Source organism: Panicum virgatum, chromosome 3N (genome assembly GCF_016808335.1).
Source record: "Panicum virgatum strain AP13 chromosome 3N, P.virgatum_v5, whole genome shotgun sequence".
In the NCBI taxonomy this organism is placed as follows: Eukaryota; Viridiplantae; Streptophyta; class Magnoliopsida; order Poales; family Poaceae; genus Panicum; species Panicum virgatum.
In genome coordinates this window covers 26,505,833-26,576,021 of record NC_053147.1, presented here as the reverse complement: position 1 = coordinate 26,576,021, position 70,189 = coordinate 26,505,833, and the positions used below count along the sequence as shown (strand labels likewise).

The window sequence follows — 70,189 nt, the reverse complement described above, 5'->3', positions numbered from 1 at the left end:
CTACACCGAGTAGCTACTCGCCATGCCCTATCCATGATCAAGTAGGAGCAAGGCGAGTCGATCAGATCCAACGTCAAGCGCTTCTTTGACACAAGAGCTACCATCCCCAACGTCGCCGACGACGACGTCATCGACTACTTCCAGAGTGGCATCACCATCCAGTCATTATACCGTGACTTTGGGCATAATCGGCCCAAAACGGTGGTAGATCTATGTGACATGATGCAGCACTGGGCAGATGAAGAGGGGCAAGAATGCAGTCACTTTCCCTGCCGCAACAACGAAAACAACAGAAAGCGCCACAACGACCGTGGAGGGCCCAGCAACCAGCGGGATCCTACGCGTAAGCGTAAGCCTGATGACACTGTTGGCACTATGGATCGCACGCCGCGTGGTAAGAAGGGCGACAAACCGCAGGACCAGTTCGACAAGATCCTTCACAACAAAAGATGTCCAATCCACCCCAAGAGCAACCACTCGATGTGGGAGTGCTCGATCCTGCAACTGCAACTGCTCCAAAGAAAGAACAAGACAAAGATGATGAAGACGACAATAAAGACCGTGATGGTTTCCAACAGCAGCAAAACATCATCAACGTCATATTTGGAGGAGATCCTAACTTCTCCAAGCGAGCTCAGAAGCTCCTACTCAGAGAGATCCTCTCAGTCGAGCCAGCAATTCAGAGGCCACTCAAATACAGCGAGGTCCCCATTACCTTCTCCAGGGAGGATCAGTGGACCAGCTTCTCTGAACCTGGAAAGTTCCCGCTAGTACTCGATCTAGTCGTTCAGGGCTCCAAGCTTACTCGAGTACTCATCGACGGCGGAAGTGGGCTCAACCTGATCTTTGCAAGCACATTGGTAAGGATGGGCCTCAATTATATGAGTCTGCTTACTCCAAGTAAGGCTCCATTCTACGGTATCGTCCCTGGGAATTCCTCTACACCAATTGGCTCGGTTACTCTCCCAGTCACGTTTGGTACAGAACAGAACTTCCGGATAGAATATATCAAATTCGAAGTAGCCGACTTTGAATCTTCCTACCATGCCATCCTGGGAAGACCTGCACTAGCCAAGTTCATGGCCGTACCTCACTACATCTATCTGCTCCTTAAGATGCCAGGCAACATAGAAGTTCTTTCACTACGTGGAGTCCTCAAATCTTTCGAGTGCGACAAGGAAGCAATAGACCATGTCGCCACAATTCGGGTTCATAGCTCTGTCAGCGAAATACTTGCGGCTGCTAAGGAACTATCACTCAAGGAGCCGATGCCTTCCAAAAGGCCAAGCCAATCATCGGTCAAACCAACCGGTGATGTGGGCACCAAGACTATTCAGTTACAAGAGGGAGACGACTCCAAAACAACCATCATCAGAGCTGGACTGGGTGACAAATAGGAACTCGAGCTCGTCATCTTCCTTAGGGCCAACCGAGATGTATTCGCGTGGAAACCAGCGGATATGCCAGGGGTGCCCAAGGAGTTGATCGAGCATACCTTAAAAGTCCACTCTAAAGCCATTCCAAAGAAGCAACGGCTAAGGCATTTCTCACCGGACAAGCGAGAAGCCATCAAGAAAGAGCTGGCAAAACTACTCGCAGCAGGGTTCATCAAAGAGGTCTACCATCCTGAATGGTTGGCTAACCCTGTGCTTGTCCAGAAAAAGGACAACAACGAGTGGAGGATGTGCGTTGACTACACCGATCTAAACAAGCACTGCCCAAAGGATCCCTTCGGGCTACCATGTATTGATCAAGTAATCGACTCAACATCAGGATGTGTCCTGTTATCCTTCCTCGACTGCTACTCAGGGTACCATCAGATCGCCCTGAAAGAAGAAGACCAAATCAAGACGGCCTTTATCACTCCTTACGGGGCTTATGCCTATAAGACCATGTCCTTCGGGTTAAAGAACGCTGGAGCTACCTACCAGCGCGCAATACAGCTATGCTTCGCCGATCAGCTACATCGCAATGTTGAAGCCTACATTGACGACGTCATCGTCAAAACCAAGACCCAGGATCAATTTATTACTGACCTGGAAGAGACCTTCAATAGCCTCCGTAAATTCCGCTGGACGCTCAACCCAACTAAGTGTGTCTTTGGCGTACCCTCTGGAAAACTACTCGGCTTCATCGTCAGCAACCGAGGAATTGAAGCTAATCCCGAGGAGATCAACGCCATCATGGCCATGGATGCTCCAGCTACCATTAAGGACGTCCAGAAGCTTACAGGCTGCATGGCAGCTTTGAATAGATTCTTGTCCAGACTTGGCGAACGGGGCTTACCCTTCTTCAAGCTCTTAAAGCGACAAGATAAATTTGAGTGGACTACAGAAGCCACGCAAGCACTTGAGTACCTCAAGCATCACCTCCAGTCACCGCCAATTCTGACAGCTCCACTACCTGGTGAGGAACTACACCTCTACATCGCTGCAACTACTCTTGTAGTCAGTACGGCGATAGTAGTCGAACGATCGGAGGAAGGCCATGCCTATGGCGTCCAGAGACTAGTATACTTCATCAGCGAAGCACTCTCTGAATCAAAGGTTAGATATCCATCAATTCAGAAACTTCTGTATGGAATTCTAATCACCTCTAGGAAACTCCGGCATTACTTCGACGAGTACAAGATCTCAGTGATAACTGACTTCCCAATGGGGGATATACTCAACAATCGGGATGCCACCGGACGAATCTCAAAGTGGGCGGTTGAACTGGGAGCCTTGGAAATCAACTTCAAGCCAAGAACAGCAATCAAGTCACATGCACTAGTCGACTTCTTAGCTGAATGGCGGGAAAATCAGATCCCAAGACCTCATAACGTTCCAGAGCATTGGGTAATGTACATTGACGGCTCACTCAAGCTCGACGGAGGCGGTGCGGGAGTTTTATTCATCTCCCCCAAGGGAGAGCATCTAAAGTATGTGTTCCAAATCATGTTCAAGGTTTCCAACAATGAAGCTGAATACGAGGCACTGCTACACGGTCTTCGACTAGCAGTCTCCCTCGGCATAAAGCAACTACTCGTTTACGGCGATTCTATACTCGTCGTCCAACAAGTCAATAAGGAGTGGGACATCAACAAGGATACCATGGACGCATACGTTGAAGAAATCAGGAAGCTCGAAAACAAGTTCTCAGGGATGGAGATCCACCACATCGATCGTGACAATAATGTGGGAGCTGATGTCCTTTCCAAACTTGGCTCTACTCGAGCAGCTGTTCCACCGGGAGTCTTTGTCCATGAACTTCATCACCCATCAGTCGAGGTACAAAGCCAACAAGTCACTGACACAGAGACCTCTGCCACAATCAGAGAAGTACTGATGATTGAAGAAGATTGGCGGACTCAGTTTATCGACTTCATCAAGGAGTTCAAGCTTCCACCACATGTCGATCTTAAAAGCGCGGAAGCTGTCCGCATCACCAGGCGTAGCAAGGGTTTCGTCCTTGTTGGCGACAACCTATACAAGCGCTCCGCTTCAGGCATTCTCATAAAGTGTGTTACCCTTGAAGAAGGCCAAGACATCCTCCGAGAAATATATGAAGGAGTTTGTGGCAACCACGCTGCATCAAGGACACTGGTCGGCAAAGCTTATAGGTCAGTTTTTTTCTGGCCAACAGCTGTTTCAGACGCAGAAGACCTTGTCAGGCGATGCCCTGGCTGCCAATTTTTTGGCAAAAAGACTCACGTTCCAGCACACAATCTGATAACAATCCCTTCATCATGGCCGTTTGCTTGTTGGAGTTTGGACATGATCGGACCTTTAACCGTAGCTCCAGGAGGATTCAATCATGTGCTGGTAGCAGTCGACAAGTTCACCAAGTGGATCGAGTACAAGCCCATTGTCAAGATCTCATCCGATAGAGCAGTGGATTTCGTATCTGACATTATCCACCGATTTGGCTTTCCTCACACCATTATTATAGATCTCGGCACCAACTTCACGTCACAATCTTTTTGGGATTTCTGTGACAACTCATGCATTGAGGTCAAATATGCCTCAGTAGCTCATCCTCGGGCAAACGGTCAAATTGAGCGCATCAATAGTTTAGTACTCGACGGCTTGAAGAAAAGACTCTATGACACCAATACCAAGAAAGGTGGCAAGAGGATTCAAGAACTACCTCATGTAGTCTGGGGGCTGCGAACCCAGCCTAGAAAAGCAACTAGACAATCACCTTTCTTCCTCACTTACGGGTCAGAAGCTATACTACCCGCTGATATTATGTGGAAATCTCCAAGAGTAGAAGCCTATCAAGAAGGAGAAGCAGATGAAGCTCGACAACTTGAGTTAGACTCAGTCGAAGAGGCCAGAATCAATGCCTTAACTCAATTGCCTAGATATCTTCAAGGAGTCAGACGCTATCATGATCGCAATGTCTAGCAAATATTCTTCAATGTGGGAGATCTAGTACTATGCAGGATTCAGGATGAGACAGGACTGCACAAGTTAAATTCCAGATGGGAGGGTCCATTCATCGTAACCAAGGTTACAAGACCAAGATCATACAGAATCACTGATGCGGATGGCAATGAGGTACCGAATTCCTGGAACATTGACCACTTGCGCAAGTTTTTTTCCTTGATCCAAGCAATCTAGTGTTGTCAGTTGATTTCTTTAATGAAGCAAGGGTCCTTAACGGTATATCGACTACATTAAAGGCAATCTCTCCATCTGACAGCATCACTAGTTCAGAATAGCTGATACAGTTCTCCATCAGGATAAGTACTCAAGCTGCATCCTTGCCCTTAATATAAGGGCGCAACCTACTCGCCTAGCTCGGGAAGGTGTTTGGATACCTTTACTAGTTGTCCATCTTGGGTAACTCGACGGAGTTCATCCTAACAGGTCAATTATGAAGAACTCCAGCCTTGTTGTAAAGGCAAAACTACTCGCTCGCTCAAGTACGTTATGGATACTACTACATTTTGTCCATCTTGGGCAACCCGACGGGGTTCGCCCTAACAGGTCAATCTTAGTAGTTACTCCAGTCTACAAGTTAGACACCTTACTCGCCTCGCTCGAGTAAGTTTCGGATATCTTTCTGGCATTTACATCTTAGATAACCCGACGGGGTTCATACCTAATAGTTTTGCCTTTTAAGGATTACTCCAGTCCTTGGTCAAAGGACACCTTACTCGCCTTGCTTGAGTAAGCCTTGGATATCCCAATGACATTTACGTCTTGGGCAACCCGACGGGGTTCGTACCTAACAGTTTTGTCTTACGGATTACTCCAGTCCTTGGTAAGAAAACACTATTCGCTTGCTCGAGTAGTTTATGGATACTTTACAAGTTTCTCAAATCGGTTAGTCTGACGGGTATCACCCTAAATGATTAACTTTAAGGATTACTCCATTCAAGTATTCTACTCGATTAGTTCATATTTATCCTACGGTATCAGATTATGCTTTTGAAGACACACCAACAGGATACGAATTATGAACAATGACAAGAATCCAATGAAGATTATAAGAGTTGTTACAAGCAGTCTACTCTGCCATGTTCTTCAGAATTTCCTCCGCAATCACTTCTGATTCCTAACAATACTCTCGGAATTTCTCATCAGAGCAACTGGAAACTATTCCTTTAGCTATCAGAGCTAAATTAAACTGAGGCAAGTATGACTTGACAACTCCTATCATGTGGGTTAGATAATTCTTGGAAGTAGCCGTCATAACATCAAAAATTTCCTAGGGAGCTTCTTCCAAACGCTCCACTAAGGACTTGCTACTTGACGACTCTTTTTCAGTATCAACCACATCCACAAGAGCTTGAGCTGCTGCTATTAATTGAGTATGGTCTTCCGGAGATCCTGATGGGAAGATATCTTAGAAATTGATATGACAAAGCAAAATCAAGACAAAAGATTGAGTGCTTACAGGCTTGGGCAGTCTGCAATTGCTTCTGAATCCTGGAATTTTCCTCTTGAAGCTTTGATCTTTCTTCTTCAAGGTTCTTAATCTGGCGCTTCATGTCACAAACCTCCAGATGATGCTGCTGGCTTGCTTCATAAAGTTTGTTCCGAGTAGCAAGGGCTTCATCCAGTCGTTTGGTAATCATGGTCTTTTGCTCCTCTAAGATCTTCCGATTGTCTATAGTCTTATATAAAGCATGAGATTTCAAGAAATATTGATTGGCTACATCCTGAGATATACAAGACGAATCTGGTCAGACATCAACAACTACTCGACGAAGACAAGTAGCGGCAGAAGACTCAACTTGGTAAATTTAAAGCTCCACTGCATACAATCTGCAAGTTTCTTCATGTTGTCTAGAGACAACAGTGGATCATCAAATAGTTCCTTTCCCAACTCTTCCTGGGCTGACTGAGGCATAGACTGGAATGGTACCAGTCGAACGGAAGAACCTTTTGACCCTTCTACTCCACTACTCCCAGATCCACCAGCATTGGAGGCTCCTTCAGCAGCCGCAGGAGTATTAGATGTTTTAGGGCTTGGTTCGCTTGGATTCTCAGCTGCGTCTGCACTTGGCAAACTGGTAGCCGGGGTCTCGATCAACCCAATTACAAGAGATTCGGGGGCTGATCGACTAGTTCCTTCCGAACCACTCGACACCCAGTTGCAGAAGTCTTGGACTTGATCTTTCTCATGCGCCGAAAGATGTTGGATCCTAGCCAAGCAAGATTCTGAATAAGAAAGCTGAGGCAAACGGGATACAATCAACAAATTATTATATACTTACTGGCTGGCATCGAGATGAGGAACTTTCCTCTGCAACATTGATCCGGGAGCCACCTTCCGTTTCTTGCTGTCCTCAAAATCAGCATTTACAGAAGTCGGAGGCATACAATACCAGGATTTATAATTTTTCTGCAGAAAGAAGCCAATACTTAGTCAGAAGATCAAAAATGGTTAACTACAAGTACTCAAGATGGTATCCAAAACACGTACCCATGCATTCTCGGGAGGATTTTGTGCCGAGAAGAGTGTTGGAAGCGTCAAAGACTTGTCGAAGTTATCGAGTACTTTGCAGCATCTCTTTATTACTTCAGACTGAGCCATTGGCTCAGGGGACATCCTAGTAGGATCCTGCGTGCCTTCATTTCTAAAGGCAGGATGCCTTCGCAGCTGGAGAGGCTGTGTCCGGCGACCGATAAATGAGAAGACCACATGATCTCCAGTGACTCCTTTCTTCTTAACAATGGCAATCGCACAAAGAATGGCTTCAACTTGCTTGCCACCAGGTCCTTTACTTGACCAGCTTTCTTGGACTTGCGGGGCACCAGCAATCCTTTCTGGAAGTGGAGATTCAAAGTTTCTGACATGGAACCAGAACTTTTTCCATTCGGCTCCCTTATTCACCGGATCATAAGCCAAGTACTCGCTTCGGGTTTCCGGACGGAGTACCAATTCAGATCCCCCGACGACGGTGGGATTGGTGGCAATTGGGACAGGAACAAGGAAGAAGAAATGTTTAAAAAGGTGAAAATGGGGAAGAATTCCAATGAAAGCCTCACAGAAGTGAGTGAAAATCGAAAGATGCAAGATGGATTGGGGAGTAAGATGGTGTAATTGAATTCCCTAAAACTGAAGAAGTTTATAGAAAAACACTAACACGGGAAGAGTGAGACCACATTCTACAAAATCGCGAAACATAATGGTCTCAAGGGTACCTTCCATGGGGTAATCTTCTCCTTCACCAGCGCGCCACTGGCTTACGCCCTGCTCTTGGAGGAGACCCATACTCTCCAACTCCCGGACCAGTGATTCAGATATCTTGCTTTTACGCCAACCTGTGGACATATTGACGATCGTTTCCTCTTCAATCTTGGACTTGTTCTTCTTGGGAGCCATCTCACAGTCACGAGTTTTAGCTCGGGGGCTACGAGAGGGGCTTTTGGATTTTGACTGAGAAGAGGCGAATGTGAATCTGAGTCAGACGGCGGCCAGGAGTTTAAGGGGTAAAACCCTTGGAAGTTTTCAACCGGCTTTATACGGTCTTCGGGGGCAATTTTGTGAATATTTGGGATGCCAACGGATTCTTTCCTTCTCAGGGAAGTTTTCAGTTTTTACCACGAGTTTACATTGATTCTTAAATCTAAATGGAGGGATTTAAATTCAAGGCTTGGGGGCTGCGAAATATATGTATCAGAGATTTATTTTTCAAAGTTTTGAAAAATAAAGAAGAAAAAAAAGACTAAAGTGACCCTCAGCCTGATTCTACGATTCAACCTAAGGCTCGGGGGCTACTCCATATGGAGCGCGAGTACTTCGTGCACCATATATTATCAAGATTTTGAGGCTTGAGCACCTCACAGCCTCGGAGCAAATGAAAGTACTTGAAGCACTACTCGACGTATCTAAAGAAAGGACCAGAAGCAACCAGAAGGATGTTCTGACTACTCGAAATACTCGAAGACGCCCAGGCAAGTACTAGACGCCTGCAGGACTCGGCTACGAAGAGCTCGGGGCTTGTCAGACCTGGGACAGCGGGACTGCTCACAGGCATAGAATATTCAAGAGTAAGGGATAGCTCATGGATGTACCTTACCTCTTTTGTAACTACCCGAATAGGCGTAGTACTAGCTGCAGTACAAGGAAACTACCCGATCGTGTTGTAGAAGGACTCCAACTGTACTCGGTTAGGACTTTTCATGTAACCCTGTCCCCACGGATATATAAGGGTGGGTAGGGACCCCCTCGAAAGACATCAACACCTAAGGCAATACAAACCACCACACAGGACGTAGGGTATTACGCAACTCGCGGCCCGAACCTGTCTAAATTTTTGTGTTCCTTGCACCATCGAGTTCCAGAGCCGTCAATCCCTACCTACAAACCCTACTGGTAAGGGTATCCCTGAGCAGGCTTGGCGGTAAACACCGACAGTATCGTGACCATGATTTCTTCCGCGGGGAGGACGACTTCTGGGTGTACTTCGAACATTTATATCACATTTACCATCCACAATCCCTCGACGCCTCTATCATCACCATTTGGGTTTTGTAAGTATCACTTACCTCTACATTAATACTTTTTGTTAACAAGAACATAATTATATGTGTGCATTATAAAATTTCTATTGTATCGTTTAGACAGGAGAACCAAAGAAGCTGAAAACATGGATGGCACCATCAGATCGGCTCCATGTCTCCTTTGCTAATTAACCAGAAAATGCTCAACGAAAATTACATGGAAACATGCCAAAACATGTACGATTCGTTGACTAGGCAAAATTACAAATCCTATATATTCATACCATACAACTTTGGGTAAGCCTTGGTCGAGTCAATCCTCTGTTATATTACTAAATAAATACTAAGTCGTCTAATACATGTATGTATATATTCTATCTATATCTGCAGTTATCATTGGATTTTACTCATACTTTTCGTAGAGACCGGCAATCTTATAGTCTTTGACTCAATGAGAAATCCAAAGTCCGCAATCCAACATATCATAGACCCCTTGAACAGGTAAGTTCAGTTTGCACAATCAAATCCTTTTTCTATTAATAACAATTCCTGAATATCAAACTTAACTTTGAGCGCAGGATTTGGAAAAAATTTGTGAAAAAGAACAAAGGACGTGGTCAATAGAGGCCCGAACTGAGCGTTAAAATGGATTATCCGGTATGCTGATTCACAAAGATTTAACTAGTTAAGTAATCCCAAATTGTTCTAAATTGAGTAATTTATTTGTTTCTCCTTAAGTGTGCAAGACAACAGCAAGGAACTGATTGGTGCGGGTACTACGTATGCGACTACTTGCACATCATGACTCCATGCGGGAAGCCTACTACGGAGGACATGAGAGTACGTCCAAACCGTTCACTAGTACATTTTCATAATTATACTAACGCACATGATGTTAATATATCAGTCCTTTTTTCCTAAATGATAGATGTCTCAAATGGGGGATGAATGTTACTCTACTGATCGGATCAACACCGTGTGCGAGCAGCTCGCCGGATTCATTTTGAACGAGATCCTGGATCCTAGAGGCGGGTTCTACCACGACGGTCACATCCATAGAGGACTTCCATCGAGCTCCTGAGGGGCCCAGTAGTTGGACTACAAACATAACTTGTACATTTGTAAATATTTCAAAACGTGATACCTTGATGTTTGTATATTTGTAAATATATTAGTTCATCTAATTAGCTTAATTATATGCTCGCATTTCACTTTTAGTTAGTTTCAGATATTCTCTGAAAAACAACACATACGTACGACCAATGAACGTATAGTATTGTAGAGCTCGAGTGCGCTTAGCAATTATAAAAGAATAAATAGTAATAAATAAAACAAATAAAATTGGATTTGGGCAAAATAGGGAAAGCTCATTGGTATCGGTTGGAAAGACCAACCGGTACCAAAAGGGCTGCCACCTTGCGTCAGCGTGGCAGCCTCTGTGGTACCGGTTGGTCTTTCCAACCGGTACCAATGGAGGCCTAAGGCACCGGTTGTTAAACCCGGTGTCCTAGACCGAGGCCATTGATCTCGGTTTGGGGGTACCGGTTGCAAAACCGGTGCCTAAGCACCTCTTCAACCGGTTCTGAAGGCTCGTTTTCTAGTAGTGAAAAAAGATTTTTAGAGACGGGTAAAAACACATTTTTAGAGGTGGGTGTTATACTCGCTCCTAATTTCGCTGCTAAAAATGCTATTTTTAGGTGTGGGTAATATGTCCGCCCCTAAAAATAGTTTTTAGAGGCGGGTCACACCATGACCCGTTGCTACAAATCGGGTCATGGCGTGACCCGCCCCTAGAAGTCGATTTTTAGGGGCAGGTCATGCCAACCAGCCACCACCACAATCCATGTAGTGTCGAGGTACGATTTTTTGGATGAAATATACACACTTGCATCATCTGAAATTCAAACTGCCGACCTCAAACCTCACGGGCTCCTTCCTTACCACCACACCACACATCCACTTGTGAGTCAAAGGGGCATGCTATTTTTTTATATTAACTCTGAAGTTGATTTGTAGGGGCCAATAATGCCATCACCCACCCCTAATAATAATTTTTTAGGGCCGGGTGAGGCCCCCACCCGCCCCTACAAATATTTTCCCAATTTCTTCTAAAATATCGTTCAATTCATTAAAAATAGCAAAATATTTTTATAAAATGTGAAATTTTTACCAGAAACTTATTGCGACAAGTATAATTTAGGAAAAATACCAAAATCTAGTTTGAGTGACCATATTAGTTCAAGGTGTGAAAACCACAATGAATAGCTCCCACACTAACTTATCTTATACAACTCAAGGCTCACTTTGTAGTTTCCACACTAGTAATCACTTTATACTATGAATGTGCTTTTAATATTTTTCTAATTCTACATATCACAATAGGCTTATGATAAAAATTTCACTTTTTTGACGTATTTTGTATTTTCAGGGGCGCGTCGGTTGCTATAGTAACTCCGCTCCATTTATAGCAACGGATCCCTACAGAAAAAACGAGGCATTCCTACAAATCGTTTTTGTAGTAGTGAGAGTGTGTGCATTTTTTTCGGGGGGGGGGGGGGGGGGGGTATTAGAGTTAGATTTACAAAAGATAGGGAAGGATAAGATGTTAGCCCCCTAACAACTCATCTGTTACTATCTGCCCTCTTATAGATTGTTTCCTAGCTTTACTCTGACTGTGTGCATGCACTTTTTCTTTAGGTAGCAACGGGGGCGCAGATCGTCCACGTGAACTCAATCGGGCAGTACCAATGTGTGTTATAACTTATAAGCCGGTGCAAAGAGGAGAGAGAAAAGAAAATAAAGGTGCAATACATTGGAGAGGAGATGCTAGCCTAGCACCTGTTGCTTATTCTAGTCGGTACTAGCGATATAAAACATTTTGTCTTCTCTCTCATCCAGTCACCCCTCTTCTGACAATCCATACACTGAATGTCCATCCATTCATACAAATTTTATATGGTGTGGAATCCATCTTAGTGTGTGCTAAGAAATTTGTACACACGAGAATTTTTTTTCTAGCAAAGCACCTATTGAGGTGTCACATTTTTGCATCTTGGCTAAGCTTATACATTATATTGGAGCTGCCCAAAGGGCAAAGCCCAAGTAGTTTTACAACGCTGGTACAGCGCGTCGGAGTTACAGCGGAGGGACTGTGTGCACATCTCACTGTTGGATTTCGCTGTTTTAATTAGTTTGGCAGAGAGAATGAATGTAACAGGTTGTAGAGCATGGCGATTGGCGATCGAGTAGAATGGTGGAAGAAGCCGGCAGGGTTGGTAGACACATACACCTTGTGTATGCTATGCATGTGAGATTCTGTTACGGTCCTAGACCTCCAAATCACAATAGCAAGAGTATGAATACAAATTGGGGAAGAATCAGAATGAATCTAGACTACAGGTAACAAAGATTTGAGAGGGATAGCAAGAAGCTATAGGAGCAGGTTCTTGGACAGAGGAAGAACATGTTGGGTCTGTTCTTGTTCGATGCCCTCACGGGTCCTCGTCCTTGCCCTTTTGTAGTTTCACCTCTTTTCCATAGCCTGGCCCACCTTGCAGCCGCCCTGGAGAGGCCTGTCCGTGACATTCCCCACCACTTGAAATGCGGCTTGCCCTCAAGCCGCAACCACCGGGCTCCCATTGAAATTTGAAGTAGTGCTTCGTCTTTGGCTTAGCGATCTTGACATGATTCAGTGAACAATTTGCTCCAGTGGAGATGACCACCTCCACTGATCCTTGACAACTCCCAAGAGACCTTACCATCTCCATCATTGAGTGGTTGCACCATTGCCAATGAACGGAGCTATTGCTGCTTAAATTCATTGTCTTGCACTGTAGCTTCACAGCAATCAGGTTAATAAGATATATATCATGATGCCAGTCCATAGCCACAAAGATGATCAACCACTTGCAGGCAGAGGTTGCACAAAACTGAAGATCACTAGTATCTTCTTGGCGTTGTCATGGCTCTGGAACCTCACGTTGTACAGGTTGCCTCCAAACCGATGTGAAGTAATTCAAGGAGTCACGCTTTACACCACCTGGATCCCAAGGAAGCATAATTTGATATGCACACTGCACAATTTGGGGCATTTCTACACTGAACTGAATCCTGCACAGTTTTGTGAGAATTATTGCACTGCTGAACTGAAAAGAAACCCATATGGATCCACTCCTCAAAAGCAATTGCGATGTCTTGCACATGGAAAACTTCTTTTCTGCACGAAATGGTGTTATCAACCTCATTCCGACCATGAAGGAAACAATTGCAAGCATTACTCAACTTTGTGTGGATCAATACGCTCTCAACTTGTCTGAATGCCTACTAAGACCACATGCAACTGCATTGTCATTCAGCAGTACATTTTTCAGCTATATGTTATATCTCGCTTCAATGAATTATAAGTCTGTGCAATCAACTTGCTGATCTTCAGTGAAATCCCAGATGTTGCTTCTCAATTGCAGTTCATCAATAGCCTTTTCTGCAGCATTAAAATGCTGAACTACTATTCTGATTTGAGGTGATGGCCATAAAAACAACAATTGTAGTGCATCACTCAAGACAGAGTCTGTTGTTTGTAGTGCCAAGACATGGAGTGAATGTATTTCCCAGGCTGGTTGTTGCCACATTCCAATAGCTTACGGGCTCCAGTTCTATTACAACTCCATAATAGCTCAACCATTGTGCTCCCTGCAGCCTTTCTGCCTCCTAAAACACCTCTTTTCCCTGATGGCAGCTTGTCGAGCATCAAATAATTTCCTTGCACTCTAACATTTCCAGGACTGAAACCATTACTATCCCATTGAGATAGTTGCTCATACTGCTGATCTAACCGAAACCCACCAATTGTGTAGCTAAGCATAAGAATCTCTCTGATTCCATCAGTTAGCAACTTCATCTTGCACTTACTGACCGAGTAATAAAACGTTATTGGCAACAACTTTTCCAACTGCATAACCAATGTATGACAATTGAAGGATGGCCAAGGTAATGGTCTAAGCAAGGTGTTATTGTCCCTCTAAAGATGTGGCCATAGCAGCGATGAAATCAGAGTAGTAAAATCACAAGCATGCCTAATGTCAACCAAATCACCCTTGGAGCTAGCACCAGCTAGACACAATGACCATGGGGGTTTTAGCACAATGTCAATTTTCTTAGGATTCCAAATAGATGGTCCTGGTCCCACGACTAAAGTAGTAGGCAATAGATTCAGAGCCATGGTTCTCCCAAACACCTTTTCTGCATCAGGAACAACACCAATTGTGTATTCAGCAATGGTGTTGGTAATGTACCTGATTGCTGGCTTGCTCTCGAGTGTGCAAGCCATGTGAACGTGAAGTGGGCAAACATCTGAGCATAAAGCCGTTGCGGGCGAGACGGTGGGGGCCCTCTTATTCTACACCCAGAGCAACTAGTGCTGGTGAAGCCTGGACATGGGTGGGCGCTGATGCTATTGGTGCGGTCAGCCCAAAGGTCAGAGCAGCAACGAGTGCTTTCGGCGCTGTGGTTGGAGCCGAGGATGCTACAAGCTTCCATTTGAGGTGCTTGAGCCGCTTCACTGACCCCTTGTTGATGTGGTGGTTTCGGATGCGCAGAAAGCCCCGCAACATGTAATCATTCGTCGTTGTTGTGTTCTGAGGCACCTTGGAGGAATGAAGGGTGGACATCACAGTGCCGAGGTTGTGGTCTGCAGAGTCAAGAAAACCTCCCATGAACACCATCTGCTGAGGTGCCATTTCATCAAACACTTTTTGGGCGCTAGGGGCCGAGTTGGGTAGCTTGCTGGAAACCCTCAAGGTGGATGCATCACAGGTAGCAAAAGAGTCGGTGCCCATGTCGTCCTTGTCCGAAGCCATCGGCGAAGGCGAGTTGGTGCAGACAATGTTGGTCGTCGTGGCGGCCGCGGTTGTAGGCGAAGAAGCCGACGCGCCGGTGGCGGCGACCTGCGCCGAGGTCGGAGTGGAGGGCGCCGATGCGGCGACCTGAGCCCAGGTCGGAGCGGAGGGCGTCGATGCCGTGCTTGAGGATGGGGCTACTCCCTGGAGAGAGGAGGTTGGTGCAGCAGGTGGAGTTGGGAACACCGGTGAAGATGACGAAATCGAGGACGCCGACAAACCATGCCGTAGACGCGACGGTCTTGGGGGTGGTACCCATCCTTGCATGTGCCTCCTCCATCTTCCGTAGCAAGCAATCCATCCTCTTCGAGAGGGCGTCAATGGAGGCAGACTCCGGGCGCGGCGGTGGGAGCAGGTAGAGCAATCCATCCTCTCATATTCAGCAGTGCTTGGATCTAATTTGGGGAAAAATTTTGGTGGATTCCCAAGAACAAGGCTCTGGTTACCAATTGTTACGATCCTAGACCTCCAAATCACAATAGCAAGAGTATGAATATAAATTGGGAAAGAATCAGAATGAATCTAAACTAGATGTAACAGAGATTTGAGAGGGATAGCAAGAAGCTATAGGAGCAGGTTCTTGGACAGAGGAAGAAGATGACTGGTCTGTTCTTATTCGATTCCCTCACGGGTCCTCGTCCTTGCCCTTTTGTAGTTTCACCTCTTTTCCATAGCCTGGCCCACCTGGCAGCCGCCCTGGAGAGGGCCTGTCCGTGACAAATTCTACAAGATAGGAACTGTACCGTATGTAAGAGATGTAAGAAGTTTAGATCGTCGAGAAAGCATTAGGTTGAACTTCTTTATCTGTAAGGTTGTAGCTATCGATGGATATCGACTGCCGGAAAGAGTAGGAGGATGTAACCTATTCTAAGTAGGGGTGGTAATGGGCCATGGCCTTAATGGCCTCTTCACAGCCTAATAAAGCCCTTAAAATTTTTAGTTCAAAAATACATATGTTTAGAGCCCGATCCTTTTAGAGCCCGATCCTTAAATTTTCTAGTTCAAAATGTTAGACCCTTTACCACCCCTAATTCTAAGACATACAATGCATTGCATTGTAGTCAATGCCCATTAGTCCACTTCTATTTTTTCTAAAAAAAACTAAAGGGGTATACACCTCACTAGCTTATGGGGCAATGGAAAATACACGGTTTATCAACGACTACTATAGATGTCCAAAAGGCCCGAGGCACGATAGCCCGGCCCAAGACCCGATGGTTACCGTGGCCGGGCCGGCCCAGCCCAGTACGGCGTGCCGTACTTGGGCCGCCGGTGCAGCACGGCCCGACCCGATATTTAGAATTGGCCTGTTGACTGCCCGATCCAAACTTCTCGTTTTCTCTCCTTCCCTTATCCTTTCCGTGATTCCGTCGCATCCCCATCCTTTCCATCGCATCCCACTCCCAGATCCCTTCCGCCGCCGTCGATGGCTCGGCGGCTCGGCCTCTGCTCCTCACCGGCCCCGCCCCGCCCTCCCCTCCAAGCTTTTCGGCCACAGGCGCGCCGCGACGGCAGTAGCGACGGCCAGCAGGCGCTGCGCGGCGGGGGCGGGCGGCGGCCAGGCAAGCAGGCGCGGCGGGCGGTGGCGAGAGGGTGCGGCGGCACAACAGGCTCTGGCGGCCGGCAGCAAGCGGGCACGGAAGAGCGGCCGGCAGCGGGCGTGGAGGAGCGGCGGGCGCAGGCAACCGGCAGCGGGCGCGGAGACGCGGCAGGCGTAGGCGGCCGGCGGAGGTCGCCAGGTCGCGGCGGCGGCAATTGGCGCGGCCCGGTGCAGGCAGGGGCCGGTGGGCGCGGCGGCGTCAGCGAGCTCGGTGCAGGCGGCGGCCCGATGCCGGCGAGGGCTGGTGAGCGCGAGTGCGCGACGGCGGCGACAGGCGCGGCCGCCTAGAGCGAGCGGGCGGCGGAAAGCACGGGCACAACGAAGGCCCCGTGCTTTTTGGGCCAGCCCGGCTCAAAATGGGCCCGTGGGCTCGTGTTTGGGCCGAGGATGAAGCCCGTGGGCTGGCCCGGCACGGCCTGCTAAGATATCGGGTCTAGCCAGGCACGGCACGGCACGGCTAAGGCCGGGCCAGAGCGGGCCTGGGCCCGGGGCGGGCCAGGTGGCCCGAATGGACATCTATACCCCTCACGTGCCGCCCAAACCAAATGCGAAGAATGGCCAAGAAAATTAAAAAGGCTAGAAGACTAGATCATGTTATTGACCTTTTTCAGCACTAAAATTCGAAATGGAATTGAGCCCACATAAAAAGCCCACTAATTAATTTGTCTTGGATTCCCTTTGTCCAGTGCTGACTGCTGAGGAACAAAGATTAAAAAAAAAAGAAATGGCAAGAGGAGTCGTCAGTCAACCATTCATCCTGGCCCGTTGCCCCGCTGTGACGTGCCAACCCATAAGGTCTGTCTCTACGGCTCCTCCCTCGGGCTCGGGCGTCCTGGGTTGCCATCCGCTTTCCTCGCGCGCGCACTGCCAATCTGCCACCCCCCGCGGCGCGCTCCGCCTCAAACGCCAGCACCGCACGTCCCCCCCTCCCCTCCATTCGCCCGTACGACCCGACCAAGCGCGCGAGAATCCTTGGCGAGCGATCAATCGAGGCAAAGCCATGGCGCCGAGCAAGCTGCGCCAGGCGCTGGGCGCGGTGAAGGACCAGACGAGCATCGGCCTCGCCAAGGTCGGCAGCGGCGGCACCGTGGAGGCGGACCTGGACGTGGCCATCGTCAGGGCCACCAGCCACAGCGAGTCGTTCCCGGCCGACGAGCGCCACATCCGGGAGATCCTCGCGCTCACCTGCCTCTCCCGCGTGTACGTCGGCAACTGCGTGTCCACGCTGTCGCGCCGCCTCGGCCGGACCCGGAGCTGGGCCGTCGCGCTCAAGACGCTGGTCATCGTGCACCGCGTCCTAGCCGACGGGGACCCGGCGTTCGAGCAGGAGGTCTTCTACGCCACGCGGCGCGGGACGCGGATGCTCAACATGTTCGACTTCTGCGACCGCTCCCGCGCCGACGCCTGGGACTTCTCCGCCTTCGTCCGCACCTACGCCGCCTACCTCGACGACCGCCTCGAGTACCGGATGCAGGGCAGGCACGGCGCCGCCGCCCCGCGGGGGCCCAGGTCGCTCCGCGAGGAGATGTACGCGTCCCCCGGGAACCGCTACGCCTGCGACCTCACCTACAACGGGAAGCCGGACGACGCGGCGGACGCCGAGGGCGCGGACAGGGCGCTGGCGCTCGTCACCAGGGACCCGCCGGCGAGCGAGATGACGGTGGATCAGCTGCTCATCAAGGCTAACCAGCTGCACCACCTCCTCGACCGGTTCATCGCTTGCCGCCCCGTAGGTGAGTGTACCATGCATGTCGACAGTGGCGCCGTCCGTGCGTTGGCATTTCGCTCACCGTCGAGGGACTCGTCGCAGGCGCGGCGAGGACGAACCGGGTGGTGGCGGTGTCGCTCTACCCGCTGGTGAAGGAGAGCGTGCAGCTCTACTGCGAGCTCACGGAGGTGATGGCCGCGCTCATCGAGCAGTTCGCGGAGATGGAGACCGCCGACTGCGAGCGCGTACACGCCCTCTTCTGCAGCCTCGCCAAGCAGACAGAGGAGCTCGAGGCGTTCTACTCATGGTGCAAGGACGCCTGCGTGTGCCGCCAGTCCGACGTCCCGGAGGTCGAGGTCGTCACGCAGAAGAAGCTGGAGCTCATGGACGAGTTCATCCGCGACAGGCACGCCGCGGCGTCGCAGCAGGGGCTCCCGCCGCCGTCGCCAGAGCCGGCGGCAAGCCCAGAGCCGGTCCTCGTCGAAGAGCAGCCGACCAAGGCCCTTCCGGCGCCCGAGGAGCCGCCGACCGAGGCGCATGAGGAGGACACGGCGCAAGCCGAGCCAGAGGCGCTGCTCGTCGTGTCCGACCCGGTCGACGGGGAGGCCGACTTCCTGAACCTGAAGGCGGACGCCATGCCCGCCGAGGAGCACGGGCAGCAGCTGGCGCTGGCGCTGTTCGACGGCAACCCGGCCGGCGCGGCGCCGAAAGCCGACGCGTTCGACCACTCGGCGGCGGACTGGGAGACCGCGCTGGTCCAGTCGGCGAGCGCGCTGGCGCACCAGCGCGCCGAGCTCGGGGGCGGCCTCAACATGATGGTGCTGGACGGGATGTACAGCCACGCCACGGCCAACGCGGCGGTGGCCAGCGCGCAGACGTTCTCCGGCAGCGCGAGCAGCGTGGCGGTGCGGCCACCGGGAGCGCCGATGCTGGCGTTGCCGGCGCCTCCTGGAGCCGTCGGCGCAGCGGCCGGCGCGGACCCTTTCGCGGCGTCGGCGCTGGTGCCGCCGCCGACGTACGTTCAGATGTCCGACATGCATACGAAGCAGCAGCTTCTGACGCAGGAGCAGATAGTGTGGCAGCAATACGGAAAGAATGGCATGCAAGGGCAGGGGGCCTTGGCAATGCTGGAGCAGCGGCCGCAACAGCAGCAGCAGCAGATCCTGCCTCATGGAGGTTACAATTACCCAGGGTATCATAGGACCTGTTAGACCATCCAGTAGTACTCACTTCCATTGTTCTGTTTACGATGTTGCAAATGTCGAAGCAATCGCGAAAATCGTTAGAACTTCGATTCTTATCACTAATTTCGAAATAGAAGAATCACAGTGCAGTGTTGGAGGCTGTCTCTTCTCTTCTGTTCAACAAAGATGATATGCACGAAGCAGCAGCTTCTGACGCAGGAGCGATAGTGTGGCAGCAGTACGGCAAGAATTGCATGCAAGGGCAAAGGGCCTTGGAGCAGCACCAGATCCTGCCTAATGGAGGCTACAACTATCCAGGGTATAAGACTATCCAGTTGTACTCGCTTCCATTGTTCTCTTTTACGATGTTGTTTAAGCAATCAAGAAAATAGTTAGAATCAGAAAAGTTATCAGACACTAGTTCGGAACAGTTAAGGAATCAAATAGCGTAGTCGCCCATCTGGAAGAATGCCTCCACTTGAAACAGTAGATAAAAGAGCATGAGCAAACAACAATCCAGACGATATGACTAACATCTAACTTTTTTTTAAAAAAAAAACTCAGAATGGAACTTAGGCACCAGCAAACCAACCGCCAATTAAGTCAAGAGATATTGCAATACTTAACAATGGTTCAAATATTCTTGACATCCACACTAGTTTTGACAGAAATGGCTTTTTAAAGGAGGGCAACCAAAAGCAGGACGCGAATACACACAGATAAGATAACATAAGCAAAGATTTGCATGCCAAGTACTTATTCATCCTCAGCAGAAAAGCCGAGCATGGCGATCAGCTCAACCAGTTGGGACTTGGGAGCTAGCAGTAGCCAATGAAGTCTGATCCAGCACTGTGCTTGCGAGCGACACCAGCCAAGAATGGCTTGGTTCAGAAGAGCAGCAGACTATTTCATGTGAAATAAGTCTTTCCGGACATCCATGGTGGATTAAGAGTTGCACCAGCATCAGATAACTGCATGTTGCAACACCCCCAAGCTAGTTAAAACAGGATCCAAGGAGGCAATAACAGGCTTGGCTTGACAACTACTTTTACCTTGACACTTGCAGACCAATCAAGGGAATGGGTACTGCATGGTTGGGTACGAGAAGTTGGCTGCCTCATCTGAAGTGAAGCCGCCGTTATCAGGAGGAAACCCATCGAAAATGCTAGGCATTGTTGGTTCCACAGGACCTGGCAGAGTAGCTACATCATAATGTCCATTGTACGTGGGCTGAGCTGGACAATACTGCATAAATTGACTGTTTTGTGCAGGAAATTCACTGGGGAAGCTTGGATCAGAAGCAAGGAGATCATTCAGTTCTATAAAATCATCAGTAGAAAGTTCCCTATCAGGCGGCAGGACCATGTAATCTGTGGCAGCCACATTGCTGGCACTAAAGTTGTTTGGCACGTCTTCTAACCCAGCAAACCCTGACAATTCATTGTAGGGGCCAAAAGTGTTAACTTCAAAAGCATGAGCCTCAGCTTCAGACATCGGTGGAAGACCAGAGCTCTGCAAAGAAAGTGAAAGATGATTAATTGAAAAAAAGGAAAAATCTTTTAAGAATTTTTTAAGCTAGGAAAGACGTGTTGCTAAGGAAACTAGTAAATGATGAACAAAATTGTATATATTGATTTATACCTCTCCAAGAGTAATGTTGAGACGAGGAGAATCATTCAGAAATCTAGACAGCTCCTCCAAAAGGAATCCATCACAATCATGAGAACTGTACATATCGTTGACCCCATTGGACAAGTTGATCCCAGAAACCACACCATCTACAGACTGCTGAGCAGGAATATCTTGGATAGCAGAGCCAGCAATAGCATAGCCAAATGCTAAGTCCTCGACGGAAGTAGTTGCAGTGCCATGATCAAATGATGATTCCTCTCCAACACAAGCAACAGATGCATTCTGTAGAGGTGGTTCGCGAACAGCACCTGCAGGGACAGCATGTTGAGCATGTGGGCCCTCCATTGGGTTCACTACCTCTGAAGAGGTCATCAAAGGAAACATAGAAGTTTCTGCTTCTGCATTATCCCATTCTGCTTCGTTAAATGGTGCCCCATACTGCTCCCCAATCCTTGGACCAAGGCCACTTTTCTTGAAAATTTTGCAGAGAACAAAAGCATCCTGGATGTAGAACAAGGAAAAAATATTATTCAGTATGGTACCATAATTGACTCGTGGAATGTATTGCATAAGCTACATGATCAGTTAACAGGGATATAAGCTCAGAATAGCATTTATATGAATGGTTCTTTTCTCACTGTTTGACCACTCTTCATTGCAGAATGCAGAATATTTCAAGAGACATGGACAACTTAAACGAAACAAACAATAAATTGAATTTGCTTGACTTTTCACATAACATTCATACACAGGAGCAGTTATATTGTGACACAACATATCAATGAGAATCATTTAACAAATTTGCTTGTCTAGAATTCTGAGAAAAGAATCATTTTTATGCTTAACTTTTTACAAAATTGATACTGTATTATTAAACTAGAAAGCATCAAGGCAAATAGCACTACCTTTGAGAAACCAGCAGAAACCAAATCCTCATCTTCCATTTTGTATTCATACATCACCCAATCAGTTCTGTCACCTTTAGGGGCCTTTCCTTCATGAAATATCAATGTTTTCTTCATCCCAACAACGCGAGAGTTAAGAATAATCGTTCTATCTTTTCCACTAGTCTTCCAGTAACCATTTGGAGTGGCACGGTTTGTCCTAGACCCATTAGGATATTTCTTGTCACGAGGGCAAAAGAAGAACCATTCAAGATCTTTGCTTCGAAGAGAGGACTTGTCTGCACACAAAATTTACATCAAATTAATTGAAAAAAAAATCGCAAGTCTCATCAAATATTCTACATATTTGAGCACCAGTTAACAATATATAGAAAGTTAAACGATAAAGCAAATGAATTACCAGGGAGGTCCCATGGAGGAAACTTGTACAGATCAACCTCTGAAATAGCGTCTACAATAAGCTTCTTTCCCATAATCTTCCTCTTCAAGTAGTAGGAAACGAGCTCAACATCTGTTGGGTGGAAACGAAAACCAGGAGGCAGGCTAGTTTGCGCCATCACCGTTGTGCCTGTCTTGCCTTTTAGCACCAACAGGAATATAGAAAGATCTCAAAACAAAAGCAGAAATGCTTCTAGGAGATCACTAGTTGACCAGGAAGAAAAAGCTTGAGTGCACAGACAAGGGAATCCAAATGCACAAATCAGCGAAGCAGTGCGGAAGAGATCTGCTTCCAAAAGTGAGCACAGAATGCAGCAAGGGACTTCAGAAGACTGTTTGAGCGGAGAGCAGGGCAATCCAACCTCAAGACAAGCCTTCAGAAGGAAGTGTCACGAGATTGACAAGACCAAAAGAGATAGTGGTCAAGTCACAGAGCGAGATGACAAGACCAAAAGAGATGGTGGTCAAGTCACAGAGCGAGATTGATGAGGAAAACTACGGTTGGCAAGACTCAAGGGAAGCAGGAGACCAAGCACTCAACCGAAGGATGTTTCTGAACTTAGATGAGAGAACTTGAGTCTTGCCAAATTCACCAGCTACAACTGATTCACATGGTAGGAAGTATTAGCACAAAACTCCTGGTGTTCCACTTGTATCAAGTGAAATCTCGGAATTTTATGCAGTATATGAACCAGAAGTAGCACGAGAGGAAATAAGGGTGTCCTCCGGCGAGTTCAGCAGACATGAGTGACGAGGATCAGTGTCCTGCACAAAAACATCATGATAGATAAATAGATAGAAGAATCATACAAGGACTATACAATTTTTGCCGACACGACTTGAAAAAGATTATCCTGTTTCATGACTAGACTAGATGCAGTGATATGATTGCCACTTTACATCAAACCTAGACAGTACAGTAGAGCATATTCGAATAAACCATGCCAAATAGACGGCTGATTCAAAAGCTCAGACTAACCCGAACAAGTGTCACATAAGTAATTGTCACATCAGCAGATAGATGCGTCTAATCCACCACCAAATCAAACTTTTACAAGCATATTCATCATAACATTCGGGAGGAAATAATAAGTAATTGTCACATCAGCAGATAGATGCGTCTAATCCACCACCAAATCAAACTTTTACAAGCATATTCATCATAACATTCGGGAGGAAATAAGCTAAATACAGGTAAACCAATAAGTCAACGATCAAACCAAACCCCATAATTCGTCCCCAAACTGTGATAAACCAGGATACAAGTCACCGCTACACGAACCAACACCCCAATCAACGAAATCCTAAACTGCATCAAGACATACGAGATCCAATCCGATCAATCCCATGCCCCAAATCAGGGACCGAATCGATCAAACGCAACCCTAATTTCGCAACCTCAATCGATCGAAGGCGAAACCAATCCGATCCACACCCGCCAACCCCAGCCGCGAAATCGGCGTACTAATCACCCAAACTTCTGAACTCCCTACCGAGATTACCCGTACCCAAATCAAACAACAGATCGACACCAATCCCGACCTAATCTGCCGAGGAGGTCCCAAAATCGTACAGCAGTAGACGATAGGGAAGGGGGATCGGAGGGGCTTACGGGGAAGACGGAGGGAAGCCAGCAGGCCGATTGGGAGGACCGAGGAGGAGGAGGTGAGCGCCGCCGTCTGGTCAATGGAGGTGAGGTGCGGTTTGTGTGGGGGTGGGGGATCGCGCGGCTGTGGAAGGGGCCTTTATAAAAGCGGGGAGTGTGGAGTTGGGCCGGGACACTGGCGAGTGGGCCCAGTTGGTTTTTCTTATTCCTTTGCTTCCAACCCCCGCCGCGTTGTGCGACTTCTTGGAAACTTCCCCAGCACGCCAGTATGCGACCGTGGTTGCCAAATTTCCACCCGGGACCCAGCCGCCGTGTCCTGCGGTTTTACTATTCCACCCTGCACCGAGAGGGGTTTAAGAAATATGGAAATAGAGGGTTAAATATGTTATGATCTTGGATCACCATGTTTAGTTCCCAAAAATTTTCAATATCCATCACATTCAATCTTAGGAGACATACATGGAGCATTAAATGCATTTAAAAAATAACTATTACACAGTTTAACTATAAGCGACAAGACAAATCTTTTAAACCTAATTAGTCCATGATTAGATATTAATTGCTAAATAACAACGGAAGTGTTATAGTATCAAAACTCAAAAAAATTGGCGAACTATACATAACGGTTTACCATTATTATTATATTACTATTTTAATTCTTCATTGTAAAATTTATCCAGTTACGAATTTGTAGAATTAAATATTCGATTAGAATTCTTTTTGGAGAACCTATCAAGTAGGGATGTAAACGGATCGAATACAGACGGATATTACTAATATTGTATTTGTTTTCATATTTTTGTTCGAATATGGAGTCGGATAAGGATTTTATTAGTTTTTGCCGAATAAGATTGACATCATAAAAATATAACTATAAGTATCTAGATACGAATCGGTTAAATATATTGAATATCCAGAATCGGATAAGATTGATAAAACTCTTCTAAACCGGATCGAATTTAAATACAATCGAAAAATATCTATACCATGTACATCCCTACTACCAAGCTAGATCAAATTCTCAACGTAGTACACATACTCCCAGTACTTCTTGTTCTCTATTACAATATTATAAATATTATAGCCTTAAATTTATTAATTTCTTTTAATAGTATAATTCCACATGTATCTAATTGATCTTTTACAAAATCCACAAAATATATTTGAAATAAAATTGTAGAAAACATTTACATGTGATGATGAGGACATAGCTGCATCGGATGAGTACACGATGAAGTCCAACTCGTCTACAACTTGGACTTCGTTTCCTTCTCGGATTTCAGAAACAGTCTGCACCAAAAACAACGCCACGGCCGCATACGAAATCCGTTTGAGGAGAACTTTATATGGTTGGAAAGATAATTTTATAACCTTTCCAACGCCACCAGATTCAGGACCATAGCTGTCGGTACCCTGTAGCAGGGATACTCACTCCTACTGCAGCAAGGCAGGACTCGCGTAGTCATCCATAACTACGCCCTAAGGGGCGGAGCAGCCGGGCCCCAGGGATCCGGCACCTACCTCACCAAGCCAACGGCCCCGGACCTATTCCCCTCTCTGGGAACGGGTCCGTGACACCATGTGTCCCTGAGGAGGGGAAGCTCCGCGCCAACAGCCGAGGGCGCGGACCCCCCCCCCCCCTCATAGGGGTCCGGGACCTCCCCACGTCCGTCCGGACCTCCCACGCGCGTAGAACCAATATACCGCCGGGGCAGGGTCCGGGGGCGCCACGTGTCCCGCAGGCGCGGGCGCGGGCGCGAGTCTTCCGCTGGAAGACTCGCCCACCCACCGCATTCAATGCGGGTAGTTGAGGCGTGCTCTGCCGCCGCGGCGCGTGGGGCAGCTTTTGTCAGGCCTCACTGTAGACCGCATATTACCGAGGTACACAGTGCAGCTGCATGCGCCGCATCCGCGCTGAGCCCATCTACCGCATTAAATGGATACGACGGCACGGCACCCTTTCATCATACCGCCTACGCCGCAAGCTACACGGCCCGTTCAGCTATGCGGCAGGCTACGGCAAGCTACGCCGCAAGCTACGCCCTGGCGCCGTTTCGACAAGACAGGGCATGGCTATGCCGGATGGAAGATTCCCACGGGCAAGGCAAGGAAATCTCGGAATAAGATCTTTCCCAGGCGTAGCACCATAATAGTGCTTGGCCATTCGTATTAAATACAACATCTTTGGGCCCACCTGTCGGGGACTCAACGGTCATGTACGCGCCTCCCTTGAGATATAAAAGGGAGGCGCTCACTGCACACGGGGGACTCTCGGTCGACACTCTCTAAGGCCAAGGAAAGCCAGACACAACACAAGCTCGGATTCACTCCGAACAATACCATTCTCAACCTCTTGAGAGCACAAGCAATACAACACACACTGGACGTAGGGTATTACGCTCCGGCGACCCGAACCACTCTAAACCTGCTGTGTTCATCGTGTTCTTGCATCTAGATTGGGCTAATCCTAGCTACCTCCCGAATACTCACCCTATGGGTTTAGGTGGGTGCACTATGCCACCCGGCTGTGGGTTTGCACACCACGATAATAGCTGTTCGGAGTCAACGGCAATTCACGAAACAAGTCAACGTCCAGAATCTGGAAAGGTGCTGCGCCACCTCTTTTGGGCCAACAGCACCTCTTTTGGGCCAATGGCCCGTGTATCATGTCGGGCCTTAAGCCCAAGTTGAGGGCACCCACCTCTGGTCGCCCCAACCCTAGGTCACCTGGTTCTTCTATAAACTCAGTAGCCGCCGCCGCTTAGACTCGGGTTCTGTTTAGTTTTGAGTTTTTCTTTGAGGAACAGACATTGCATCGTTGTATCCGTGGCGACAAGTCCTTATACGTTGATCCAGAGCCCCCGTTCTTGATCTCCTCCACTGTTTCGATTAGTACTTTGGAATCGAGTTCTTGAACCCCACTTTGATTTTTGCTTCATACACATCTGCAATTTTAGATTGCGTGTTTATCCTTTCTTACTTGTGTTCTTCGATTCCCTTGCAGAAAAAGCCTTCTCGGCGAGGTCAATCAAGTTGTGCTTGGTTGATAACCAGCAGAGCGGTGGTGTAACGGTTGCAGGCTTCGAATTCGTGTCTGATTAGAAGTCGGATCGCCAATGTCACGTACTCCATCAATCGAATCTACCCTACCTCTCGGAAGATCGGGACGCGTCTACATCAAGTGGAATCAGGATTCAGGTTTACCGTGAGGTATAATTTCGTGTTTCCCTTTAGATTCATCTTGTTCCTTTACCTACAGTGCACAAAAAGCCCAAAAAAATTTACACTTTCCGCTGTCCCATAACTTGTTTTAGCCTCTGCAATTTTTCGTTTCAGTTTCGCTTAGTTGAGTTTGTGTCCGTGGTCGAGTCTTGTTGCTGGTTTAGTGTGTTCGTAGTCGTAGTCAACCGCCCGTCGCTGTTTTTGTTTCCGCCGCCGTCTTATCCAATTTTACCCCACCAACAAGTCGAGCCCTCACGCTACTTGACTTGCCCTTGCTAGCCGCCTTGTGTGAACTCTCACCGTGCAAGCCCTAGATAGGTTGCAAGCCGCCTTGTGTTTTCGCCTTGCATCGCAGCCATTCTTGATTTCATCTAGCGATACCCTTGCTGCATACACCAGGGACGCTTTGCCCTAGGTTGTTCGATTGCTGAGAAGCTTTGCTCAGCCATGGTTCTGTGTTGGAGAATAGGGAAGCTTTGCCCTAGCCGCCGACACCTGATCTGCCAAGTTGTGCTATCTGAAAACCATAACTTGAGGTACCTTCGGTAAAATGGGCATAACTTTTCACTCGGTGCTCCGTTTTGGCTCAATTTTTTACAGCCGAAAGGTGATGAAATTTTGCACATACGATAAAATCACTTTGCCATTTGGGATGGATCTCAGAAATTCAAAAAAAAATCACAAACATCGAGTTTTGAGGGTCCGAAGTTGTTTTCAGATTTTCAGGAAACGTTCCTAATTTTGTGTAGGCCACATCCCACCTCTATTTAAGGTGAAAATTTGTGTGGTTCCATCTCTTGTGATCCTTGTTCAGAGAAAAATATAAAAAAAATAGTTGAGAAAATAAGAAATCTTGATTCCTACTAGTGCTGGAGGGAAATCAGCAAAAAGAATAAAAACAATCGCGCAAGTGCTGTTTTGCTTGTTCTTTGAGCTTTATCCATCGTTATTTGTTCCAACTTATTGTGCTATGCCTAGGGTCATATCTTAGAGAGCAATTGTGACTTGTGACTTGTGACTTGGATACTTATTGAACTTTGCTACTCTGTTGCGTTTATTGCTAATCCCTTGCAACCATATTGTGTCTGTCCAAGCTACACATATTCTTCTGATCAGCACAGGTTCATCTTGCAATTGTTACACCCAGCTCGACAATAGATTGTACCATCCTGTTTGGCTTTGGTAAGAACACTTGCAAGACGGTGGTAAGCCTTATGAGATTTTGCACTCCACTGTCACCAGCGCCCAGTACCATTTAGTTGATAGGGATAATACTTTGGTGTTGCCTTTTGCTATCTGCTAACCATGCCAGGGACAGGAGGAGAGTCACCTACGGACTTCAACGAGTGTGTATCAAATAATGAACTGCAAAAACTTGTTGATGAACAGCGCACCTACATCGACGGGAAGTTTGATGAGCTGATGCACACTATCAACGGCCTGGTCACCAGGGTTGAACATGTTGAACAATGTCCCCCTCCACGACGACATCGATGCCAACCTTATGAGGATGACGACGACGAGGATGAGGATGCCGACCTTAATGCTGATGCTCGTGCTGCGGACCGTCTTCGGCGCAATCGTCAAGGTATGGGAGGTAATCAAAATCGTGGTAATAATGATCCTTTTGCTAAAGCCAAATTTACTATGATTCCTTTTGCTGGCACTGCTGATCCTGAGGCTTATTTATATTGGGAACTTGCTGTTGAACAAAAATTTAATTCTCATTTGGTTCCTGCTGAGCATAGAGTTAGACTTGCTACTAGTGAATTTACTAGTTTTGCTTTGTTTTGGTGGAATGATCTTTGCAATGCTGGTAATGCTGCTGTTGTGCCTCAAACTTGGCCTGTTTTGAAACAACGCATGAAGTCTCATTTTGTTCCTCCTTATTACCAGCATGATCTACGTTTAAAATTGCAAAATTAAAAACAAGGTGATAAAGGAGTAAAGGAATATTATCAGGAATTGCTTATTGGCCTAGCACGTTGTGGTATTCATGAGGATGATGATGACACTAGTGCTAGGTTCTTTGGTGATTTAAATCGTGATATACAAGATATTCTTGATTACAAAGACTGGACTCGTTTTTCCCAATTGTATCATCTTGCTCTTAAGGCAGAACGGGAAGTACAGGGACGCCGCATTGTCCAACATTCTTTCAGGTCTAACACTGGGAGATCATTTCAGCAGCGTTCCGACGTTGAGAAGCCCAAGGCGCCTATTGTTAAGACACCAGCAACACCACCAGCTCCTACGCCAGCTTCTGAGGTAAGCAATGTATCTACTGTGCAGGCCCAACAACACAAGAAGCATGCTACGCTTGAAAGGGGGTCTTCAAGTAGATCATCTACAAACATCGTGTGCCATCGCTGCAAGGGAATGGGACATGTCATGAAGGATTGTCCAAGTGCTCGTGCTTTCATCGCTGCACCTGATGGTAATGGATATGTAAGTGCTAGTGATGTTGAGGATGATTTGGTCCTTGCAGCTAATATTGTTGCAGATTCGGAGGAAGATGAGGGTGAGGCAATTGATTCCATAGCTGCAACGGCGGATTTTTCTAGTCTTCTTGTGCAGCGTGTGTTGACTTCTAAAGCAGAACATGAGGATGAGGAGAAACTCCAACGCAAGAATTTATTCCACATGTTTCTCATTGTGCAGGATTGTCGTGTTCTCACCATAATTGATAGCGGATGTTGCAGCAACTTGGTGAGTTCAGATTTGGTCAAGAAGCTTGGCTTGACCACTCGTTCTATCCCTCACCCCTACTACCTAGAATGGTTCAACAATTGTGGTAAGACTAAGGTAACTAAATCAACACGCATACACTTTTCTGTTGGTTCTTATCGTGCCTATGCTGATTTTGATATTGTACCTATGCAATCATCATCATTATTGTTAGGACGACCATGGGAATTTGATACTGATGCTGCACATTATGGTAGAACTAATACATATACTCTCATGCATAAGGACAAAAAAATTACTTTGCTTCCTTTATCCTCGGCTGGTATTAGGAAACACTTTAAAAACCGTGCTGAAAATATTAGCAAAGAATCTTCTGATGCTACACCAAATGGAATTAAATTGAAAGAAGGAGTTTATATTGCTACTACATCTGCTGCTGCTGAGCTTTATGATAATCATGATGCACCTTACTATACTATGCTTTGTCGATATAAATCTTTTGCAAATGCTCCTATGTCTTGCACAATGCATTCTACTGTCACTAACCTTTTGCAGGAGATTGATAATGGGATGGAGTCGAGGACAACTCCAATTCAAGAAGGGGAGGATGATGAGGACATAGCTGCATCGGATGCGTACATGTTGAAGTCCGACTCGTCTACAACTTGGACTTCGTTTCCTTCTCGGATTTCAGAAATAGTCTGCACCAAAAACAACGCCACGACCACATACAGAGTCTGTTTGAGGAGAACTTTATAAGGTTGGAAAGATAATTTCATAACCTTTCCAACTCCACCAGATTCAGGTCCATAGCTGTTCGGAGTCAATGGCAATTCACGAAACAAGTCGACATCCAGAATCTGGAAAGGTGCTGCGCCACCTCTTTTGGGCCAATGGCCCGTATATCGTGTCGGACCTTAAGCCCAAGTTGAGGGCGCCCACCTCTGGTCGCCCCAACCCTAGGTCACCTGGTTCTTCTATAAACTCAGTAGCTGCCGCCGCTTAAACTCAGGTTTTGTTTAGTCTTGAGTTTTCCTTTGAGGAACAGACATTGCATCGTTGTATCTATGGTGACAAGTCCTTATGCATTGATCCAGGGCCCCCGTTCTTGATCTCCTCCACTGTGTCGATTAATCTTTTGGAATCGAGCTCTTAAACCCCCTTTGATTTTCGCTTCATACACATCTGCAATTTCAGATTGCGTGTTTATCCTTTCTTGCTTGTGTTCTTCGATTCGCTTGCAGGAAAAGCCTTCTCGGCGAGGTCAATCAAGTTGTGCTTGGTTGATAACCAGCGGAGCGATGGTGTAACGGTTGCAGGCTTCGAATTCGTGTCTAATTAGAAGTCGGATCGCCAACGTCACGTACTCTATCAATCGAATCTACCCTACCTCTCGGAAGATCGGGCCGCGTCTACATCATGTGACGAGATAGTAACACCGTGCAAAATTATGCTATGTTTAATAAAGAAGCTATGCATAGTTGCATTGTTTCTTCTAGATCATTTTCTTATTTCCCCACTTTATGTGTGTTTACTTCCATTCCAATTATTGTTTGTTTTATATATGTGCAAATTCATATTTTTCTTATTTTGATTAAATATCAACATCAAATTAGTCTCATTGTAAATAGCATGGAATATGTTTTAATAATGCATTTCTTTGTAGATGTCATTATCCGTATAAAACTAGTCAAATTAGATAAATTTGATTTAGAATAAAATCAAAGGGAACTAGATAATAAATATATTTAGAATCTCTTATATCCTCTATACCGTTATATACCAATATGAATATGATAATTTGAAGTGCACCTATTTTTATTATGCTCCACTGCTCCTAAAATTTACTCCCTCCGTCCCTAAATAAGTGTCGCTGTTGGTGTGCGTGCCATAAGTTTGACTCGATTTGTAGTAAATATGTGCAATATTTGAGTCTCCAAATAATTTTATTAGAAAACTAGATTCAAATATCTTTCCAGTGATACTAATTATGTATCATAACTATTAATATTTTTTAATATAAAATTAATCAAAGTTGTTTTTCGGGAAGCGCAAATGACACTTATTTAGGGACGGAGGGAGTAGATCTTTGCATCCAGTGAGACTAGCCTGGTGTTGACGCTCCTTAGAGGCCCAATTTACGTACCGCAAGCGCGCGGATTGTGGTAGCTTTTCCCTTAGAGTACTCCCCCAAGGTTTATCAATCCGTGGATCGGAAGCGAACCAACTAGAGTTTACCATCTAATCTATCGAACCTATCCTAAACATGAAGCGAAGATTGCATATAAACTGAACACTTGATAGATATGAATGAAGCATAAGTGTTCATCACACCCACAACCGTAGATGAGATAACACAACCAAGGAGCTAGGGCCTATCGTCTCTAGGTACAGTTCTAGTCAAAAAGGTGATCAAAACATAGATTGCATCTCAACTAAAGGTACACAAAATCATCTCTCAGAAAGGCGACTCGCAGGCGGCCTATTTTCCCAAGGTCACTGGTGCGAGGTACGTGTCGACGCCTAAGGTTTCCCAAAGCTTTACCCCAAACGCCCACCAAGTGCTCTTACTCGAAGCTCCTCCTCTTGGTGGCCGCGCAACGACTCCCATGGTACTCGCCATCGATCCTATTCCACATCATGTCGTCGCTAGAACTTTTCCCTCCGCCATGCTGTCACCACACCAGGGTAATCAACCAACTAGCTGAAACACGCTACCTCAACGTATCCGCAAGATATAGACTAATCACGATCTAATCTTACTATGAATATATGGATGCATCACATATGAGAAAGAAAGCATGCATTGAAGTAGACCAAAGTCGAGACAACTAGAATAAAGAGTAGATTGATATCACCATCGTATGTGTACATACCCCGACGAATGTTGGGGATGACTCCCGAACTCCACCATGGCACAACCTCGCAGGGAGGCCATGGCGGCTAGGGGTGGCCTAAGCCATCTCCTAGGTACCTTCGAAGACTTGCGGCGGCCGTCGTCTCCCTCCGGCCTTGGCCCTAGGTTTTCGTCGAGTTCTGGGTGGATTGATTCCTCGAGTTGAATAAGGTGCGAGCTATTTATAAGCCGAGAAAACCACCGGTCGAAGGGGAGGCCGAACCGCCTCGGAAACGGGCTAGGCCGGCCGGCCTCATGGGCCTAGGCCGGCCGGCCTACCCTCTTTTGGGCCCGCCTCGGTCTCATCTTTCGCGTGTAGACTCCTCGCATCTTCTAGAGTTTATGTCCTTCACGATTGCACCTCTTTAGACGTCGTTATCTTGGAGATATCTTTGAGGAAAGGATAGTATAGGGAATTCTTCCTTAAATCTTTATTTGCTTTGCTTAATCCCGAAGTATCTTGATCTCATTTTTGTGGGCTTGGTCCTTTGGGCTCTCTTGGAGGATGGATGTGCATGAATGAGCTTCGAATCAACATGGGCTTTGGTCCTTCCTTTGGGCTTTGGCCTTCGTCTTTCTCCGTGTTAGCGCCCGATCACGGGCCTCGTCATTTCATGCTCCAAAATAGGCAAAAAATCTGCAAAAACGAAGTTCCTCCAAAATATATGTGCAAATGTGAAAATAACCAATAATTAGGCCAGAGTTAGGACGGTTAGTGATTTTGATATTAAATTCATGCCATTATCAAAGATAAACAAAAAATAAAATGGGTACTTAAGGAGCGAACACTTGCAGAAACAGCCGATCAAGACTTTTCCAGTAGGCTGGCTGCGGGCTGCTTTTGGCATACGTTGAGCCAATCAGATGTTCCAAACGTAATAGAATACAACTTCCACAACTTAGGCTCTGTTAGTTTCCAAAAAATTTGTATGATATCCGTCACATTGAATCTTCGGACACATGCATATAGCATTAAATGTAGTCGAAAAAATAACTAATTATACAGTCTAACTGATTAGCACGAGCTGAATCTTTTAAGTCTAATTAGTTTATAATTAGACATTATTTATCAAGTAGCAGCGAAAGGTGCTGCAGCACTAAAACCCAAACTGTTTCACCAACTAAACACACTCTAATTTTCTTTTCTATCTTTTCAGAAATTTATATGGATTTCGCCGAATGTACTTACTCCTAGGAGAAAAAGATATCCTCACCTTGTCTGAACCCAAAATAAACCTTTATATTCAGAAATTTCACTGGAACTTTAGACAAAAATGAGAAAAATTAACCGCTTTCAAACTCTATTCAGTTTGCTACCTCCGCGGCTGCGCCACTGCAAACCTAGCCGCGGCTTCGCCGCGGGAACTCGCTCCCCTCTCCATCCGCGCCGCCTTTTCCAGTAACTCCAGCTGTTTACGCCGCCGCTCTCCCTACCACACCGTCGAGGTCTACACGAGCTCTTCCCCGGCGCCGCCATCCTCTCCTGATCTCCTCTCCACCGCGCGCCGCTCCTCCCCCATATGCCCAAGAAGCTCGGCAAGCCGCCGCCGCCGGCGGCGGCGGCACAGGAGGAGGGGAGAGAAGACCTGTTTGCTTCATGCTCCTTCGCCGACCTCGGACTCCACCCTACCCTCTGCGCCCACCTTCAAGGTCGCGCTCTATCTTTCATTCACTCTCCTTTTTTTTCCTATCTCGCCTGTCTTGGTTTCAATTGTGATTTGGGAGTTCGGTTGCGAATCCTGCTCCTAGCACCATCAACTTCTGTTTGTGGTTATTATTTTCGTTACCATTTCTTATTTGTTGAATGTCAAATCGAGTTTGGTACAATCCCATCTTCCTAGTTTTATGCACAAATTGGAGTAACAAATTACCTTTGTGGATGTTAATCGAATTAGCGCAGAAGTCATGCTCGATGAAATTGGTGCCCTAATAGAGTGTTTCTATATGTTGTCGAGTGCATTCTGCATAAAACATGACTGCTCCCTGGTTATCTGTTCCATATCGAGCAGCAAAATGAACAAAAGTCTGCAAAAAGGGTATGCATTTTCATGTTTGCTAAGTGAATATTTGGTTTCATTTTTAATCTAGATAAGATGGGTTTCCAAGCACCGACGCGAATTCAAGCTCAGGCAATTCCTGTCGCCATGTCTGGACAGCACATGTACGCTCTAATTTATCACAAGTCATTAATCGAACTTTTTTTTTTCTTAAAGAAAAAGGGAATAATGTTTGCACTACTAATTTCAGGCTAGTGAAGGCTGCAACTGGCACTGGGAAAACTCTTGCGTACCTTGCACCTATTGTTCACCTTCTCCAGATGAGAGAGCCTCGTGTGGATAGAACTCATGGAACTTTTGGTAATTGATTGTTGGGCACTTGGGCCTTTTTTAAGTTCATGTGCTGCATTTTATGGATAATTTCAGTTTCCCCTCCAGAATATGTCGGTTTCCTTATCTCATTGTCTATAAAATTTAGTGCAGTAAAGCTGGTATTGTTGTTTCCTCTCTGTATAACCTTACACCAAGTGCTGGTTTGTGTATCATTATATGATCTTCTGCAGAAATTGTTCATGTATTCTACATCTTTGTTTGGAGAAGAAAATGAAGTCACTGCTACATTTGTTATTACCTTGGTAGTACGGCGGACTAAAATTGCCAATGCATCATGGATTTTATTTTGATAGAAGTGTAATCTTGTCTTCATGTGATTCAGTTTTATGGTTATTTCCAATGCAATTTCAGCTGTATCAGCTAACATAATGAGGCTGACAAGTGGAATATATTTCAAAACATAACCAGAAGAAATCATCTGACACACGATCAATAACTAATTATGACGTATCTAGTATATCTGCATCATGATGTATAATGAAGAACAAAACCCACCCTCTACCGACCTATTCTTCCCTCAACACCCGCTAATACTGATTAGCATTACTAATTGTTTGATGGTAGCGTTGGTTCTCGTGCCAACGCGAGAGTTATGCTTACAGGTTTATGGGATTGCACAGCAGCTGGTTCATCGTTTTCACTGGATTGTCCCTGGGTATGTCATGGGTGGTGAGAACAGAGCAAAAGAGAAAGCAAGACTGCGAAAAGGTATATCTCGTTTGATAAAGTCATTTATGGAATCAATTGTACCTGTGTGTGATGTCATGCTTTGACTCTGGACATTTGTTTAGGAATATCAATTCTCATTGCTACACCTGGGCGCCTCCTTGACCATTTGCAGCATACTGCGTCATTTGTTTATTCAAATTTGCGCTGGATAGTTTTTGATGAAGCTGACAGGTCTGATAGCAATAGTCTCCTCATTTGGTTTCGAAATAAGATTTCCTGTTCGATGGGCACAACTTTTACCACACTCACACTTATGTTTGTATTAATGCAGCATTCTCGAACTTGGTTTTGGGAAAGCAGTTGAGGATATTCTAGAGCACTTGGGTTCAAGGAATGGAGCTCTTGATCAAAATAAAAACAAAGGGGAGCATATCCGAAGGCAAAACCTTCTGTTATCTGCAACTCTTAATGAGAAGGTGAATCGGTTGGCTAAAATTAGTTTGAAGAATCCAGTGATGATTGGCCTTGATGATCAAAAGAAGCCCTCAGGGAAATCGAACACGCTAGGGAACAGTCATACTTCTCTATTATCTGATGATGATGAGGACGGGATACTGGAAAAGCAAAATGATATATTGGAACATGCAGTTGATGATTTCAAGCTTCCTGCACAATTAGTCCAAAGATACGTTAAAGGTAGAAACAAGTTGCTTGGTTTAAATTTTTTAAAGTTCATGCTTGTTGTTTGTTCCTTAGGTGGTATAACAAACCTTTACTTTTATTTAGTTTCATGTGGCTCAAGGCTTGCAGTTCTTCTGTCGATTCTCAAATCTCTATTTGAAAGACAAATTTCTCAGAAGGTGAGTTGCTTATTATGTCCTGAAGTGGTTTAAATTTCACTGAACTGTAATTTCGACTTAATGTTTCACTTGCCACAGATAGGTCTCTGGAAGCCCTGGGACTCCTACCTATCATGACCTGCGAGTTAGCTTACATTGCTTTTTTTGCAGGTTGTTATTTTCTTATCAACTTGTGACTCTGTTGATTTCCATCACGCGGTACTCAGCCAGCTTGAATGGAGCTCTGGCCCACAACTTGATATGGATAAGAAGCAAAAATTTCTTAGTTGTAAAGTGTTCCGTTTGCATGGTAATATGGAGCAGGATGATCGCAAAAAGTCATTTTTGGGTTTTGGTTCTGAGAAATCTGCAATTCTTGTATCTACCGATGTTGCTGCTAGAGGCTTGGACTTTCCAAAAGTCAAGTACATCATACAATATGATTCCCCAGGGGAAGCTTCTGAATACGTTCACAGGTACCTGATCATCTCCTTGTCTAATGCACTTGTAGGGTTTTGGTGTATTTTGTGATTTTGTCTCCATTGTAATTCATGTATTGGAACTGGACAAAATATGTGTTTGCATTTTGCTTGCTTATTACATAGTGCCTTATTACTTCCTCCATCCTGAATTATAAGGCATTTTGGTTTGTCTTGAGTCAAAGTAGCCTAAGGTTGACCAAATTTATAGAGAAGAATATTAACATCTAACACATCAAATAAGTAAATTATGAAAATATATTTCATAATGGATTTAATTATTCTCATTTGTCATTCAAAATATTATTACTCTTTTCTATAAACTTGGTTAAACTTAGAACAATTTGGTTTAGGACAAACCAAAATGCCTTGTATTTCAGGACGGAGGGAGTATGTTTCTGGTGTTCACTGCATCACTGATAGTACATCTTTTTATCTAGCAGGTTGCTAATACTAAGGCAGTTCTGCAGTGTATTCTTACTAATTCTTGTTTTTTAGTTTCTTGTGAAGATGTTAAATGCCCAATGCATAAGCAACAAAGATAGTTAGCATTCTACTTTGCCATTGCTAGTTATGTTTTAATAACATTATCCCCCTTCATTACAGGGTTGGAAGAACTGCAAGGATTGGTGAAAAGGGGGAGGCTCTCTTGTTTTTGCAACCTATTGAACTTGACTATTTGAAAGATCTGGAGTCACATGGTGTATCCCTGACAGAATACCCCTTTCAAAAGGTTTTGGATAGCTTTCCTGTAAATGGACAGAAACCTCACAAAAGGAAGATAATATCTTTAGACATGCACCCTTGGATAATGTCTCTGCAGAGATCACTGGAGGGTTTTGTCGCTGGTGAGGTAATGCATATTTTCTTTTTCCTTCTACCTCAAGCTGCTGTTTGGCTAATATTATATTTCGCCCTTCAATGATGAGCAGACGTGTACATGTGAAAAGCTTTTGCTGATTACTTGTTATGAACTTATGAATATTGTAAACTAAGCATTAAGCAATTGATATCACATATCAGTGAATAACATATTGTCATATTCTTTATTCTTTTCCAGGATGCAACAAAGAAGCTTGCCAGGGACGCTTTCTGTTCCTGGGTTCGTGCCTACACTGCCCACCGAGGCGAACTGAAGAAGATTTTCATGGTGAAGAAGCTCCACTTGGGGCACGTAGCGAGGAGCTTCGGGCTGAAGGAGCAGCCGTCGTTGGTGGGAAGGTCGCACCAGGTGCAGCTCAAGAAGAGGAAGGAGCAGAAGCGTGAACAGCCTGCCAAGAGGAGAAAGCTCCCCTCCAAGAAGTGAACCTGCACATCTGAAATGGCGTGTCGCTTGACTTGGATCATGGATGATGTGATCCGCACCAGTTTTGGAACTAACAGCCACGGGGAACCTGAAGTCGAGTGCTCGACGGACCTAATGGGTACTTGCACACCATGGCTAGGGATGTAGGGCCTTGTCATGGGCTGTTTTTTGTTCGTGAGATTCCATGTTTGGATAATGGTTTGAATGCAGCATTTTCATTTTGGCGAATATGGTTTAAGTAGCAACTAGCAAGAGGTGCACAATGTTTGTTAAGATGAGATTATGTGTATTACTATTTTAGTACCCACATGGGTTTCCGTAGCAGAATCTCACGACTGATTTTCACCACCTGACAAACGGTTTATTCAGAAACCATTAGCCTGATTGTTGACTTCTTGTTGTGGGCGCCCAATGGATTGTTGGCAAACTAATCAGGTATCCAGCTGTGACGGCTACTGTGCCATTAGGTCATTGATGACGCATCCGAGTCCTTTGCCCCCAAAAGACAAATCCTGTAGTATCACTGTCAGAGTAAACTATTAGATCCCAATCACTCCCGATCTCTGACTTTCAATTTCATAAATTACCTAATTCACGGTATTCTATACTCCAGGTGACTAGGTGGTTGGCCGTACCGGTACTTGATCACCAGAAAAATCTCCAGGAAACACTGCAATGGCAATGCTGATCAGGTAGGTAAGCTGGCTATTCTTCCCCAAGCGCAAAGTCTGCAAGGATCAAAGCTGGGCAAGCACCAATCAGGCAAATTCCAGAACCCTTTGGTTTTGCCTGCTCCAACGTGTTCCCAGCCACGAACCCACCCGACTTGTGGGCCCCCATCGGCTTCAGGTCCCACATTCCAGTGACCGCGGCGCGCCTCGCTGGACGGCTGGAACCAGACGATCCAGCTACTGCCTCAACCGCCTCCACCAGCTCCCGCCGTCACGCCAGAGGCGAGCTCACGGCACGGGCGGGCTCGGAGGCACAGCAGGCACCGCACCCGCGCCACGAGGCGAGCTTGGAGCCCCTCCAGGATTCCACACGCCGGGTGTGTCTCGGCGGGGCCACCCGGGGCAGGCGGCGACCGCCGAGTACTGCTGATTTGGTGGGCGGGGAGTCGAGGGATGAGAGATCTGGCCCCAGCGGCGGCGGCGGCGGCGGGAGTGAGATGGTGACCGCGAGCGCGGGCTCGAGCCGGGGCGTCCCGGCGCGCGTCTCGTCGCGGGGCGGCTCCGGGGCCGGGAGCCCGCGCGCCTCTGCTGCCGCGACCGCCTTCGCGGCGCTGCGGCGCAGGTGGCGGTGGCCGCCCTCGGGCGCGTCGCTGGAGCGCGCGGCCCACGCGTCCCTCCTGGCCTCCGCGGCGCTGGTGCTCTCCTGCGCGCTCTACCTCTACGTCTTCCGCTACGTCGGCCGGGGAGGGCGCGCGGCCGGCGCCGGCTTCGTCGGGGACGCCGGCCTGGGCCTCGGCGCCGGCGCCGGCGGCGAGCGGTGCGACGTGTTCGACGGAGCCTGGGTGCCCGACAACACCGGGCGCCACCCACTCTACAACAGCTCCGAGTGCCCGTTCGCGGAGCGCGGGTTCGACTGCCTCGCCAACGGCCGGAACGACACGGGCTACTTGAAGTGGCGGTGGAAGCCCCGCCGGTGCGAGGTGCCGCGGTTCGCGGCCCGCGCCGCGCTGGAGCGGCTGCGCGGCAAGCGGGTGGTGTTCGTGGGGGACTCCATGAGCCGCACGCAGTGGGAGTCCTTCATCTGCATGCTCATGGCCGCGGTGGACGACCCCAGGACCGTCTTCGAGGTGAACGGGAACGAGATCACCAAAATAATACGGCACCTGGCGGTCAGGTTCGCGTCGCACGGCCTCACCGTGGAGTTCTTCCGTTCGGTGTTCCTCGTGCAGCAGCACCCGGCCCCGCGGCATGCCCCCAAGAGGGTCAAATCCACATTGAGGTTGGATAGGATGGATAATCTCAGCCGGAAATGGCTGAATTCGGACGTTTTGATTTTCAACACCGGGCATTGGTGGACACCGACCAAATTGTTTGATACGTAAGGTCCCTTGCATTGATTTAATCTGCCCTTTAGTTCTAAACCTGAAAAAAGTGTAGTTGCTTCAGTACTGTTTGTCAGTCTGTCTGCTTTGCCACTCATATTTTTATGGTTGATTAGTAATTGCGGATACCTTTTTTTATTTCAAAAAAGACAAGTAGCTCTGTGCCTCTGTTCACTTTGATACACTGGTTGCTGCCGAGTATTTCCAATACTGCACCTTATCTTATACCCCCCAAAAAAACTACCCTTATTTTTGAGATAGAATCCTAGCTCATGTTCTAGTTAGAGGTAGAGTCTGGTAATTTTGAATTTTGAGGAATAATGTATGTGTCTACTTAACATGGATACCGATACTACAGCAGACACTTGGGTGTCAGGGTGGGGGGCTACAAAATGAATGTGAGTGCCTTGCACATCCTGTGCAATACCAATACCAACCTTTTTCATAGGATCTTACCTTTATCTGACCTACTGTATAAGCAGTCTTACACGGTGTTGAAATGGCAACGTTTAAATTGCCAACTTATTGATTTTATTTGCTGTACGTATATGTGCCTTCGATTTAACATATTTTCCATTTGTTTCCACAGAACACTGTGTTCACATCATAGTCAAATTACTTCTGCTTGTTTCATGCTCACCAAGTGACAGTCTTCTTCATCTTCAATTTTTTACAACAGGGGTTGCTATTTTCAAGCCGGACGTTCACTTAAACTAGGTACATCCATTGATGCTGGCTTCAGGATGGCATTGGAGACCTGGGCCTCGTGGGTAGAAAAAAGAGTTGATCTAAATCGAACGCATGTCTTCTTTCGCACATATGAGCCATCCCATTGGGGGTATGTTATATATAACAAACTCAGACTCTGAAAGATTATTATGGTTGTTAGGCATTTGAATCTCATTAAAAAAAGATATTAATCTTCAATCCTAAGAAACTAACTTCACCCATGTACCTTGATAACCTAGATAGCCATGTAATTTTCAGTCCTATTAAATGATATACTGCTATGCCTTTATTTATTTATGTAAATTGATAGTGGCAACATAGATAATTGCACCGATTTAATTATAGTGAATCTTTTTCTGTTTGCAAAATTTATTTGAGATCACAATCCATTTTGACTACATGTAATCTGTAATCAGTCCACTTTACTGTGCAATGTGTCTTATAGCTGCACCAAGACATATGTAGTGATGTTTATTCTTCATTTTATCTACATTATGGTTCATGACTTGTAAAATGCTTCACGTCAATAAATATAAAAAATCTTACGCTTTCCAGGGTCGATTTGTGATTGCACTGCATTTAGTTAATACAGATACCTTATCTCACCACACCTCTTCATTTGATGTTTTTCACTGTTTTGCTACACAATTATACTTCATTTTTCTGAATGGCAGTATGCATCTCTAGTTGGTGCATGAGGCTGGAACTTATACTTCATCTGGAAAAACTTCATTTCCCCATTCCTAAAATTATGATATGGTCTAACACGAGCATGGTTAGCACAAACAGTAGTATTATTGCAAGAAATAATGCACTATCAGTTCTTTTCATCATTTGCTGTGCTATAGCTATTATATATGGACTGACAAGAGTGCTCTTCCCATCGACAGGGACACGAGCCAAAAGGTATGTGAGGTAACAGAACTGCCTTCATTGGAGGCCAAAGGAAATGATAAGAGTGAATTTGGGGCTACACTTGCTGATGTTGTGGCCAACATGAAAGTTCCTGTAACAGTTCTAAATGTAACTTTAATGGGAGCGTTCAGAAGTGATGCTCATGTTGGCACTTGGAGTTATCCTCCCACTGTACTTGATTGCAGCCACTGGTGTCTGCCGGGAGTCCCTGATGCTTGGAATGAACTCGTATTTTCTTACCTTTTGACAAATGGTGAGTTCTTATCGATGCTAAGATGTTTCTTCTTTTCTATGAGTACTGTGAGGAAAAATGATGTTTTTCAACCAGACAGTTTCATCATATCACAAGTTGCTTTCGGTTCCAAAATATAGTGTTATTCCACTGCATCTACTGTGTGATGAAGTTTTGAAGTCTTGCAGACACAATGCATAAACACTTGCTATCTCTACTGAACCATAATACCCATGGAATGTCATACATTATTACATGAGATTTTCCAATAAAATAGTGAGATTCACAGTTACTTGAAGGGGAATAGGAGGTTGCTCCGAGAGAAGATGGCTTAGACTATGATGGTTGACCCTTGGTAACCTGCAGTCAAGCAATCCATCTGGAATGATCCAGAGCTCTTTGCCGATACTACTTTGGAAAGTCTTAAATTACAATTTTCCAAATTTTATTCATTTGCATATACATTTATCAGTAATTGTCCATACATGAGTGTGCTAGTATATTTTCTTTTACCTCTGTTAGTATGTGATGCGACTTGAGTTGCTTCAAGTGTTACAAAATAATTTTTCGTTCCTAAACTTGAGCTTGTTTTTGTTGTAGTTGGATTTGAGTTGACCTTTTTTTTTCACGTCCAAATTGCACAGGTTGGCGAAACATGGCAGGGTGAATGTAGTGGCAGCATACTGAATCTTCTCACACTTGTATATTGTGACATTTGACATTGTCACGTATAGTAGAGGATTAACATACGTCCTGGATGATGCAGCTGCATCTGCAAGGTGGTCACTGGACTTCTACATTCTTTTCTTCTGACTTCTATACACAGTGAAACATTCTTGGAGAGATGTACATTTTGTATCACTTCTTTTTGCTGCTAAGGATTAGAAAGCATTGACATTCATTCTGTCACCTGTATGTACTAACAGTTCATTTTCTATTGTCAAAAATCAAATTTGTGTTTCATTCAGAATGTGCAAACATTCACTTGATAAGTTGCCAAAAAAATGCTCAGTTTTCAATTTGAGTTGCAAAGTTTACATGCCTAGTTTAATAGCAACCAATGCAATGTTCCTTGTAACACTAGAGAAGTTCATATGAATAGCCACCGAGCGGGCGCTTTCAAGATGGACTGAAAAACTGACCTTTTGATCCGTAGCTTGGAGCGATTTATCTACTGTTTCTACATGCTTGTTCGAATATGAATACTAAATTTATGATAAAAACAGTGGCAGTGCTAGAAATTGCACCTACAATGGCATCGCCTTTGATTGGAGGAAAGCAAATATAGAAATGGTTTTGCTACTGCTTTGACTTGTGGGCATGGGCCAGGGTTCGGGGGGTTTCTCGGCCGGGAAGAGCTGAGCAGTCGCTCCTCTTAATGAAATACGGGTGGGGTCCGTTTCATCCCCCCGGTCGATTTTTTTTTACTGCTTTGACTTGTTTATTCTACTTATGCTCTAAAAATTCAAAACCTTAAGACTTGCTTAAAACTGTTCTTATTGTAGTTGGATGCATGGCTGAACTGATTTTTTTTAAAACGTCCGAATTGCAAAGGTTGGAGAAACACGGTGGGGTGAATATTGCGGCAATATACTCAATCTACCCTTACTTGTGTATGGGCCTCAACATTATTTCCTTAACTTGTCTACAAGGTTAAGCACGCATCCAGAGGTGTAGATTTTGTATCACGTCTTTCGGTTGCTAAGGATTAGAAAACATTGGCAGCCATTCTATGAACTGTTACTAAATTGGTAGTTCGTTTTATATGTTGCCAAAAATCAAATTTGTGCGAGTCCAAAAAACAACAAATTTGTGTTTCAAATTGTATGTACAAACATTCACAAGAAACCTTGTCAAAAAGCTCCCCCTTTCGATTGAATTGGCAAACTTTGCATGTCTAGTATTACCTTGCAGTGCTCTGTTTCTGTACTGTCGGTAAGGCGTTGTAATATACAAAGTCTGTCGGTGTACACTATACAACTAGCCATATTTTTCCATGCAGTAACCGCTTATAACTGGCGCCCTGTACAAATGCATTTCTCACTCACGCTCACAGAATTTCAGCAGGGAAATTTACATGTAAAAGTAACTTATTATCTCAGCCAACCCAAAAGAATCGTTAGCCATCGAGGCAGGCCGGCAGCTGACATAGAGCTGCAGCCATGACAGCAACAGGGAGGGGTGTATTTTGTATAGCAAAGACCTAAGAAGCACAGGTACCTATACAAACTATTGCTATGCATGTATGGTTGCCTTATGGGAAGTTGCTTGTTTTTATATGTACAGATCATGAGCTTGCCAAGCTCGCCGTCGTCACCGTCGCGGGGCTGCCCTTCGTCCTGTTATTGTTCTCGCCCCAATGCCAGAGCATGCTCTCCCAGAAGCAGAACTTCTCAAAGCAGGTCTTCAGCCTGGGGTCAGTGATGTTGCGGCGCCAATGGCCATCTTCAGAGTTGGCCTTCTCAGCCTGCCTCCGGTCCCACTCCAGCCCGGCCTTCTGCCGTGACCTCAGGAGGCAGTAGGACTGGAGCTTCCGGGGCATCCTGTCGTGCACCTTCCACCACCGGGCGTGCGCGACGTCACTAGCGAATTCGCGCATCGGGGGGTTGTTCCAGTTGCAGTCATAGTCCCTGAAGCACAGCCACGGCTTCAGGCCCAGGTAGTGGAGAACATAGAGGACCGGGGGATCGGCGCCGAACAGCTGTGTCTTCTTCGCCTTCATCTCCTCGCTGTCGCCCTCCCAGAAGTGCTTCAGGAAGTTCATGTGCTTGGGGATGCGGTGCCACCATGTGAAAATCTCGTTCAGGTAACCTTGGTCGCCGCCATTGTACGACGTGATCTCGTTGATGTGGTCCATCAGCAGCTGGAACGTGCAGTTGGAAGGCTCTATGATCATGACACCGGAGTTGAAGAGCGTTGCATTGTTGCCAGTCGCGGTGATCTCTGGCATTGCGAACAGGAAGTCAACATTCCGTAGGATGAGGAGGTCAGCGTCGATGAAGATGATCTTGTCGTAGTCAGTCAGCTGCCACAACCTGAACTTGCTGTAGTTCCACTCGTTGTAAGCATCACGCACAGCTTTCGGATTCCTGATTCTTTGGATTATTCTGACCTTCCACCCTGCAGACTCCAATCCTCTCCGGTGGTGATCACTTATGGTCTCGTCAACAAGGATGACCAGATCCCTAGTTGATCCTGATTGGCGAATGCTTTGTGCTGCTGAGATAGCACCGCAGACATACTCACTTGCTGAATGCAGTATTGTTGCATATGCTTCTCTTCGTCGATCTACTGAGAAAAGTCTTGCTGCAGCAATAAGAACAGATGTTATCTACTGGAAGTTTGCACTTATGATCAGAACAATAAGCAAAAACAGAGCACAAAATATATTTCTGTTGAAAAAGGCTGTACTCAATGTGCTGACGCTTAGTAAATAAGCAACTTACATTTTGCTTTGAGAGGAACAGCAAGCTCACAAGATCCGACTGGAAGCCTGAGCTTTTCCCTTAATGCTTTCGAGTCAGGACTATATAACCAAGCATTGCCTTCATGTCTCACAAGGTTCTTGCACGGGAAGAGATTAGGAATTGGGAAGCAGTCACTTACAAAAAGCACATGGACCTTGTGATTGAGCTTCGAAGAGGCCACAGCCAATTTTGCTGCTGAGAGCTGCAAATGGAGCCGTGCAACGTCTCTTGACCAACCCGCAACACGGGTACAAGGAAGTTTCACTGCAATGACATCAAAGCGTACACCTTTTCGAACATTGGGCTCTGGGAGAGATGGACAAGAGGGTATCTCAGTTTCTTCCTCCTCATCGATCCATTCAGGATACAGTGTCTGCCAAGTAATGCTGTCCTTGGCATACTCAAGTCTTATTATGGAAACATGGCTGTCCGGCAACAACTGTGTCCAGGAGCCATACTCGGTGCTGTTAAAATTCAAGAGTCCAACTTTGAGATCTTGATTACCACTTTTTAGATTTCTGAGTGCTCTATGTACATCATCCCACTGAACATCAACAGATGAAGCATATCGCGGGTCAGAACTTGTTTTGTCCCACATCCAACCGACGTCCACAAACCTGGAAAGCATATAAACTAGAATGAGACCATAGTTATATATACTTGTAAAGGCATTGTCATATTTTTGCAGCAACAGAAATATTTTAACAACAGAGGTTGTATTGTACTAACCGGGAGGCTGACTGCAATTGGTGCTCATACAAGGTTGGGGTTATAAGGGTAAGAACTGTTGCAGAAATGATAGCTATGATCATGATCTTCAAAGATTTGAACTTGCAACCACAGTTCTTTTCAATGACAAGAACTTCAAAATTTTCGACATCTTTGAAGCTTTTGCTTTTAGAGGTCCTTCTCTTAGTTGTATCCTCACTGCAGAAGGTAGAAGCAAACTTAGTCGTGCAAAGCAATAGCTCCTTTATCAGACAAGATCAGCCATCAACGTAGTATGCTTCACACGTGGAATTCAAAAGGGAATTCAAAGGAGACATCTTTCTTAGCTTGCTTTGCCAATGAAAATTAAGTACTAGGTGCTGGCGTGCTGCTTCTACAAGAAGACAGATTCTGAAGTTCCTTCTTGAACACAAAGGTATATGTCATTTTCTTCCTTTTTTACTTTGATTCGCGTTATAATCACGGAGAGATAACAGCATGATCACTTGAAAGCGAAAACCAATTTGTACAGGCACAGTAAAATTGCAGAGACCTCTTTTAGGGAAGCACTAATGCTTTTACTAAAAAAAAAGTCATCAGCACAAGTGGAAATTGTAGTAGCCAAAATGCTTCATGTAGTACTTACTACAAACAACTGCGCGAATACTGAATACAGCAGCTAAAACTAGTAAAAGTGCAACACATTCAAGTCCTACTTTTCCCTCGTGATACGTTAGACGATAGACTAGATAACGTTTTCATGTACAGGCAATGCTATGATATCGTCCTTTATTAGGTTTGCCATGAGTCCAAATAAGTGGAATGCTGATAGGCACAACCACTTTATTGGCAGAAAATGCACAACAATAATGACGGATGAAAGCACCCAAAGATGCAGTATATCCGATAGTCGGGTGTTAGTGAGCCACACCAAAAGGTGTTTGCCAATCAAAATAGGAAGTGTAAAGGAACTCAAAAACCGCTTAGCACGCCGAAAAATTCAGAGAAGAAAATCGCATGGACTTGTACTGTCACAACTCACAACCTTAATTGTAAGGAACAACAAGCATCATCACATCTTACTAAATCGCAAAGGTGGCTTTATACCTAACCCCGGACCGATCCTCCAAATCCGAACCATGATTAGCTGTTCGATAGATCGCGGGGGAACGTTAGGATCAGGCATCCACGAACAGTCACCAAAAACTTTCAGACTAACTGCTAGCACTACCGTGCAGGTAACCGGGATGATCCAAGCGTGCTGAACTCATCCGTCGGCAGCACACGCCAAGGCCACGTCTTGTACACGTCACGCGCGCGTCCGCCGAAATCGAAAGTCTACGGCCACAAGTCAGCCTCGCCGCAGAGGGCAGCCGGTCGCCGCCGGGCGGCCAACCAGGTAAAAAGCCAGCGGCGAAAACGAGACCAGGATCCAGTGGAGACGGACGCGTCCGGCAATCCGGTGGATCGGCGACGAAGACGAGCAGTCCTTGGGGGTCAGATAGGGACAGTGCGTGGAGGACTGGAGGAGGAGAGGGAGACCACCGAGCGAGCTAAGCAGGGTGTTAATGAGCCACGGCATGGCACTACCCTATAATTGGCATGCTAAAGATGCGGTATTGGGTGCTGATCGGCGAGCGCCGGAGGACTGGATTGATGGGGAGCACAGGGGAGATTTCGTGCCGTTAATGCGAGGCCGCGCAGGCGAGGAGGCGTAACCACCAACCACTCCGGCGCCGGCAATTAAGAGGACGGGGAGGCTGGCGACGCGTCACCGCTGCCGTCGTCGTCGTCTTCCTCCGGCTGGTCGGGTCGGCGCGCACCTATCTAATGCGGCATGCACACCGCGCAGCCGCGGCGCGGGAGGAGGAAGAACCAAAGGAAAAAGGAAGCAGCTTTGGTTGGGGTCGAGGGAGGGGGGGGGGGGGGGGATCTTACGGGGCGCCGGCGGGACGGTAGCGCGGCTCCATTGGTCCCATCGGCGGCCGTTGCGCCGCCGCTCAACTCGAGCTTCCCGCTCCCGGGAAGGCGATCACGCTTTCGCTGTCGCCGCCGCCGCCGTTGCGCCGCTTCGCACCCTGAAATCGCGACACGAAGCCCAGGGGACAATGTCATGTAAAACATGCAGGCCACCGGAACCAGGACAACCTCCCTAGTAGGCAGTAGCGACAATAACACAACAGAAATATATAAAAGACAGAAAAAAGTAGAGAATCGATGCGAGCATTAATCCCTTCCCTTGATTAGAAAAAAGAACAAGAAAGAAAACCTGAAGCAAAGAAGCGAGAGCATTAACGCGACGCGGCGCGAACGCGGAACAGGGGAGGGAGGGAGACGAACACGAGCTGCGCGACAGTGGAAAAAGCAGAGGAAGAAGGGCCGTGTTTGGTAAACGGTCTTTTCAAGATTTCACAAAACAACCAAACTTCTGAAAGTTAGACTAAATATAGTCTATTTGTAAAACTTTTTCAGGGACGGAGGTAACTTATTGAGATGAATCTAATGACGATAATTAATTGATGATTTGCTACAGTAACCATCCTCTAATCACGTGTTTAAATACCTCATTAGATTCGTCTCGCGATTTATACGAGAGTTGCGAAGGTGGTTTTGTAAATAAACTTCATTGATACTCTAAATTAATGGTAAAAAAACCAAAAAGTTTTCGCGAAATTTTTTACATCCTCAACCAAACACGGCCAAGGAAAGAATAAGGCGAGGGGAACTGCGAGTTGGAAGACCCAACGCAGACATGGCTCTGACACGGGCCTGCATGCCCGGCGTCGGAAACCCCGAGAAAACAATAAAAACAAGGTGCTCTACTGCGAATCCGCAAGACGAACAAAAAAGAATCGGAAAAAGGAGGCTGGAAACGATCGAGGAGCAGGCGAATGCCGGCGCCATTCCGGAGCCAAGAACACTCATCGAGTCATCGGGCAGGAGCAGAAGGCTCTGAATTCGCAAGAACACCTCGAGACCGAATCGAAACCGCAAGGGCTAGAGACAAACACAAAGCGATCGGCGGGGCAGGGAAGAGCGGGTCGTGTTACCACGGACACGGAGGAGGTCTGGAGCTCTGAATCCGCGAGAGGAAGGAGGAAGGCGTGGCGGGCTGCTGGCTGCTTCGCTGGAACTCACTTTCTCTCTCTGTCCGTCTCTGGAAGAGAGAACTCGGCGTGGGAGCTCAGGAGGGTGAGAAGCTTTATATATGTGCGGGAAGATGAATTGTGCAGGCCCAGTCGGCGAGACGGAGGATATGCGACTGCGCGAGGGGCGGCAATGGCGATGGATTGCCCGGCCCGGCTCTCTGCCAATTATTAGGCCTAATCTTTACGGGTGGCCATGCGCTACCTTACCTGGGAGACGAGGTTGGCTTTTGGTGGGAAATTTGGCGTGGGAGAATAAATGTTTTCCAGGGAGAAGCATCCAAAATTTCGCTCAGGGGTGCAATGCAACGAGTGAATTGGGTACTATCATGAGAGAACCTTGTTTTTGGAAGGGAGATATGTGGAGAATTTATTCGGATTGAGTAATTCGGCACTTGTAAGATTAGAGTGGGGATGAGTATAATACGTAATGGTTGCAGATTGTGTGATGCACCATGCAGGCATGCCGAGGTGCCTCGAGAAATTGGAGGACAAAATATCTGCAAGCTAATTAAGTGCATATTTGTATTTTCGTTCACTAAATTTAATGGTATTTTGAAGATAGCCTGTTCAGTTGGAAATATGTGTACTATGACATCAATACAAATTTCAATATAACACTTTATCTAGATGGCAATATCTATTAAATATTGTATTATCTTGAGAGTCTATCTCCTTGGAAAGTGATTTTGTTATTACTTATCTATAAATCACTTTTTTGGACCATTGCATATACATTGAACTGTCAAGATTTCCTTCTATAGAATTTTCTTTTAAATTGGAATATTTCTTTTCTGAAGCGAAACATTTCTTTTTCTAAGAACTTTTTGTTAAAGCAAGCAAATCTTACTATTACTAATTGGAGGCTCCTTTAGAAGCCTCCACGTCAAGCCACATATGATTCTAGATGGACACCATAGAAAAAGAGAGAAATTCTCTGAAAAATACAAAATGTATAGCAGTCAATCAATATATGGTAATCATCGATGTTACTTTGCCTCAAAAAATTACTGACATATGTCATTACGAAGAATTAGCCCAAAATAACCCCTTATATCTACATGTTAATAACCTACATCCACCATTATAGAAAAAATAAATCCAGCCTAGTTTAGATCCTACATCTACATCTTAATTACCCACATCTGCCATTAGAGAAAAAAATAAATTCAGCCTAATTTAGATCTTTCAATAATTTAAGTCTATAAATAATACCAGTCAAATCTACCTAACTATCATTCTTAATCTCTTCTCCTTATTTGATTCAGAGAATCTATTCCAAAGAACTAATCAGATATGCGTGCACATTTGTCTATGTATAAAGAGAGTTGCTGTCCTTTCCAAGAGTAAAATTCGATGTTTTTGTGATGAGTAGCATGCCGTGGAGTTGACCTAGATTACTGGTAATAGGATAGAGCTGGGCTTACCAGCGCATTAGTCATGATTGTGATGTGTTGAAGTTAAAGTATATTTACTCGCAAAAGAGTTAAAATATATTCAAATTCTATGTATTATGGTGTATAAATAAAAACTCTATTTGCCTAATCCCTTCATTTAGTTTTGTTCTAAGCTAAACTTCTCTATATTTGATCAAGTTTATAGAAAAAACCCATAAATATCTACAATATTAAGTTAGGTTCACTGGATAGACTAAAATATATCTTGGTCTATATTTCCATAAACTTAGTCAAATTAGATATTTTTTGAATAAATATAAAACAAATTATAATTTAAAATAGAGGGAGTGTTAACTAGGGGTATATAATTATTTATAAATTACTTCGGGTTGATAGGCTAGTTCAACTAATGGATATGCAATAATATCAACAACCCACTCTTAAGAAAATATGTTATTTTAAATGGAAAGAGAGATATGATATGGGGGTATTTTTCATGGTGATTCTAGTAATACCGATCTTTGTTAGATAATTAAAATTAAAAAAATCAATTGGGACAAATCTAAATGGATTTTTTTGTTGTGAAGTACAAATACAAACACTCACATACACACACACCCCTTTATCAAGGCGAGCACACACACTACCCTTATGAATTTCTACGAGAGAGTGAGAGTGAGTGACTGCACCGGTATATCTTGATATTAGTGAAGCTATCACCAGAACCTCATTATTGACAGACACATCACCTACAACTAGTTGTGCCGGATAAATAAAGCACATGAGACATTAGAACTTGGTTAGATCCCTTAGGGATAGAGTTCTGCTAAATAACCAAATTTATTGCTCGATTATGTATTTGAACTTATATTTGTGTTTAAAAGACATGGTACTACATTATCCCTCATGGAGGATACAATTCACAATATAGTAAGAAAAATGTTTTTATATGCAAAAATATATGCCTAAAAAATTGATAAAAAAGTGCGATAGAGGTTACTCCTACCCTTTTAGCATAACTTTGAAAAAATGCTTCACTACAAGAAGCTATTCTAGTTAAAGGGTTAGTTACCACACCTTTTGATACGAACAGTGAAGTATGGGTTGGTTCCTAGGTGCCCTAATTAAGGTATGGAGAAGTAATGGAGATGGTAAGCGTTCCGTTTTGTGACGGTGTATATGCAGAAGCATGCTGCTTACTAAGAGTTTAAAGGAGCATCCTATAGCGACTATGTGGATATAGGAATGGTAGGGTTCTAAGAGGTGCAGCAAGGCAACCTCAAATGACACTAGAACTTAGGGTGGTTGTTGCGGGGCTGCTAGTAGGAAGATGATGACACTACGATGAGAGAGAAAGGAGGGAGGAAAGCTAAGAAACACTAGCATGTAATAGTCTCTAACACAAAGGTCACTCAAAATTCAAAATCCAAAATAAATTAAACATCAAAGTGTACTATAACCCATAATAGATAGTACTTGGTCGAACCTTACCATAGTACCTTGTTCCTAACCCCTGGGTACTGAATTCCCATACCAAAAGCGAAGGACACAAATTCTAGAGCTTTTGTTTTGCTTGAGCGGAATGAATTCATATCTTTGGATTATCTGGAGTAATAAAGTTTCACTTGAGTGCACATTCAAAAACAAGAAAATTGTGTACTTACTATCTTTGGAATACTTAATGGAAATTTTCAATGGTGTTTCATTTATGTTAATGGAAACTGCTAATTTGTGGGGCACGCTCAAACAGTTTTCAGCGAGCGTTTCCGACTGTCACTGTGCTCTCCAAAACTTTTCAATCTTGGAAAGTTTTAATTCCTGCAACTTTTTATTTTAGAATATCATAATTTATATACATAATTTAGACACGTAACTTCTTGTTGATAACTTCTTATGGAATAATTTTATAGCATAACTTTTTACGATGTACACACCATATACCTATAACTTCTAGGAACAAATTTCAAATGACAACTTAGTAGAAAGTGATAATATACACTTATAACTTGCACGCATAATTTTTTCATAACATGTTCTGACTTAATTATTTCGGATCATAACTTTCATGTCATATGAACTCATACATGTAACTTTTGTCACAACTTCCATGAGAAATGTTGTTAGCTAACTTATACACGTAATTTACACACATAATTTACATGCATTAACAATATATAGCCAGGGGGTGTAAATGGTACAGATAATATCCATCCATATTCGAGTTTGGATTTGTTTGGAGGGGTTAATATCCAACCGTATCCGACTCCAGATATTCAGTATCTGATATTGTATACGAATCCGAATACTTAACTCGATGTCGATATCCATTTATATCTTATCCGACAAATTTGATACTATCCCAATCTGAATCCGAGAAGAAAAATAACTATCTTTATTCGTATCTTATTCATATCCATTTATATCTTATTCGGATTTGCTTAGAGGGGTTAATATCTGACCATATTCGATCCGTTTACATCCACATAAGCAACAATGTAAGCAATAGAAGTACAGAAAATAATTGAATAAAGAAAAAATGGAAAAGGAAAATAGATTTCACGGTCCCACATCTTGGACGCCACCGGTGCGTGTCTGCATCGCTCGCTAGGAGCGATCCCAGCGAGCGAACGAAGAAACAGCTCCGTGCATGGTGATGGGATTTCGAGGGTGAGAGGTCCAGGATGATGTAAATACTAGGTCATACCCACATTTCTCTTTGTGCACACTGTGTTTGTGGTATTTGAAGCTATTACTCTACTGATTAATATGATTTGGGGAAATTTCCAAAACAATATGATGATAGGTTAGTGGAGTATTTCCTTTTGAATTGTAAGTAAAACCGAACTAACCCGTTGGTAATTAGTAGCGATTGTGTCTGAGTTCGTTACAAACTTTCTTAAAGTTTGCGAAGAAAACTTGACGTTCAGCACAAAGCACCAATAGCTTGAGGTTTGGGCTCGCTGAATCAGTCAGGATTTCACCGACCCACCGTGACCTATGGTTAGTCGAATCAAATTGGTTAAATTAGTGATACCTTCAGCTAGTGCCATTTCTTTCTTTTAGTTAAAGTAAGCAAGCATGGTCGTGGGATAATAACTACAACATTTGGGGAAAAAATGCTCTGCCGGTAAAAAAAGAGCACAGTCTTTTGAACATGACCCGGTCGTAACATGCATCTTTGACTGTTACCTTCTTTTGGTTAGGATGTACTGATAAAATCCAACAAAACTAGGAGTCTATAAAAGTATCGCTCAAGGCAAATGCACCGTGTGTATTTAAAAAATTGTTGGTACAAAAAGTTTACCGAAAATCGTCCAATGCGTCGGGTGTGTTTCACGGAGGGATACACAAATAAATCAACAAACACAAAAAAAAAGTCTTGACGGAAATATGGGAAGCCCCGCTCGGTTTACAGCGCAGCTACTAGAAGAACATTTCCCCACATGGACGGTGACTCAGCACTCATGGGCTCATGGTGGCAGCCCCGCCTTCCCCTTTCGAGATTCCTGCGCGTTCCGGAGCTGCCCAAAGCTCCGACCGACGCGGCGGCAGCGCGCCCGGCCGGCCCCATAATTGCGAAATCACTGCGGGCATGATGGCACACTGGCACGGCATGGGAACTCTGGGGGGGGTCCCCAGCTCGGCGGAATCGCGAGAGCCAGCAGGCGGAGGGCGAAAGCCGGAAAGGGGCACCGCCTGATCGGCCGCCAGGTGAGGCGAGACGAGAAGGGGGTGCGGGGAGACGGTTGCCAGGCGTCGTGGGGCTCGCTCGGCCGGCTCGTTCCCCGTCCGTCTCGTGCTGCCCTGCCCCTCCCCTGCTTGCTGCCTTGGCTTGGCTTGCCGCGACGCGAGCGGTGGAGCCTGCCGGCTCTGGCCCGGTTTCCCTTCTCTCCGGTGCCGGGGTGCCAGAGCCCGGAAAGGCCACTGCTTCAGGTGGATGATGATCCTTGCCCTCACCTTTCGGTGGCATGGCGCGTCCCGAGCAAGCAGATGTAGCCGCAAGCAAGCAGACGTAGCCGGTCATTGTTTGTTTTCATTCATGCTCGTTTTCTTCCGATTCAGTTGATTTCTGATGCCGAAAAACTTACGCCTGCTGGATGGATGGTCCTTCAAAAATGCTACGCGTCGACTTTGAACCTTTTTAGAAGAAGAAGGCTTCACGATCAGACATTCAGACGTAGCACCAACAAGACAGAGTTTTCTCCGCGAAACCTTGTGATCAGACGGTCGAGATGCCTCGGGCGGCAGGCCCGTGACGCTGCTCGACTGGCGTGCAGAGATACGAATCCACCGATTTTGCCGCTGGAAAAGACGTCGATCGGTATTTCGTCCGAGAAATCGCAGGCCACCGAGCGTACTAGGAATCTCCGAATCTCAGGATTACTGCGGCGGTAAACAAACTTACCTGACGTCCAGATGCTCGCACGCTAGGACAGGGACAGACAGCTCAACACAGGCCTGAATTTAGCTCTGAACTCTGAGTTGCTCTAGAATGTAACCCTCTTGCGCCACTGACTCACCGGTGAGTGGTAACAGTAAATTAGTAATTTGTCCAACCACACACACACACACACACACACACACACACACACACACACACACACACACACGTCCTCTTTTTTGATGGAATATAGCATTGTCAGTCGTGTTTTGTGTACTCCTGAGAAAAATGTGGCGATGAGACGGCGTATCACCGTTCAGGACATATGCTGGATTTTTATTCAGCTTTGTGTCACTTCCTATATGTGTAGCATCATCCTCTCAGGCTTGAACTGCACCTTCATCATCCGAAGAGGCTGATGTGACACCACACCTTCATTTGATTCTTTTTTCTATGATATCAATGGATACCCGGCATTACTTGTAAACCATTATCTACAAAAATTTGATGCCACATCTAGTTATTTTTAGAACATTAGGCGTCATGTCCACAAAACCAAGTCGCAGAAGGCAGGAGCCTATGACAGGAACACAAGAGCAACTCCTATATAGTAGTAGGATGTTCATGATGATATGATCCGGAACGTCTCATAAGGCAATATCTGTATATCTATCCATCCTCCAAATTCTTTCGAGATTGCTCACGTCACTGTGGAAGGTGGATTGTTCCATCCACGCCATGAATGTTTGCGAACTACCCAAGCCCGTATCCTGTTCGGAAATGTTAGTCTGACAGGGACTTGTCTTGGAAAATTAGGGGTTGGATACTTTTCCTCCCCTATATTAGGAAACCTCTTGTGTGGTCCTCTAATTTTCTTGCATGCTCTTTGCAATTTCTTAATCTGAAGAACTGACTCTGAAAGATGGTTGCTTAAATTTTATGAAACAAAATGCTACGCTACAACAATAACGGCTAATTTCCTGCGGTGCTAATAATTCACCATTAAGAATTTTTCTAAAATGATGATACATTTTTTTTCTTTTCTGAAACCACACGCAAGCGCGCGCGCAAGCACACACATAAATATACCACTCGAGAAAATAGCCATAAAAAGGGAAATATTTGCGGAAAATTAATAAGCTATGTGTACTACGGGAATGGCATGGCCCACATACATGACCATTCGCTTTCTCGTATTAAATCTTGCTCAATATTAGTAACTAGATATATGGTGCGCTCCGCCGCACTCCACTTTTATTTTTTTATCCCTTTTAATTTTTTCCTCTACTTTCATTTTCTATCTTTTTTCCCTCTCTCCTTTATCTTCTGCTGCCCCGATCCTATCTTCTCCACCGTACGTCCAGCGCCTCGTCTAGCCCACCCACACCGCCTCGTGCACGCCGCCACACTTGGCTTGGCAATGAGCCGGCCTAGCTACCGCCGCAAGCCGCCACTGCGCGCCCCAGCCAACCAGCTTGACGCGGCCGGCGCGATGGGAACTCCAGGCGCCGCCGCCGATTCCTCTCTCTCTCTTCCTTGGCTCTGGCAGAGGGGAGGTCGGGGTTGCTGCGGGGCGGAAGCGGCGGAGCCCCGCGTGGTGGCCATGGCGGAGGCGGCCGGATCCACGCCGGATTGGAGCTTGCCCCCCTCCTCCTCCCTTCTCTCTCTCTCGTCCTTGGCTCCGGCAGAGGAGAGGCCGGGGTTGCTGCGGGGCGGAAACGCGGTGGAGCCCCGCGTGGTGGCCATTGCGGAGGCGGCCAGATCCGTGCCGGATTGGAGCTTGCCCCCCTCCTCCTCCCATCTCTCTCTCTCTCGTCCTTGGCTCCGGTAGAGGGGAGGCCGGGGTTGCTGTGGGGCGGAAGCGGCAGAGCCCCGCGTGGTGGCCATGGCGGAGGCGGCCGGATCCGCGCCGGATTGGAGCTTGCCCCCTCCTCCTCCCTTCTCCCTCCTCCCACGTCCTCCCTCGCCAGCGCGGGGCCATGGCGGCCGCGTGGCGAGACGGCCACGGCTTGAGCGTAGGCGGAGTCGGCGCAGAGGGCGAGTAGGCTGCGGGGATGGAGAGGCGCTGTCTCGGGTCGACCGTGCAGGGAAACCAGGGACCCCTGCGGTCCTGCGGCCGCGGCAGGTCGGCGCGACAAATCCATGGCCCGCGTCGGCCTTCTCTCTCCGGGGCTGGTGGTCTCAGCTCTCCCTCCCGAAGCCACGTGTTGCTCTGGGAGCCAGCCCTCCCCCTCCAGGCCGCATAGTATATACAGTATACATGCTGGTGTGACGTGACTAATATCCCTGGGGTTGAATTACTATTCGTTCAGAATCAGCAAATCGGGCACACCAACTGATGGGCAGCCCGCACAGTGTGGCTACCGGCTAGCGTTGCACATCATCAAGGAGTAGCTATAGGATACATCACGCACGCATAAGAATTCAGTGCTTTTCTTCCTCTTGCTCTCGAATGGCCAGCAGCAATGCTTCCATCACCGGCGAAAAGAGATCAACATCCTACTAATTATTATGCACTAGTGCATGTATTGGAGGTGGTTGGAGGATAAGAGAGAAAAAAGCAATTGGAAAGGAGCCATGGATGGAGGCATGATGGGATGAAGTGCTTCTCTCCACCATTTTTTAAAAGCAGCGCAAGCACACAACTCCAATGCAAAGGATGGCATGGAAAGATGGGGGATTACATGTCAAGCTACTAACTCCAAACCCAAGCCCAAAGGCTTCAGTTGTTGTTGCAACCTTGAAGATAACATAAAAATCGCATGACCATGAAGTTTTCAACCATATCTATGGTTTGATGATGACATGGTACACTTTGTGCCATGTGGATGCATCCATGGCGCTCTCGTCTTGGTATGGCTGGCCAGGCATCTTTAGCAGCCACAACCTGATGTTTGGCCACATGTGATTTATTTCTTCTAGATTTATATACTTTGTGGTGTGCCTCCCGCCCGTGGCACCACAACTGTGTGTGCACCGACACCTTGCTGTGTGGTTACTGATTCGTACTTCTTTTTGTCCTCCAGCAAGTTCACTTCCCAACCCCACACAAACCAAAATTTTAGTATACTTTGGTGTAAGAAAAATGGCCCCATTAGACCATTGTTTTGTGATTTTGGTGATTGAGTAACAACGCAATTAATGTGACTAATGTGTTTGTCAAGTGAACAATTATAGATCCCAGGAATGAAGCAAAAAGGCCAATAAAAACAAAACACGAAGAAAGAACTCAAAGAAATGAAGAAATGGACGAGTTCTACAGAATTCAGTTGCACCGGATACACCGGTGATGCCGCACCGGTCTAACCGGTAGGCGTCGGATGCACCGGTGCTATAGCACCAGAGTAATCTGCAGTGCTGGTGCTAGCAAATCAAGTGGCACCGGATGCACCGGTGGTGTCAAGTTGAAGCACCGGTACAAGCACCATGCTACGTACCAGAGAGCATGTCAAGCAGCCGAGGAGAAGTTCTTCAGCACCGGTTACACCGGTGGTCACCGGAGCAAGGAACTGGTGCAATGCCGTGACAGTTGCAAGGGAGAGAAGCAGCACTGGTTGAACTAGAGACAAGGCACCGGTCTAACCGGTGAAAGCTACATCAGCTGTCAGAAGGCCAACGGATAGTACAGAGTTGTGAGTGACCGGATACACCGGTGTCCTACCACCGGTCTATCCGATGCCGTCGCAGAAAAGTGGCCAACGGCTCTATGGACTTGGAGGCCTATATATACGTGATCCCCCGGTCATTTGAAGATTGCTGGAGTTACTACAAGCCTCAAACACACCCAAGAACATCTCCAAGCCATCCAAGTGCTTATTGATCATATCTTTAGGCCTTAGCATACATTTGAGAGTGTTAGTGCTAGGTTAGCTCTTTAGAGAGTGAACAAGCAAGACTTTGTGCCTTTGTGCTGTGGTTCTTTAGTGAACCAAAAGAAGATTTCGGTGCGCCGGCCCCTTGGAGCATTGGTGGCTCGTCGGCACGTCATCGACCCTCCGACTTGGTGTGGAGCGGTGACGACATCCTTGTACGGGGGACGTGGAGACCCCCTTCATTTGTGGACAAGCTCCTTAGTGGAAATCGGGATCAAGGTGACCGTGGTTGAATCCGTGGGAGAGACTTGATTACTGAGAAACAATACTCTTAGTGAGTGCTTCAACAATGTGGATGTAGGTGTGCCTTTGTGGCTAACCGAACCACGGGATAAATACCCGCGTCGAGAGTTTGCTTCCCTCTATCCCGCTCTTTAAGCTTTCGTATTTCATACTAGTAATTCTTGTGTGTCTTTACTTTCTAGAATAGACTCTTGATAGGAAAGGGTATAGGTTGCTAAACTCTTTTGGGATAGGGGTTTCACACTAGAACAATCTTAGTTGCACATATAGATAGCATGTTTTAGTTTGATATTGTGCAATTTAGTTGGAGCAATATGTTAAGGTTTTAATTTGCCTAATTTACCCCATTCCCCTGTTAGTCTAGAGCACCCGATCCGGTCTTTCAATTGGTATCAGAGTCTGAACTCACTTCTCTCACAAAGAAAGCCAATTCCATTGGCAATTTGCGCTTACCGGCTCACTTGATCGGTTAGGTTTCACCGCCTATTGAGTTTGCTCTTTGGGGAAGGGATGGATTCATTAGGACCTCCTCCACGTTTCGATGGCACGGGCTTCCAACGATGGAAGATTTTAATGCAATCTCATCTCCAAGAAAAAAGGCCTAAATGTTTGGAGAGTAACGAGTGAAGGAGTGAAAATCAATAGTCAACAAGAGAGGCAATATGATGCTATTGCAAAATGTGCTATTTTGAGCTCTCTTGGTGACACCGTGTTTAACCGTGTGTTTGCTTGTGAAAATTCTAAAGACTTATGGAAAACTATTCGTGAGAATTATGGTGACACAAAAGATGTTGCAAATAAAAAATATCATGTTCTCATAGATAAACTTAATAGCTTCAAGCAACTTGATGATGAGAATGCTGAATCTATGTACTCACGGTTAAATATTCTTGTGAATGAGATCAATTCTTTAGGTGTGAAGAAAATTGATGATTTGGAGCTCATTCGCAAGATCCTTCACTCTCTACGAAGGCCGGACTACGATTTGGTGATCACAATTCTTTATGAGAATGAAATCGACACATTGACACCAAATCAAGTCCTCAACAAGGTGATCGCCCATGAGCTACGACATGAAATCAAGTCAAGAGCGCCATCCTCTTCACCAACACATAGTGCATTTGTATGCAAGCAAGTCAAGAAGTTGAAGAAGATGTCTATCAAAGAGAGCTCAAGTGAAGAGAAAGAAGAGGAGGCATGCCAAAGCTCATCAAATGATGAAAAAGAACCAATGAACCCCAACCTCTACATGCAAGTCAAAAAGATGAACAAATGCTTGCAAAAAATCAACTCAATGGGGTATATGGTCTTCCTCAAAGATAGGCCTCATCACCAACAAATGAAGGTTGAGAGGAGATTCAAGAAGAAGAAAAAAAAGAAGGAGAAGAAGCCCAAACATGAATCATTTGACATATTCGGTGAATGAGTAAGCGGTGGTGAAGAATCAAGTACTAGTTCAAGCGATGAATCAAGCAAGAAATTCACCACCCGCACCGACATGGGATCATCATCACACACATGCTTTATGGCCCAAGACAATGATGTAAGTGATGATGACTCCGATTCTCCTTCATATGAGGAATTTCTTGAACTTGTTCATGAGCACTAAAAAATTATTAAGAAGCAATCAAATGAAATTAAAAATCTTAATGCTCTTAACGATCTTAATGCTATTTTCGCTACAAATTATGAAAATTTGTTATGCAAATTCAAATTGCTTAGCGAAGAGCATGAAGAGCTCAAGTTCAAAATTAAGAGCATTAATGACACTAATAGTGCTTCAATTTCTTGTTTTGATTAAATTGATAAATCTAACCCTTGCAATGAGAAATGCTATGAGAATATTGTTGTAGAATCATGTGATGATCTCATTGCCAAAGAGAATGATGAACTCAAGCAAGAAGTGGAAAGGCTCATGAAAGACTTGGCTAGATTAAAGGGCAAGAGCATGAAGAGCAATGTCCAACCTTCTCAAGATAACCATGAAGTCATGGTGAACAAGCTTGAGAAGGGGTCCACCGTGACTTGCTCAAAGTGCCATTAAAAAGACCACAAGTCCAACAAATGTACTCAACCAAAGAAGAAACTTTCGGATGAGAAGAACAAGAAGAAACTTACAATCAAGAGTTCTCTCATCTACACCAAGTCCAATCGGAAGAACAAAAGCAACAGCACCTCCTACGTGATCAAGAAGAAAATCAATGGCAAAGTGGTTGTTCACAAGGTTGGGAAGCAAGAAAGAAGTTAGAATCACTCCATTTGGGTGCCCAAGGATGTCATAACCAATATGAAGGGGCCTCAAACGGTGTGGGTTCCAAAGGAGACTTGAAGCCTAAGAACGGCAAAGGGGGATTTGGAGGCTTGGCTAACTAGAAGATGAAAAATTCAAACTAAAGAAGCCAAGCTCACATCTTGGACATTTGTTGCCCAAGTCCCCCATAAGGTAATTATAGCTAGATTTCAATTCATACATCATGTAGCTCCATTGACTTTGCTAGGTTGTTTTTATTGCATCACCTAGTGTTACATATGGTGGGTTGTTTGTGTCATAATCTAACCCATGAGCAACCTACATGGTTTGTTAAGTGTGTAGAAAGCTACACAGGATTATCTTTCATGGTACATTGACTTCATGAGGTATGTATTTTATTTTTGTACTATGAACACAAGCTATAGGATAAACTTCTCATTGTTGTCATAAATAATGTGCATATATTTGATTGGTGATTCAAACACTAAATGCATAATTTTAGGGAGAGTTCATCCTATGGTTTGTGATTTTGAGACTAACACGTTTACAAACTTATCTTTTGTAGTCTCGTATTGAGCCATAGTCTATTGAACTAAAAATTCCATATCTAAGTTCATAGACTATGTGCTCATATATTTGCTCATCTTGATGTACTAAGTGTACTCCACTTTAAGGACTTTCAATTGATATTCAATTTCAATTGGTATCATGACACAAGTCACTTTCAAATTGGTACATGCAAGGTAACAAAGCTCCTAGAGATATGCATGATCTATAATCTCTTCAATTGGTATCTTTGTAAATTCCTTGTTTTTATAAAGCTACCTCCGTGCATGATACGATCTAAGCTTTCTCATTCAAATATCCAGTTGTGCATATGATTTTCACATTATCATTTTGTGCACACACTTTGTGGAAAGCTTAGCTCATATCATGCTAGTTTCGTGATTTTGTGATTCACCTTAGTAATTGCTCAATTGGTATCTTCATTGATATCATACACTTGGATCATGATTCATGGAACTAACTCTCTAAGCTACTAACTTTTCCTTTTGAGCTATTTTGGTTTGCCAAGTCTTCTTAAGTAATTTGATTCCAAAAGGGGAGAAATTTGGATCAAAGCAAAGTGACAATGAGTATCTTCCCAAAGGGGAGCAACTTTGATTCCAAAAGGGAAGAAAAAGAAGAAGTAGCAAAAATGGGGAGAAAACAAAGGGGGTTGATGGATTTAGGGGGAGGCCAAGTCAAATGTTGGATGATGGTAAGCATCCAAGCAAGTGTAAGTGGTTCAATTTGTTAATTTTTGCAAAATTTATGCTTGCTTTGATTGTGTTGTCATCAATCATCAAAAATGGGGAGATTATAAGAAAAATGGCCCCATTAGGCCATTATTTTGTGATTTTGGTGATTGAGTAACAACGCAATCGATGGGACTAATGTGTTTGTCAAGTGAACAATTATAGATCCCAAGGATGAAGCAAAAAGGCCAAGCAAAGCAAAACACGAAGAAAGAACTCAAAGAAATGAAGAAATGGACGAGTTCTACAGAATTCAGTTGCACCGGATACACCGATGATGCCGCACCGTTCTAACTGGTAGGTGTCGGATGCACCGGTGCTATAGCACCAGAGTAATTTGCAGTGCTGGTGCCAGCAAATCAAGTGGCACCGGATGCACCGGTGGTGTCAAGTTGAAGCACCGGTGCAAGCACCATGCTACGTACCAGAGAGCATGTCAAACAGCCGAGGATAAGTTCTTCAGCACCGGTTACACCGGTGGTCACTGGAGCAAGGCACCGGTGTAATGCCGTGACAGTTGTAAGGGAGAGAAGCAGCACCGGTTGAACAGGAGACAAAGCACCGGTCTAACCGGTGAAAGCCACGTCAGTTGTCAGAAGGCCAACAGATAGTGCAGAGTTGTGAGTGACCGGATACACCAGTGCCCTACTACCGATCTATCCCGCTTTTAAGCTTACGCATTTCATACTAACAATTCTTGTATGTATTTACTTTCTAAAATAGAATCTTGATAGGAAAGGCTATAGGTTGCTAAACTCTTTTGGAATAGGGGGTTTCACACTAGAACAACCTTAGTTGCACATATAGATAGCATGTTTTAGTTTGATATTGTGCAATTTAGTTGGAGTAATAGGTTATGGTTTTAAGATGTCTAATTCACTCCCTCCCCTTCTTAGGGTAGAGCACCCGATTCGGTTTTTCACTTGATTTTTATGGTTAGCGTTTCTCTGCAACGCAATAGGTTTATGTTAGTTCATGCAGCAGTTGCACGGACCTTGACCTCAGTACAGTACTACTGTCACATTTATGCTGATGCTCTCTTAAAAAAAACATTTGTGCTGATGCTAGGGGGCAGCTGGCTGGTTCTTTCTCGTGCAAGACTTTAACCGACTCTCTGAATCCTCATTGGCAACTTTCAGAAACGAACCGACAACCTCCTGAATCTCACTGTCGACGTACGATGGTAGCAACCTAGCTAGCTTACATGTTGATTTGAAACACCTAGCTAGTTAAAAAGTTTTTGATGGGAATATGTCGAAAAATAAAGAATGTTGCTGTTCCCGACAAAACGCAAGGTGAATTTAAGCGCTACTACACGCCACTAGATATTTTTGTTACGTCATCCCGTGGAGATTTTAGCTGCAGGTAGCACAGGCCAAACAGTCTGCCCCAACAAGAACGGAGCCAGTTGATTCTGAACAGCGAAAGGGTACAGCTTGTCACTGGCAACTTGACAACCAGTGGTGGCGCGTGACCATGTCCTCACTCGCACACACTAGCAACAGATTCCATCATCCGAGCCCGAGCAGCCAGCGATTTGGTGGTGGTGATGCCTCCTGATGCAGATGGGCAAGCAACCGGGGCGCTGTGGCAGGGACCATGTGGGTGCCCTGGCCTGCCTGTGGCCTAGGAGGAGAGACAAAACTTGAGGGCTTTGCGATAGTGCCTCGCCAGTGCTACGCTTCGCAGGGTTGGCTAGCGGTTGGTGCAAAATAGGCAAGCAGAGCCCAGCTGAGTCACTGCCCCGCATTGAGGGCTGTGATGATCTTGTTTCTGGAAAGAACACAAGTGGCAGTGGTGTTATTTTGTCGACATCGATCCGGCTTATTGCATACTAGACGAGTAGACGACCATGTGGCATGTTTGTTATTTTTATGAATTTGTATAAATTGCTATGGAAACGACTGAAATGAGCAACATTGCTCGGTATTGTACTATCATAGCATCACTAATGCACATATTAAGCTGATCCGGGCCCACAAGCCGTCCTCAGGTTAGATATGTATTGATACTAGATAGTGAGCTAATTTTCTCCACCAAATAAAAACCATGCATGTCGTGCATATGTTGAAGGAAAATAAATCACGTGGCTCACAAGAACTAGTCTATCGATCATGCTTCTACATAGAGTTAATTTAACTGACATAATTGTTAGAAGTAGTATTTTACAAAATAAAATATATCCAATGCCTCGATTTTTTCGCTGGATATTTTTTAGTAGGAATTTCTATTATTTACCTTTTTCTAGCATGTCTTGTGATGATTAACAAGAAGCACTGGAGGAGTATCCAATTAGTAATAGCAAGACAAGTTAGGTTCAACATGCTTTTAAGTTACCACCGTTAATATTTGAAAAGGATAAATCTGGCATACTGTACTTAGGAGCTGTTTTACATAGCTTATGCCAAAACGGCTTCACCAGTGAAGCCAAAGTTGGTGAAGCCAAAAAAAAACTGGCTTCATATAGCTTCTAGTTCATTTTAGCACGGGCTTATAAAACAGCTTCACGCTTTAGTATCTTGATTTACGTGAAGCAAGTAAAGCTAAAGCCAAAATAAACTATGCCAAACAGGCCTAATAAATTACACGCCTCTTACATTATAGAAAAAGAAACCCAAAGAATTCAACTATCTGCTTCTAAATTATCCACACATTTCCCACTATAACAAAATCAACAGGCTTCATGCATCATTTTAATGCATTCTAAACATCAATTTAGGTCCCTCTCATCATCCACTTCTGTGGATAGTGATACATATACAAGTAATATAATGAAAATGCAGGGAAAAGCAAGTAAAAAACTTTATGCAGGACTTTTATTTAGCTATAGAAACACATTATATAGCAGCCACCTTTAAATTTTAAACCATAGACCTTTCATGAAGTTTGATTATGCATGTATTATCCAAAAATATTGAAAGACCATGGAGACGCACAAGTCAATGGACTAATTTATCTCATTCATGTCAAGATCCTCACAATCGTGGTGTTGAAATCTTCATCTGCCGCAAACATCGATGGTGATGCATGGGTAATTTTTGAAAAGAAGTTAATTATGGGTTTACTGTACATCAAGTTAAAGGCCTAAAGTGTATGTTAAGTACCTTGACTTGGCTAGCGCCAAGCAACAACTACAATATACACATTTAATGTGCAATTCTCATGTTTAGTTGTCAACAGTGACCACATTTCAATATGAAAGGAGTGTGTGAAGGACAAAAGGATTAGGACAACGGGAAACGGAATTTATATGGTCCTCCATTAAAAGAAGTGTCTGAAAATGCACTTGGGATCTGCAAAAGTTGGAAGCACCATTCTTTAATGAAGGCGTAGTACTTCCCTAACGTTACTGCACCTTTTACAACATTTTGATGCATGTACAATGAGGCTTCAAAGGGCCGTAATTGTGTAGGTCCAAACAGTTGCAAATGCGCTCATATATACACTGATCGACTGGTGGCTCTGCACGAGCTGCTGATTATTCCCTATTTCTGTAACGGAGCTCATTATTCCCTCGTACAACTGCCATGAGTTAATACAACGTACGGTATACAATGAAACGTAGTATAATAGTAATGTAAAGATCGATATACGTATAAACATATATATACAGGAAAAAGGAAAAAGAGAAAAAAGGGTGGTCGACGGACGTACGATGGATGGAGGATTGGCTGGCTTCCACTGCCGATGGTCGATCGAGTAGTGCTACTCCTAGACGACGTAGTACGACCGTATCATGACACAATCTAACAACCACCAAACCTGATCATCTCTCTCTCTCTCTGCCAACCCATGCGTCGACCATGCATGCCTTTGCAATCTCTCCCTCCTTTCCAGCGTGATGTGCGTGACCCTTGTCCAAAACTCCTCTTCCTCTTTATATATTTACAAAAAAGTAGTGGAGCGGTTCGGCTTGCTTTTGGGGGGCGTCACCCATCCATCACCGGCGTGCATCGTTGTGTATATGTGTGTGATGGGTGTGTAGCAGCACATCATGCTAGCACCGACAGCTTCGACAGAGCCTCAATCCATACGGCCGTATCGGTTTGCCGGCGGCTCGATGATATATCTTTGCTCTCGTGTTCAACGTTCGTCATGGCTCTTGAGACTCCTCCGTTAGTTGCGGGGTATAGTTTGGTGGTGTCGCGTTAGTTTAATTGTATACGGTCGCATCATTAAGAAAATTTATACTTTTTGCAATACACAGTACAACTCAGACACTCATAACACATGTACACTCATCTCTATGAATGCACATATGCAAACTATACCCTATTCCTATGAGCATCTTCAAAGACTGAGCCGGCAAATCTTCAAGATTGACGAAGTCATCATAAACGTCTCGCTGTTGATGGATACGTCGCCTACCACTAAATGTCTAAACATATAACGATGTTAAATTTTAAAATATTCGCTCCCAATAATACTACTTATCCTCTAAAAAAACGAACTGATGCCCCAATCCATTACCGGTAAGCCCGCATGGTGAGCCCTGGCAGCGGCCGAATCTGCACAAGGCAACAAGGATCCGCCAGCGATCGACATTGTCACCTCGCACTACTAGAAAAAATGGCAGATTCGTCCGCGGCATTTAGTACCGGACACATTTTGGTCCGGTACTAATGTTGCCCCGGGGTCATTTTAGTATCGGGTCAAAATTTAAACGTCCCATGAGCTATTTTTTTACTGGCCCAAAACACCGGTCGGTACTAAATGTCGTATTTTAGTACCGGCCGGTGTCTTGGCCGGTACTAAAATGGCGCGGCCATTTAGTGCGGCCCAAGACACCGGCCGGTACTAAAAGACGACATTTAGTACCGGCCGGTGTTTTGGGCCGGTACTAAATGGCTCTCTACGGATTACTTCAAAAGGAATGCATCTTCTACCCAGTCACATCTGGTGCATAGGTGGGATGGTAAGGAAGCTATGTGTGAGGCTGGAGGTCGTGGGTTCGAATCCTCGCGCACGCGCATTTACGCATGAATAATTCGCGTGACTTGTAACTTGTGACGTTGCGCGTGTGCGGGCCTCCCGGGGGTTCAAGGTATTTTTTTATTTTTTGGATGTAAAACAATTTAGTACCGGGCGTTTTGACCGGTACTAAATGGTGTGCCATTTATTTTTTGACTGTAAAACTGTTTAGTACCGGTCGGTAGCTAAACGTCCACTTTAATACCGGTCAACCGCCCAGTACTAAAGGGGTTGCTGATAGGTACTAATATTGATTTTTCTAAGGCCAGTCTCAATGGGAGTGTCATCTTTTTTTTCGAAAAGGAACATGACTTATATTAAGAAAGATAGCACAGTACATTCCTTTCTTGCAGAAAGGTCCTTGAGTAACATAAAAATTACAACAAAGTCCTCCCCGCCGCTGGTCATCGTCTTCCTCAGCAGAGCTTGCCGCCGATGCCTTCCCAGGTCGTGAGCAACGCACCTGATTCTCAACCAACCATCTTCACCTGAAGAAATCAAAGAGTGGACTCCAAATTTTGGATAGCTGCAAGGGATTCTCGATGAAAGAACAGCAGCCGTCGACTCCCCTAATTCCTCCCCTCTTCCTCCTACTTCCATCTTCCCAGAGCACCAGGCCGTCACCCCAATGCTAGCGAGCAGAACACAAGAGGCAACGCCAAGGAAGAAGAACCACACTCCTGTACAAATCGCAGATGCAACGCCGCCACCGGAGTACACGGCGACGAAGGAGGAAGAGATCTGGAGTACCTTATTCAGCGTAGCCAACGCCGTCTCCCTCAATGAATCGTCGGCGGGAAACCCAGGCCTCACACGACAGCCGGAGCACAAGTCACCGAATCCGCCATGGAGGAAGCAAAACTCCTCGACAACGGCGAAGCCAGAGGCCACGCCGAGAAGGAGAAGGGAGACCCAAATATGCATGACGCCGGTGGGAGCGCCAACCGAGCCGCCGCCGCCGGGGGAAGCCGAGCCGCCGCCACCACCGGAGAAGCACAGATGGGGACTTAAACCTAGACAGGGACGCATCCACCGCCGGGAAAAGAAAGCTAGAAGACCTAGATCTACAGCTAAACTACCTCCACCCGCCAAGGAGCCGGGCTCCCCTCTCATCTCCGGTGGCCGAAGGCCGTCGGAGGAGGGGGGGCCGGCGGACCACCGGGGGAGAAGGAGAGCTCTCTCGAAATCGCCCTGCTGGGCCTGTAGCAAGGGGAAAACGGAGCCCCCCCCCTCCGACCTTCCAATGGGAGTGTCATCGACACAATTACCAAGACTGGAAATTTGAGAACTGTGCCAGTGGAGTGTCATGGTGATGACACTCCTCTCTCCTCATACCATTGGTACAAATTAGCAAATTTAATGCCCATAACATTTCTATAACACTCCCACTTAGATTGGCATAACAGTGTCGGCACGCCACAGGCCCACGACGCCAATTCCAAGCGTTTTCCCCGTGTCCGCAGGTAGCCTCGCGCGGCGGTGGCAAGCATAGCTCTCGAGCTGGCGGAGCGGCGGCGGGCGGGGGCGGTGGCGTGGCGGGTCTGGTTACGCACGCACGAGAGGAGTGCCACCCGGACTCCGATGCCGCTGTCTGTAGGAACAAAACTCTTTCGCGCGCGCATGCATGCGTGGGAGTCTGGTGAGCTACAGTACTGGAGAGTCTCGGCTACACCGCTCGGTCGGGCGGTGCGGCGACCTGCTGCTGGGCTGGAAGAAGCGGCCGCGCGCGCTCAGAGTTGCGTACGGCGTACCCCTCCCAGGGTTTCAAAAACCGGTGACACTGTTCAAAACCGGAACAGTAGCACAAAAAAATTACTTTTGGATTTTTGGATTTAGAAACATAAAATATAAAAAACCGGACCCGGTTTACCGTCCCGGACCGGACCGGGAACGGAAAAAAAACCCGGAAACCGACGGTTCCCGGCCGAGATTTGAAACCCTGCCCCTACCCCATCGGACGTACGGCGCCGCGGCAGGAATACGGCGGGTTGCGCATTGACCAGTTGATTGAAGCTGGCTGCCTCGTCGTTGAAACTTGGTAGCTAGTAGTAGGCGTTACTATGTGTCGACGTCAACCGTCGCGTACGCCTTTGCCATCGACTAACTGCCGACCGAACCCCACGGACAG

The 70,189-nt window shown here is 45.7% G+C and overlaps 5 protein-coding genes and 1 long non-coding RNA gene across 8 annotated transcripts; 3 read left to right on the top strand and 3 right to left on the bottom strand.

Annotated features, from left to right (window-relative positions):
• Positions 1-12,214: 12,214 nt before the first annotated feature.
• On the bottom strand, positions 12,215-15,574 carry LOC120665411. The gene is made up of 2 exons (XR_005671158.1): positions 15,058-15,574; positions 12,215-14,980 (listed from the first exon to the last, which is right to left on the bottom strand). It is a non-coding gene; the product is annotated as an uncharacterized LOC120665411 (long non-coding RNA).
• A 1,693-nt stretch (positions 15,575-17,267) lies between these two features.
• Positions 17,268-19,528, top strand: LOC120665408 (putative clathrin assembly protein At1g03050). The gene is made up of 2 exons (XM_039944973.1): positions 17,268-18,169; positions 18,247-19,528. The coding sequence occupies exons 1-2, from the start codon at positions 17,437-17,439 to the stop codon at positions 19,353-19,355; spliced, it is 1,842 nt and encodes a 613-aa protein (XP_039800907.1). The 5' UTR covers positions 17,268-17,436; the 3' UTR covers positions 19,356-19,528.
• Positions 19,529-19,926: 398 nt separating this feature from the next.
• Positions 19,927-24,074, bottom strand: LOC120665409 (NAC domain-containing protein 2-like). Its single transcript, XM_039944974.1, has 6 exons — positions 23,916-24,074; positions 22,266-23,068; positions 21,866-22,143; positions 20,970-21,461; positions 20,381-20,840; positions 19,927-20,299 (listed from the first exon to the last, which is right to left on the bottom strand). The coding sequence occupies exons 2-5, from the start codon at positions 22,420-22,422 to the stop codon at positions 20,400-20,402; spliced, it is 1,368 nt and encodes a 455-aa protein (XP_039800908.1). The 5' UTR covers positions 22,423-23,068; positions 23,916-24,074; the 3' UTR covers positions 19,927-20,299; positions 20,381-20,399.
• Positions 24,075-33,985: 9,911 nt separating this feature from the next.
• Positions 33,986-38,746, top strand: LOC120665406 (DEAD-box ATP-dependent RNA helicase 17-like). 2 transcript variants are annotated; one of them, XM_039944970.1, is made up of 10 exons: positions 33,986-34,365; positions 34,804-34,876; positions 34,963-35,072; positions 35,670-35,813; positions 35,897-36,005; positions 36,106-36,470; positions 36,561-36,634; positions 36,785-37,089; positions 37,699-37,945; positions 38,153-38,746. In XM_039944970.1, exons 1-10 carry the CDS (start codon positions 34,236-34,238, stop codon positions 38,396-38,398), a joined length of 1,803 nt encoding a protein of 600 aa, XP_039800904.1. In that variant the 5' UTR covers positions 33,986-34,235; the 3' UTR covers positions 38,399-38,746. The 2 variants fall into 2 exon arrangements, with proteins under 2 accessions (XP_039800904.1, XP_039800905.1); XM_039944971.1 differs by lacking the exon at positions 34,804-34,876 and having other exon boundaries at positions 34,037-34,365; positions 38,153-38,613.
• A 486-nt stretch (positions 38,747-39,232) lies between these two features.
• On the top strand, positions 39,233-43,311 carry LOC120665407 (protein trichome berefringence-like 7). Its single transcript, XM_039944972.1, has 4 exons — positions 39,233-40,447; positions 41,131-41,289; positions 42,071-42,348; positions 42,972-43,311. Exons 1-4 carry the CDS (start codon positions 39,567-39,569, stop codon positions 42,992-42,994), a joined length of 1,341 nt encoding a protein of 446 aa, XP_039800906.1. The 5' UTR covers positions 39,233-39,566; the 3' UTR covers positions 42,995-43,311.
• Positions 43,312-44,295: 984 nt separating this feature from the next.
• Positions 44,296-50,111, bottom strand: LOC120665405 (UDP-glucuronate:xylan alpha-glucuronosyltransferase 1-like). Of its 2 annotated transcripts, XM_039944968.1 has the most exons (5): positions 49,553-50,111; positions 48,441-48,580; positions 46,524-46,721; positions 45,774-46,411; positions 44,296-45,633 (listed from the first exon to the last, which is right to left on the bottom strand). In XM_039944968.1, exons 2-5 carry the CDS (start codon positions 48,479-48,481, stop codon positions 44,615-44,617), a joined length of 1,896 nt encoding a protein of 631 aa, XP_039800902.1. In that variant the 5' UTR covers positions 48,482-48,580; positions 49,553-50,111; the 3' UTR covers positions 44,296-44,614. The 2 variants fall into 2 exon arrangements, with proteins under 2 accessions (XP_039800902.1, XP_039800903.1); XM_039944969.1 differs by lacking the exon at positions 48,441-48,580 and having other exon boundaries at positions 49,553-49,849.
• Positions 50,112-70,189: the final 20,078 nt, after the last annotated feature.

Bases quoted from the DNA above. Each gene is read 5' to 3' on its own strand.
- LOC120665408 (XM_039944973.1), top strand. From the start codon at position 17,437: ATGGCGCCGAGCAAGCTGCGCCAGGCGCTGGGCGCGGTGAAGGACCAG. The intron at 18,170-18,246 runs GTGAGTGTACCA...GACTCGTCGCAG, and splicing joins CATCGCTTGCCGCCCCGTAG to GCGCGGCGAGGACGAACCGG.
- LOC120665409 (XM_039944974.1), bottom strand. From the start codon at position 22,422: ATGGCGCAAACTAGCCTGCCTCCTGGTTTTCGTTTCCACCCAACAGAT. The intron at 21,462-21,865 runs GTAGTGCTATTT...TTCTACATCCAG, and splicing joins TTTCTGCTGGTTTCTCAAAG to GATGCTTTTGTTCTCTGCAA. The intron at 20,841-20,969 runs GTATAAATCAAT...CTTTCTTTGCAG, and splicing joins TCAACATTACTCTTGGAGAG to AGCTCTGGTCTTCCACCGAT.
- LOC120665406 (XM_039944970.1), top strand. From the start codon at position 34,236: ATGCCCAAGAAGCTCGGCAAGCCGCCGCCGCCGGCGGCGGCGGCACAG. The intron at 34,877-34,962 runs GTACGCTCTAAT...TACTAATTTCAG, and splicing joins GCCATGTCTGGACAGCACAT to GCTAGTGAAGGCTGCAACTG. The intron at 36,635-36,784 runs GTGAGTTGCTTA...CTTTTTTTGCAG, and splicing joins AAAGACAAATTTCTCAGAAG to GTTGTTATTTTCTTATCAAC.
- LOC120665407 (XM_039944972.1), top strand. From the start codon at position 39,567: ATGGTGACCGCGAGCGCGGGCTCGAGCCGGGGCGTCCCGGCGCGCGTC. The intron at 40,448-41,130 runs GTAAGGTCCCTT...TTTTTACAACAG, and splicing joins CCGACCAAATTGTTTGATAC to GGGTTGCTATTTTCAAGCCG. The intron at 42,349-42,971 runs GTGAGTTCTTAT...CAAATTGCACAG, and splicing joins TTCTTACCTTTTGACAAATG to GTTGGCGAAACATGGCAGGG.
- LOC120665405 (XM_039944968.1), bottom strand. From the start codon at position 48,481: ATGGGACCAATGGAGCCGCGCTACCGTCCCGCCGGCGCCCC. The intron at 46,722-48,440 runs GTAAGATCCCCC...TACCTTCTGCAG, and splicing joins TACCGTCCCGCCGGCGCCCC to TGAGGATACAACTAAGAGAA. The intron at 46,412-46,523 runs GTTAGTACAATA...TATGCTTTCCAG, and splicing joins CAATTGCAGTCAGCCTCCCG to GTTTGTGGACGTCGGTTGGA.